Below are 72,089 nucleotides of genomic sequence, written 5' to 3'. Positions count from 1 at the left end.
TTGCTATGGATTGTCCTAGGCAGGTCACTGGCATTCCTTCTAAACTAATTTTTAGTGGTTCTGGATGTAGAAGTTATGTCTTTATTTTCATGTTTAGACATGAGCAAATTGAAACAGGCTACTCACTGCAGGACGTGCCAGGGTCCTGGGTTTGAATTCAGGTCGGGTTTATTCCTTGTCACTGCAGCAGGGGACAGTTCATGCGATGTCGGGCAGGAAGAGCCTCCAGCTCACAGCCCGTTGAGAAGGTGAAGGAAGGTAGATACGTAACTAGATCCCATAGTGTGCTGTGGCAAGTACTGTTAAATTCTTCTACCCAGTATTTATTGGACACCTACTATGTGCCAGGTGTTCTGCTAAGCCCTCTGGGACCAGAGCTGTGCACGACAGAGATCCAGGCTCCCCCCCTCCAGAATTTCTGTAGCAGCGGACAGACGTGGCTGACACTGGTAAGCACGGCTGCTGGGGGCTTGCAGGAGGGGCACCTACTCCAGACCAGGAGGTTAAGGCAGGCCTCCCAGAGGGTATCTGACTGCTGTCTTAATAGATTTTCAGAGATGGAAGAACCTGGGAAATCTTGCGCATTCCTGTGGCCTAAAAACCTGGCACATCGGGAATCCACTATTGGGGAATCTGGAAAAAGGATATACAAGTGTTCTCTATTGTGTGCAGGCTGTTCTAGTCCTGACTGCATGAATGAATGAATGAATGAAGAGATGAATGGGTGAATGAGTGAATCCTCACCTGCGACGGCAAGGAGCCCAGTGGGATCAGCTTTCCTAGGAGATTAGCCTCCCTGTCATTCTTCCAGGCCTCCAGATCAAGCGGGTAAGTGCTAGCAAGCTTGTCCTCCCCTGACGTAGCAGTGAGTGGCCGTGGAGGTGAGAGTAGTGTGGTAACTAAGCACAGAAACAGGGGCTCCTGCTCTCCCCGGCTTCTGTGTTTGCTTTTCGATGAGAGGAAATGCTTTATTAAGAAAAACCATTCAGATCTCTCTCTTTCTCTCCCTTTTTTTTTTTTCCTGAGTTGCTCAACACTTTTTTAGGCTCTTGTGTTCACAGAAGAGAACAAAGCCACCTTCCCGAAGCTGTACCTTGGGTTTCGTTCTTGCCAATGCCAGACAAAGCCAGCGGCCCACACGCCTTTGTAGGCAAGAAACAAGTGCCCTCCAGCTCCATCCAAAAAAGTCAGAATCAGCTCGGGAACGACACAATGTGCTTTCGGTTTTACCCAGTGCTTTCCCTGGCATGATCTCATTTCATTTACAGAGTAGACGTACACAATGTTAAAGAATCTTGTGGATAAAATACCCTGGGATTTTCACATTCCTTTTGGTGACGCCCCAGGAACCTGGCAAGGAGCCTCGGGCCTGCCCCCCAGGGGCAGAGGAGTCCTCCTCGAGGCAGGAAGCCCAGCTGGCACATTTCTCTGCCCTTTGCTCAGACACTCATGCCAACTGGAGCTGGGGTTTGTTCTTGTTCCGTACGCTGGAGTTCCCGGACACATTCCATTTGAAAAATACATCTCGCAGCTGGGGGAAGAAAAGAAAAAAAAAAAAAAGGTTTGGAGATTATTGATCAGTTTAAACACCTTCATAAACAAATTCAGGCCGAGAAAGGGAATCATTTGCCGAAAATCACAAAGCTAATTAGTGATAGAGCCTCAGGGAAGCACTCATCCTGGGTCTCATTCTGTTTTCTACTCTAGGGCATGAAATTGCTGGATCTGCCTAAACCAATCACAGTGAGTGGAAAGACCCAATGATTTGGCCCAAGAGGGGAGAAAAATAATAATGAATAATAATAATGATAATAATAAATGTTTCTAAAAATCCCTGAAAGCTGACATTTCTGGCATGCCCCCTGCTGTTCTCCCCACACACACTCCATGTGCTTTATGGGATCTGAGTTCCCTGACTCGGGAGGTTGTAGACAGCCTAGCGCACGCATCTGTCCCTCCAGGAGGGAGGGAGTAATATCAGTAATATCACCTTCCCCTCCAGAAACTGCTCTGGGCACAGTAGCTCACCACCATCCTCTTGGTTGCTGAATGTTCTTGCAGGTCGATAATGACTAGCAGCATTTAGCCCTGTCCTCACTCACTAAAAGACTGAACCTGAGGTGTAACTGAAACCACAGATGGGAACACTTTCTTTCTAACATAAAGTGACAAATGTTCATCATTTTCAAGCTGCTCCAAGCTGCCCTGCTGGGGGCACAGAAAGACAACCAGCTTCCAGGGGAGAGAATCGAGCCTCCCCCGCAACTTTCAAAAACCACAGGAGAGAGCGAGTCCCCAAGCTGCACAAAGTTCCTTTGAGAAGGCAAATGTGGGTTTATTTTAGCTCCTTCCCGAGAGGGAACAGTGGGCTGGGAGACGCTGCCCGAGGGCACGGCCACCAGGGTGTTACTGCGGGCCATTTAGAGGCGCTGGGGCAGGAGGGGGAGGCCGGGTGGTGGCTGCACTGAATCAGCAGCTCCAGGACCAAGAAGGGACATCAGGCAAACCTCACCCACTTAAACATGCTTCCTCCTCCCGTATAGACGATGTCTGATAGCCTCCTCACTTAAATTTCTTGGAGTGGTTTTCATACTGTTTATTCTTTCCTTCCTTCCCAGTGATCTCTCCCTCTCCCTCTCTCTCTCCTTCTCTCTCTCTGTCTGTCTCTCTCCGTGTCCCCTCCCTCTCTCTGTCTCTGCCTCTCTCTTCCTCTCTCTCTTTGTCTCTTTCTCTCTCCCTCCTTCCCTTTGTCTCTTTATGTCTGTCTCTGTCTCTGTCTCTCTCTTCCTCTCTCTCTCTATCACTCTGTCTGTCTCTTCCCCTCTCTCTTTGCCTTTCTCTCTCTCTGTTACCAAAACTTACCACTTTTTCCTGTTCGATCCCTGCAGAGAGCACCAATTTTATTTATTTATAAAACAGTAACAACAGTGAAATTACTGAGAACCATAAAAAGCAGTTAAAAACTAAAAGCTTGAAGTGTTGATGCTCTCTGAAATTATCCTGATCTGATAGAGCGGGCATTGCCTTCCTCTGTCATGTGAGTAAAACATTATCTTTTCGTTTTTAAAGAAGTGGTTATATCGGGGTCTCTTTGATGATGTCTAAGGGTTGTTTCCTTTCTGTTAAGATAGAAAGTTCATTTTTGTACTCACAAAAGCAATTAAGGAATATCTACTCAATGTTCTCAGCTCAGGATCTGTACTAATATTCCTCGTTACTTTTCTGCTCTGACTGCCCAGCTGAGCAGAAGATAAACACATTTTGTTATTTGTTATATTGCACGTTGATAATATTAACGAAACAAACAAATGGAATGACCTGTCCAATTTTCCGCATGAACCAGAGATGAGTTGACCCAAACATCTTACTTCCTTTTTTTTTTTTTTTTTTGTCCAAATCACCTGTTTTGGAATTAACCCGGGTTTGACTCTCCTTTCTTACACCTGCTGAATCTGTGAAGCAAGCATGTTGCCTTACTCCTCAGAGCCTCACTTTCTACTTTCTAAACATGGAGAACAGAGGTAATACTAGTACTTCAAAGTGTTGTGGGCCGGACTGAACAAGAAAATATATATTTTAGCATGATATTTTGCATATAATAAGCCCTCAATAAATGTAACATCCTTTAATTTCATAGAGCTACTGATAAGGTTTATGGTGCCCGGGCCAACTTGCAATTCCTGCTGAACAGAGCAGGTCACGGAGCTCAGAGAAAGTCAATGAACTGATCAAGATCACATAAATGGTGGGCATCAGCGGAAAGCACTGGTTCACAATCAGGGGTCTTTTTGCCTCCAGGGGACCTTGGGCCATATTCAGACATCTGGGGCCGTCACCACGGAGGAATTACAGTATTGGCATCCAGTGGGTAGAGGTCAGGGATGCTGCTAAACACCCCATGGTGCCTAGAACAGCCCCTTTAGCAAAGATGTGTCTGCACTAAAATGTTAATAGTGCCAAGGTTGAGCCACCCTGGTTTCAGATCTATGTATTTTGACACCAAATCAAGAGTTATTTTAATTCACCTCATATATCCCAAAGTACCTCAAAGCACATTGTAAAACTAAAGCACTATTTTTGTTATTTGAAAGGCATTATAATATGATAGAAAACTTTAAGGTTTGACATATCTGGGTCTATTCTCAGCTCTGCCACTTATTAACATTTAATCTGAGTGACCTCAGGCAAAAATTAACTCATCCGAGCCCTGGTGTCTCTGTTTGTGAAATGTAACAGGATGCTTCAAAAATTAGAAAGAATATAAGTGACTGAGTACGGTGCCAGTACACAAACAGGTCCCTTTGTGGCAGCTATAACAAAACTACTGTTCTAGTTGACTTATCATTTACGGATGTGGGTATAGATACATGAGATAAATCTCATTTTTGTCAACAAATATTTACGATTACCTACTATGTGATAAGCACTGAAGATGCAAAAATGAACCAAATGGAAATGTTCCTGTCATGATGCAAGTTACATTACAGATGAAGGGAAATGGATGAGACATAAGGATAAAGAAAGAAATCTCAGATAATTATAGATGGTGGTCAGGGCTGTCTTCTGGGAGGAGGCAAGGGGAGTAGAGATCTGAAGGGGGGAAAGGCACAAGAGTGAAGGGAAAGGAAGATCACCCAAGAGAGAAGGACTAGCAAAGACAAATGCACCAGGAAAGAGGTATTTGGGGAAGGAAAGCAAGGATGTGGGAGCATGGAGCAGCCAGAGGAAGACTGTAGAACAAGGTCTTTCATCCTTCAGAGAACCATGGGAGGAGTGTAAGAGGAATAATGAATTGTTAGTTGGCCCCAAATAATGCCCTTTGCAGGTTTCCACCTCCAAGAATAGACCATGAGGTTTATCACCCCAGGATCCTGCCTTGAACAGAAACCATCAATTGACTTGAGTTCTGGTGCTGGATCTCTATGGTCAGGCTTTGTTACAAAGAAACATACTGTTCTGAGTAGGTTTCATGGAGATTGAGAGCCAACTGGGACCTACTTTCTAATTACTGAGGTAGACAGAACTCAGGGCATGGTATAGTGAAGGTTAAAATGTGCCTCTTTGGACCCCAGCAAATTTTGGGGAATTGATCAGTGGCAAAAGTAGACCGAGCAACTAAGATGGAGTGGTCTTCATTTGGCCCCAGCAAGAGTGAGGGCTTGAAACACATTCAGGAAGGTTTGGGGGAACTCAGAATATAATGAGGAACCAGTGACATGGTTCTCCAGAAAAAGCTTCAGAAAGCGGCCATCCCCCAGGAGAAACACTCTCCATGGCACACTGAATGAGCAGAGGTGGGTGAGGCTGAACAGAAGTGGAGGGAGAAGGCTAGACAGCTGACTCCAAGGAGCTGGTGACAGTATCCAGAGGAGGGAATGGAACATTACTGAGAGCACAGATGGTCCAGCAGATGCTGCGAGTCATTCCCTGAAAGAGGTTGCAGTGTGAGAGGATGCTTGTCTCTCAGTAGAAAAGCCAAGATCTGGAACTCCAGGCATGAGGTTCACATGCTGACCCCTGGGCAGTCTTCCGTTCAGGGAGTGCCCCAGACTGGTCATTGGCTCTTACCAGTGCAGACTCATGGATCTATGAGCCCCTCTTCCACATCCTGGTGAAAAATAGGGGTATGGGGAAAATAATCTCAAAGACTATTTAATGCTGAAAACATTTAACACTAAAGAAATGTGTTATTCCAAAAAGATCACTTCAATTATTAGATAGGACTTAGCTTTCCAGATTGGACTAAATTTAGATTCTCTTCCAGGACCCACTGGAGTAGAAAGACTAAATAAGAAATAGAAATAGAAAGGTATTTTTTTTTGTTTTTGCATATTTTAGTGTACTATGAATGCATGTGACCCCACAACAAGAAAAAAAAAATAATAAGGAGTTGAGCTGATAGCAACCTAGAAGTTTCCCAAATTTGAGTTGAGCAGAAAAGCAAAATTGTCTGTTTTTCTAAATAAAAGAAGAAAATCAGGTCAATGTCAGATAGGAAAAGAAACTATCCTTTTTGTTAGAGGGCCAACTCCTTTATGAACACTGGAGATGTTTAATCTTGTCCTTTGTAACTGGTACCTGTCTTTTCCTTTTCTTTGTCTTTGGGGCAGGCACTGAGAGTCAGCCTGGCCCTCTGTCTACTGGCCTATTCATATCTGATGTGTCAGTTCCCTGTTAGGAAGAGCCTATCTGTGGTGAGATCTGCCAATTCTAACCCAGGGCTTATGACCAGAGTTGCTAGATAGAATAGAAGATGCCCACTTACATTTGAATTTCAAATAAATAACATTTTTTTATAAGTATGCCCCAATGTTCCCTACAAATATTACATGAGACATAATTTTACTTAAAAAATATTGTTTACCTGTTTTAAATGTAATGGAAACTCTGTATTTGTATTTGTTAATCTGGCAACCCTACTCTGAGCAATGGCAAACCTAGACCCTGATACTGAGCCAAGTGGAAGAGTAAATGGGTGCCCACCTCACTGTCCATCCATACTCTGCCCCAAATTGAGAGACAGGCCGACCTTACCTCTAGTATTTATAGATGTATAAATACCAATGTAAATATAATTATTAACACAAATATATGTAAAACCAGGTTTTGGGGACATAGTAGCCTGGAAGTTTGAAAATGCCCAGCCACCCTGAAATTCACCATGGAAAGAGGAATGCCTTTTCTTCATATCAATGTAATTGGATGCACAAGGATCTCCTGGTAGGTATCATTATGATCATTTCACCAAAGGGAAACTTAGATTCAAGGGGTAAAACAACAGTGAATCATTGTAAAAAGTGAACTAGATTTATAGTGAATAGATTTATAGCTTATAAGATCAAAATTTGAATTTCAACTCTACCCAGATATTACTATGAGAACTACCTTGACATTTTTAAGTCTCTAATTGTCATATTCAGGAAAATAAGACATGGAACACTGGGTAGAGGGAGTGTTTCATGTATTGATGTACACAAAGTACCAAACAGCACTTATGGAGGTACTCAAAACATGATAGCTACTGGCATTAATTTCTATGTGGTTAAGTTTCCCATAAATAGTGATGCCATGACTAAAACTAGGAACATGGTACATAGCGTAATCATGGGCACATGGATATATTTTAAAAAGCTGATTTGAACTCATGTCCAGTATTCAGATAACTCTTTCAGATTAAGCATGTGCTTTCTTTATAACCCTATTTTGAAATGCAAATAGTAATGGGGTACTCTAGTAATATTTTGAATCATGGACACTTTTTTATTATTTTTTTATTTATTTATTTATTTTAATTTTTTATTGTTATGTTAATCCCCATACATTACATCATTAGTTTTAGATACAGTGTTCCATGATTCATTGTTTGTGCATAACACCCAGTGCTCCATGCAGAACGTGCCCTCCCCAATACCCATCACCAGGCTAACCCATCCTCCCACCCCCCTCCCCTCTAGAACCCTCAGTTTGTTTTTCAGAGTCCATGGTCTCTCATGGTTCTTCTCCCCCTCCAATTTCTCCCCCTTCATTCTTCCCCTCCTGCTACATTCTTCTTCTTCTTTTTTTCTTTCTTAACATATATTGCATTATTTGTTTCAGAGGTACAGATCTGAGATTCAACAGTCTTGCACAGTTCACAGCGCTTACCAGAACACATACCCTCCCCAGTGTCCATCACCAGTCACCCCATCCCTCCCACCCCACCCCCCACTCCAGCAACCCTCAGTTTGTTTCCTGAGATTAAGAATTCCTCATATCAGTGAGGTCATAGAATCATGGACACTTTTAATGAATTAAATTTATTGAATCAATTTTCTCATCAACAGCAGACTCTGGGCCAGAGAAATTTCCTGGGTATACTATTAATGTCTTCTTGTAGGGTGAACCCAAGCTTTGGGTCACCTCTGAGTAAAGATGGATGGAGAAAGTACTAGAAGAGGAGGTAGTGACGTGAACAAAGTTAAGGGTGTGGGAAAACCTGGAGCACAAATGCGGCTATTGAAGGTCAGTGAGTGATTGTAGGAACAATTTTGATTCAAACCACTTTGGTGGCAAATTATCTTCCCCAATCCCCACCCCTTTAAGAAGTATAGGGATAGCCACAGTATTTCCTAATGAGGCAGAATCAAAGGAGTAAAGTTAGTGAAATATATATTTGAGTGAAACTCAACCTCTTTTTTTACATTGGAATTAACAGCCAGGAGTCCTGGGAGGTGGGAAGGGGAGGGCTGAGTGTGAGCGCCACGAGTTCACACCACACATCCCTCTGTGCCAAGGACTGTTGACATCACGCCTATTTCCAGCTCCAAACCACCTCTGGACTCCTGCTAGGAGAATTACCTCTGAAGCGGTTTCTGTGCATGTAGAAAATCAAATACATTACCTGCATTTTCTTTAGTGTTCAATGTAATTATACTTGTAAGTATATTAAGTGAAATTTCTCTAAACATTTAAGCTTACACAACTAATAAATCAAAATGTAAACTTTACTAATCCTCTTACACATTTAAAAGTTAATTACAAACCTTAGTCAAATTCCTGTCTCAATAAAAGCATAAGCCTAATGTGCCACATTCCCCTAAGTGCTTCAGACACCTTAAAGTAAGCATGATATTCACAAATTATCACAATAATTATAAAACATTTATATTTATACTCAACCTATGAGAAAATTAGTAATTCTATAGATTTAGCTAATTTCTTATTTATTTATGTACCTTAATATATTTTAATGCATCTTTCCAAGTTACAGTCCCCTACCAAACAAAATGATTACTGTAGACCTACGGAACTTGTAGAGTGATCTGTGAATTCATTATTGACCTGAACAAGGGACACAGTTGGGACTTCAAGGTGACTCAAACCCTAGCAGCTATTTCTTACCTGGGTTCCTCTTAGAATCATGATTGACTTATTATGTCAATAAGAATATCCCCAGACATGTCTTTTCCTGCAACCTGATGTCTTTGCACTCTTCCTTCATTACATCTGTGATATAGAATATGTTATAGGCTGAATTGTATCCTTCCCTGAATTCATAATTGGAAGTCCCAACCCCCCAGGACCTTATAATACAACTGTATTTGGAGATAGGATCTTCAAAGGGGTAACTAAATTTAAGTGAGGTCATTAAGGTGGACCCTAATCCAAATGACTGGTGTTCTTTTTTTTTAAATTTTTTTTTTAAGATTTTATTTATTTATTTGACAGAGAGACAGCAAGAGAGGGAACACAAGCAGGGGGAGTGGGAGAGGGAGAAGCAGGCTTCCTGCTGAGCAGGGAGCCCGATGCAGGGCTCAATCCCAGGACCGTGGGATCATGACCTGAGCCGAAGGCAGACATTTAACGACTGAGCCACCCAGCTGCCCCATGACTGGTGTTCTTATAAGAGCAGGAAATTGATCTTAATGGGGCTCAGGGCAAGCTTTCCCAAAATATGCCAAAGTGGCATATTGATTACTTTGACTCAAGTTACTTGAGAAACAACCGGTGCAAGAAGGACATTCTGACTCTCCTCTCTGTCCCTGGGAAAGCAGGAATAAATCTCTCATGTTAAGGGTCCCCTCCCTGCACCAGGAGGTAGAGAGACATCCTTATCACCAGAAACAGGGAATTCAGGGCCCAGACACTGCATAAATAAACTCTGCTTAGTTTCTTCACTAATTAGTACTAATTAGTACCCAAGCCTAACTGTCTTGTCTTGTTAGTTCTACAAATTTATTGTTTCTTTGTCTAAAAAGTATAAAAACTGCCTGCTTTGGTCACTTCTTTGGGTCTCATATTTCTAGGACCTCCCGTAAGTATGAATTAAATTTGATTTTCTCCTGTTAAGGGTAGGGGTAAATTTTCCTCTCCCTGATGGTCTCCAAAGAGTCTTGATTCTCTTTAGTTCAAGAACTACCTAGGATTGTAGAATGAGATGTGGCTGTTCAGTGTCCTTACCCTGCTTTCCACGTGAGTGCTGGGGCGTGGGAAGACACCACTGCTAGACCACCCTAGGGACAGAAGGGAAAAAAACCTATTTCTAGTCAAGGTTATGAAGTTCACAATTACATCTCTAATTTAACTTTAGGATTAATAAGTTATTTCAATTTATTTCCACTTCAGTATGCCTAACTTGAATTTTAACCCACCACCCCAAATGAAATTGTGTCTCCTTTTATTTTTATTTTCTCTTTATGTTCCATTAACCACCATTTGTAATGACATTACTGGCCCTAAAGAATTCAAAGCACCTCATAAATTGCCTCTATTTATTCTTTCTCAACTGTTAGTATAGATACAATGTAATTCAGCGTCTTACACAGATGTTATGAACACCATCCATATAGTACTGGGTCCCCTAGCATTGTATTTCCCAAGCCTGTGGCCTAATTTTCTAAGGATGCAATTTACAGGTTGAATGACCTTTACCCACTCTCATCTCTGGACCTTGCTTAACTCATCTATAATGTATTTTTTTTAAAGATTTTATTTATTTATTTAACAGAGAGAGAGACAGCGAGAGAGGGAACACAAGAGGGGGAGTGGGAGAGGGAGCGGGGCTCGATCCCAGGACCCTGGGATCATGACCTGAGCCGAAGGCAGACGCTTAATGACTGAGCCACCCAGGCGCCCCTATAATGTATTTTTTTTTTCTAACAAACAAACGGACAAGAAAGAGAGAAGAGAAAAGAAAAGAAAAAGAAAAAGGCAGATCTCAAATTCTGTGATTTGGGAATGAGCTAAGTCTGGGATCAAATCTGCTTCATTAACTAAAAGATCTTGAGAGAGTGAATATAGAGCTGAGACATCCCCCGTCCTATAAAACCAAACACTGAATGGCACTCAGCCATTCTTTCCCCATCTGAACCTGAAGATTAAAAGGATTAAACTGTGTGAAAGCACTTTATAAACTTAAACCATGTGTAAATTGTCTGCATTTTTATGACGAATTGCCCCTCGTGAGTTATTTCAGGCATTAAAGTGTTAAGTTGCTCACCTGAATATGGGCAGCGAGGTCCCCCACGAAGTCTGCATATCCTGGATTTCCAATTCAGTGCTCTATCCACCCCCAGATTATGCGGCATTTCAAATATGAAAGTGAATTCCATGGATGAGAAGCAATCATTCACCCATGGGCCAGGCTCTCATCTTTGCCTGCACACCTGTCAGGAAGAGATCCAACCGGACAGGCCCCACTTACCTGAGATAAAGACCAGTCCACGAAGGACTGTGATGCCAGGTGCTCTGCCCTTAAGTTGTGCAGCAGACAGCTGCTTTAAGGTTGTAACGCACGCAAGCCTTCCTGGTCTATTTTATTCATGCCGGTTCCCAAGGATGACACTCCAAACTCAGAATGAGAGGCACACCTTTGTTTCCATTCCAGTATAACCAAAGAAAGAAAGCTCGTGATACAGCAGTTTAATTAGAGTATGCAAATCACTATGCTCCCATTTCCCTCCTGTGTGTTCCAGGTCCTGCCTTCTTTACAAGAGGAGAACACAGCTCAGGAAAGGGGAGGCTGGAAACAAATAAAGCGAGCAGTCTGCATGCCTCCACAGCAGTGTGGCGGAAGGGTGGTGAAGGGTGAAGGGCTTCAGACTCGCTGCCACAGGGTGCCGTCCCGTGACAGCAGTCACATGTTGAGCTTGTGGGGTGTCTCTTTGGCATGGCTGAAAAGTGAAAAGCGTGCCTTGCAAACAATATGTGACTTTTGTAAATTTATTTTTAATAAGCATACATTACAGTATTCTCTTTTATGTACAGTTTTATGAGACCGGACATAGGCCAGTGTAACCACCACCACAATCAGGATACCAGACAGCTCCATTAACACACAGCAACTGCTTTCTATTCAAAACCTTTGTATTCAAATACTCCACCTACCCTGTAACCCTGGCGACCACCCTCAGTTCTTCATCCCTATAGATTTGCCTTTTACACAATGTCATATAAATGGAAATCTGGCTTTGTTCATTTGCATTATGTGTAATGTATTTGATCTTCATCCCTGCTGTTGTGTGTATCAGTAATTTGCTCTTGTTTGTGGCCCTGGGGCATTCTATTGTATGGGTACACCAGTGCTTGTTCATCCATTCATCAGTTAAAGGACATTTGGGTTGTTCCCAGGTTTTGGTGATTATCAATGAAACTGCTATAAATATTTACATACATGTTTCTATGTGACCTAAGTTTTGGTCCGTGGGTAAATACATAGAAGTAGAATTGCTGAATCATGGGATGAGTACGTGTATAACTTTATAAGACATTGCGAAGCTATTTTCTAAAGTGATGGTACCATTTTGCATCCCCACCTGCAATGTATCACAGTACTGGTCTACCACCTCACCAAACTTAGTATTGTCAGGTATTATTATTGTTGTTGTAGTTATAGCAATTCTAGAGAGTGTGGAGTGGCATTTCTTTCTGGATTTAATCCTCATTCTCCTTATGACTGATGATGTTGATCATCTTGCTTACTTGTGATCATCATCTTACTTGCCATCATCTATTTTCTTTAGTGAAATGTATATTCAAACCTTTTGTCCGATTTTAAATGAGTTATTTTCTTATTCCCAAATTCAATAAATATTTTTAAGCTTACATTTTTATTAACTAATTTTTATTAAGGAAAAGCTGAATAGTCACAATTATTATAAACATAATTTAAATCACTGATAGCAACAGAAAGCTAGATTTTAGGAAACCCAAATATTTATAGTTCTAGAACAATGCTTCAGAAAGTTTAGTGTGCAAATGAATCACTTAGGGATCTTGTTAAAAATGTAGATTCTGACTCAGTGAGTCAGGGCTTGAGCCTGAGAATTTGTATTTCTAATAAGCTTGCAGGTGACACTGCCTACATCACATTTTAGCTAACAAGTGTCTAAAAGATCTTGGTTCAAATCCCCTTTTATAACCCCAAAACTGGCCAACACTGATCATGTAATTAAATCTTCCTTTACTTTTGGAAGAAAAAGGAATATGAAATTAATAAAGATCTCTAGATGTACTGCTAGAACTTGAATAGGTATGTCACAGAGTTCCTGTGCCAAATATCTGTCCAAAATTATGCTATCACGTTGACTGATTCTGCCAATAAAGAATAGAGGGATTTCCTCATTGAAGTTACTCCGATAAAGAAATAATTATCTATGTCCCTTATTAGAATAAATTATTTTTTTACCCTCAGAATACTTTATTGTCATCACTGGTTGAAGTAAAAACTTTTTTTTTTAATGTTTCTCCCCATTATGTGGAAGCAGGTGGGCTGTGTTCAACTAGGACCTTATTTTATTGTCTAAGTCTCTTTGAGGCCTGGAATTTCTGTCTCATTGTTAATTTTAAAAGAATTGGAACCCTACTAGCCAAAGAAAAAAAGTATTTATGATTTTGGGAAATCCAAACACTTGTTGTGAAAGGGGTTATATACACTTTAGTGGGTAACCAAGATGAGCCATTGAGATTCACGAAGAAAATATTAAAACTTCTATTTTCATTCATTGTTAAATTAAAAAAATAGGAAAATGGCATTTCACAGTTGTTGAGTATATCAATGGACACACGGGTCTTCATTCTGTCTCTATGCCATAAAGTAGAACATAAAGAATTCAATTTTGGACATAAGTTTTAAATATCTGAGAGATATTTTAATGGAGATGTTGAGTAAACAGACTGGCAGTCACAAGAGAAGGAGGGCTGGACCCATAAACCAACAAGGAGCCATAATGGAGAGAGAGCGGGTAGGACTGCTTCAGTAACAAAAGAAGGCATTCATGGGAGGGAATTCTAACACTTAGAGTTTCAGTAGAAGAGAAAGAACAATCAAGAAAAACTGAAGAAGAGGCAAAGAAGTCAAGAATGGCACGGGGAAGCAAGCAGGCTCCCGGGAGAATGGTATTTCAGAAAATATTAGACAGATGGGGTGCCTGGATGGCTCAGTCAGTTAAGCTAAGCATCCAATTCTTGATTTCTTCTCAGGTCATATCTCGGGGTCATGGGATTGAGCCCCCCCGCCACCACCACCACCAGGCTCTGCACTCAGCACAGAGTCGGCTTGGGATTCTTTCCCTCTGCCCTTTTCCCCGTTTGAGTGCTCTCTCTCTCTCTAAAATAAATAAAAGCTTCAAAAAATTAAAAGAAAATAGTAGACAGAGTGTCAAGAAAGACTGATTAACCCTGTGAATTATTGTTGGAGGGCTTAGTAAAACGAGGGCAGACATGTCTATTAGATTTGGTTACTGGGACCAATGCTACTGGTGACTTCAGCAAGAGGGGGGCTATCTCTAAAGATCCCACGTGCAAAATGGAAGCACATTTATTGTTGTTGTAAACAAAGTTTGTTTTATTTGTGTGTAAATAAATACATGCATGCTCCAAGTAAAATTTGGGGGAATTAAAGAATTGAAAAAGGTGACAGAAATGTGCTTTAAATTGATTACCAATAACCCTATCATCTAAAGGCAATCTCTGTCATAATATTGTGTGTCTAACTCCTGTGTCTTCTTACTTGGTACGTTTTTTGTTTTTTTAAATCTCTTCCATATAATTGCGAGTATATTTTATGCACTGATTTTTCACTTCACTTTTTAACAAACACATTTTAAATGCTTTGTAAGCATAGCATACCATAAAGTGAACATACCATATAGATATTCATCCCATTTAGATTGTTTCCAATTCGAAGGCTATTATAAATAAAGCTGAATGAACATCTTTTTGTACAAACCTTCCCCCCAATTATTTTAGATTATTTTCTTACAGAGGAAAATCCATCAGGTAATTTTTAAGTCCTATGTTATGAAGACCTTCAAACTCTAAGGAAGGACCTACTTTATTTTTTTTTCTTTTTTTTTAAAGATTTTATTTATTTGACAGAGAGAGACACAGCGAGAGAGGGAGCACAAGCAGGGGGAGTGGGAGAGGGAGAAGCAGGCTTCCTGCTGAGCAGGGAGCCCGATGCGGGGCTTGATCCCAGGACCCCGGGATCATGACCTGAGCCAAAGGCAGACGCTTAAGGACTGAGCCACCCAGGTGCCCCAGGAAGGACCTACTTTAAATGAATATTTGTGTGCTATGGATGAAGAGAAGGATCTCAAATTGACCCCAAAACAAGATAACCCTTGGCAGTTTTAATTCAGCAACTTCCATGAATACAACTTCTAATTTCCTTTTTCTCGTGATTTGGAATATTACTTTTCCATCTCTTCCTCCAAAAGTCTAAAATTTCCCTAGTACTGAGAAAGAGAGCATCACTTCCAAGATAAATGAGAAGGGAAGGTCCAAGACAAGAAGAAAGAAGAGAAGGCTGTTTGCTGCCATTAATTTTAAGAAAGTCTTTGAGTCTTATATAAACTTCTCTTTTTCTCCAAATATTTGCATTGTCAAAAGCTGGAGCACTGGCATAGTAGACACTTACCATTTGTAGCTTCTCTGACAACTGACCTCCCCTGCCTGCTCTCTGCGGTCACCCACTTGGGAAACCCCTATTGATAGTCAGGGAGAAGCACATGTCCCTCCCTAGAAGAGGAAAAGCAACCACAGTTCTTCTAGTCCTGGTTGAGTCACCAGGGGGTTAGCACATGGATTGGGCCCAGCAAGTGGACAATCAATGCTGGGGTTTTGCTCTTGAGAGAGCAATGCAATCATATGGGAACAGAGGTCAATCATCATTGCCATGGTGGTCTGAGCAGACCAGCCCATGCCTCTGTTTGATCTCTGCTGCAGTCCTTGATGGTTAGATCTTCCTGGTGATTACCCATCTCCACATCTGGCTCTCCTTGTTGTTCTATGAACGCTGAGAATCCTTCAATAATCCCTCGCCTATGTTAGCATTAGTCAGTCTTCATTGCTTGTAAGGAAGTCTCTGCTTAGGCCCAATAAGCAGGGTCAGGCCACATGTAAGATTTTGGACTTTGTCTCTAGAGCAATAGAAAACCACTAATGGGTAAGAATTCTAACAGCACAGGACAAATTATCCGTTGCTAGGGGAGGAGGATGGAGACCTAAGGAATGAATGAGCATTACGTAGGAAGAGTGTCAGCAGGAACAAAAGGCACACACAGGTGAAGTCTTCCGGACTGCAAGGAGCAGAACGTAGGCTACTTACCAGGAGCAAGGGCACTCTCACTTCTGCATCATTCAGAGGCTCTGGAGACCAGGGAAGGAATGTCAGGGGACAACATGTGTCTGGAAGCAGTTACAAGGACAAATGAGGACACCTGGAAAGGCTTTTTATGCATCTCCTATGTAGACTCATGGAGCTGTGTTTCATCTACTTCATTGGGCCAAACATAATGAATAATTTCATAATCATCTGTTCTTCCGACAGCTTTCAACCCCTCAATACTCATCTCTGACATGGTGGATAGAAATAGCCCACACCAGCCACCTCTCCCACCTTCAAGAAGAGTTTCCTAAGTTTCACTGATAAGATTCATCTGCAATTCTGATCAAAAAATTAACTTCCCAGGCTCTTCTTTCAGAAGTTCTGATTCAGGGGGACAAGGGTGGAAACTGAGAATGATTTTTAACGAGTTCTGTCACGTGATACTTGTCATCATGGAAGGTTGAGAAATATCCTGTGAAGTCTCTTACCTGATGAAGGTATGGAATAGACACCTCACAGGGATTTCCCTGGTCATCTGTAGTTTCATCCCACAAAATGGTGATTTGAAGTCCAGAGTAAGTGTTCTTGATTTTTCATGCACCAGCATCTCTTGGAGACTTGTAACAGTGCACATTGCTGGTCACACCCGCAGAGTTTCTGATTCAGAAGGTCTTGGTTGATATCTGAGGATTGGTAGGTCTAAAAAACACTCAGGTGCAGCTGAGGCTTTTGGTCCTGGACCGCATTTTGAGAACTACTGACGTAGAAAGAATACAATGTGCCCAGGTGCTCAACACAAAATTATTACTTACCGATTCCTCCAGAGGAAACCCCCTCCCAATCAACAACCCCTCAGAACAGGACAGGGGATCCTCTCTACGGAGTTATAAACCCCGAGGCCCCAGAGACCTAGACCTCCTTCCCCACGATATATCAGAAAACGAAACCTAAAATTCTCAGTGTGGTCAACAAGGAGACTCAGAGATGCAGTCCCAGTCCTAACCCTTTATGGAATAAATGAAAGCAAAGTAGGAGATCAAAGGGAGATGGATATCTGTAGAGAGGTGAGGTTTCTACAGTGCAGCTTTGGGAGACCCATGGCAGAGTTAAAACAAGGAAACTGAGGCAAAACCACCATGGCCTTGAGACACATCCGTGCATGTTGGGGAGAGGGTAGCTGAGATACAGGGAAGGTTATGCTGAATGTGGTGCGAGGGTGGGGGCTGGGGAGTGTTGACAGAGCCAGGCTAGCGCTCCCCACTCCCCCGCCATATGCCACGCTCTGGTGGGACACAGAGCATCAGGCACAGAGTTAGGACCACGGGATCTGAAGGATCTAACTTCGGGAGGGCTTTGGGTAAATGCCAGACAACGCAATGTTCTAAGCACTTTTCATGAAATAACTCTCTTAATACTCACACTAACCCAACAAGTAGAAACAACAAACATTGCCTTTTACAGATTAAGAAATAAGGTCACAGAGAAGCCACGTATCCTGGTGGAAGTCACGAGGTGAGCACTCAGTGCACTCAAATCCAGGTTGTTTGACTTCAGAGACTATAGGCCTAACTCAACATACTGCTGTTGCTTCTTAACAGAACACATATTTCTTGATCATCTGCTACCTTCAAGTCATTATTTTAGCTACTGTGGGTGGGGGCTAGAGGAGGGGGAAATAAAATAGATACTTCCCTTGCCTTGAAAAGAGTAAAATCTGGTAGGATGGACAGACCCACTTACAGCGAACTCTGAAACAAGGCAGATTGCAAGCGTAGGCTTCTATGTTCCGTCGAAAGCTACGGGGATATCGGGATACAGAGAGAGAACCGCGCGGGTGGATGGTAAGTCATGGAGACCCTGGTATCCTTTATTCTAGGCCCTAAGTGGATTGTAAGGAAAAAAAATAAAAACCAGTCCCTCCAGTGTTGACGCTTGGAAGAGGATATCTGGGAGGAAGAGCCAGCTGATTCTGAGGTTCTGACCTCATTTTTCAGATTCTCCTTTCCTTTGCACCCTTCTCTGGTTCCTGCTATCACCATCCTGCTGGCTTCAGAGGGTAGGAATCTTTTTCAAACACTCTGGCCCAGACACAAAAACCTTCCTATTAACTCCCCACTGTACAGCTGAGGCCAGGCTGGAATTACCAATAATGAAAATCAGTAAGCCCTTCACTAAATGCTCAGGCACAGAAACAAGAAAATACACGGTCTTATAGTATCAAAACTCTGTCTAAGAGGACTGCTCTGGCCACACAGAAACCCCTGGGGGAAGGACATGATGCCTGCAATGATACCCGCTCTTCTTAGACCCTGGAATCCTTGAGTTCACAAATGCTATTCTCTTGCCTGTTTGTTATCTGGACTCCTCAACGTCTAGACAAAGAGATGGAGAATTGTCTTCCTTGGATCTGGTGCCTGCCCTCTCAGGTCCAGCCTCCCATGTTCTAACTCACCTCTGCTCCAAGCAGGAAGTAATGGACTTTCTCCTCCAGACTTTCCTTTATGGCCTTTCAAAGAACACCATGGCTACCTTGTGTGAAATCAAGTCTAGACACTTGTTAATTAACTGCCTGAGTTTGATCCAGGTACTTCATCTTCCTGAGTTTCTATTTTTCTGTTGGTGAACTTAGGGGTGTGAATGAGTAGTTAACTCAGTCCCATTTCTGACCTTTCTATAATTCTAGGCCCATTTGTGGCATGACTCAAGTTGCTCATTGCATATATTTTGCCTCAGCAGTAATACATTAAGGAAAATTGCCTGAACCTGAAAGGTCAAGTCTATGAGGAGGACCCATGTGCCTAAGCTCAAAGATCCATTGCTTTTAAAGAACTAGACTGGGTGAGTGGGACCCGGGCTGCTGGATTCTCTATATTTACAAACATAGTATTGAAGATGCATTAAGACTAAGGGAATCCAGGGGCCCTTTCCACCTCTGGCAAGCTCAGCCACATGTAAAAATAGCGTGGACAGTACAAATACAAAGGCTGAGTTATCAGCTTTTCCCTCAGGCCCCAGCGTTCAGTCTGTGAGCCATCAGAAATGACAAGCAGGATTCAAGCTAGTGCTTTCCTGTGATCTACAAACCATTGCCCTGGTCATTCACCACAGGGCCATTAGCACATGTATAGAAGTGACAGAATTTTAATATGAGGATGAGGATGATGATGATAAGGCTCAAGCTCAAAGAGGATAAAGCCCCAGTGGAAATACAAAGTGGCCTGAGGTGACCTTATTGACCTCACCGTCATCATATCTACTATGTGTTGAAGGCCACACTATTGGCTGGAGGTATTTCACCAGTCAGGGGCCTAGAATAATGCATACTTCCTCTTTGGCAGGGGGTCTGGGAGAGCCAGACCTGGAAGATAACAGAACCAAGGTGGAAATGTCTCTCAATGAGAGTAAAGGCGGGATCAAAACCAGAATCAAAGTTAGGAGACCAGGACAGCAGGAAACAAATATTGAGACCTGGGTGTAGAACCAAAGGATCCAGAAGGTAGAAGAAGAGGAGAGCCAGGACCATTGAATGAGATAGATGAGCAGAAGGTTATTCTGGGCAAATACTAAAAAAAAAAAAAAAAAAAAAAAAACACTCTATTTCTGAGATTGGATATTAAGGTGGCTTTTTACATCCTGGTGGAATAGTACATGGGAATCATGAAAGTCTCTATAAGTCAATCCAACTCATCAAAAAGAGACAATGGGCTTGTGTTTTCTGGGTTTCATGGTACATTGGCTTCTAACTGAATTTGGTTTTCTTTCTTTTTTTAAATCACTTTTATTTATTTATTTGAGAGAGAGAAAGAGAGAGACAAGCTGGAGAGGGGCAGTGGGAGAGGGAGAAGCAGGCTCCCCACTGAGCAAGGAGCCCAATGTGGGGCTCGATCCCAGGACACTGGGATCCTGACCTGAGCTGAAGGCAGATGCTTAACCAACTGAGCCACCCAGGCGCCCCTGAATTTGGTTTCTACCACCTAATTGCATGGTATATTAGCTACATATCACTGAGTAACAATTTACAACAAACTTAACAGCTAAAAACAACACACATCTATTTTATCAGTTTCTGGGGATCAAGAGTTCAGTCCCAGCTTCTCTTGGTTCTCTGCTTCAGAGTCTCACCTAAAAGCTACAATCAAGGTGTTGGCCAGGGCTTCAGCCTCACTTCAAGGTTTAACTGGGGAAAAAGCCCTCTTCTGGCCCCACGTGATTGTTGGAAGCATTCTGTTTCTTGCAGGCCATAAGAGAGAGAACCTGAGTGTCTTGTCGACTATCGGTTAGAGGTTACTCTCATTCCTTGCCATGTGACTTTCCCTGAAGGGCAGCTCACAACATGTGTGGCTTCTTTGTAGCCAGCAAGACAGTCTCCTAGCAAGACAATTATAATCTCATGTAACATAATTGTGTGCATGCAATCACCTCTATTCGATCACCTTTGCCATATTCTAGTGTTTTGAAACAAATTAGAGGACACATCACACTCAAGCAGAAGGAATTATGCAAAGGCTTGAATACTAGGAGGTGGAGATTATGGGAACCATCTTAGCCTCTGTCATACATAAATAGATCTGCTAGTTGGGACTGGATCTCAATGCTACTCTACTGTTCTCCTTGAGAAATTAAACAAAGACACCATAATATGTGATACAGTTAAGCACAGGCTCCTGAACCAGACAGCAGATCTCACTAGGTGGGCCAGAGTTGATGGGACAAGGTTTGTTTCTCCTTCCTGTTGGCTCGTAGATGAATTTCCATCCCCGGGAATAAATCCTTCCTTTTCCCAAATAGACAGGAACCATGGACCAGATGAAATGAGGCAGAGAACTTAACAAATACAAGTACTAGGAGCTATGTTGGGGTCCCCTAAACCTACTGCACGAGTTGAGGCAAATTTTGGTAATAAAGGCTTGTGAATAAAGCTTAAGGGATTTGGTTGACTCAGTATGAGTCAGCAGTGTGATGTGGCTGCCAAGAATAGCAAAGGCTGTGTTAGACTCAGTGTAATTAGTCCAGATGGAGGATTCGTCCAGAGGAGATGACCCTTTCTCACTTTGTGCTTCTGTGGCCCACACATGAAGGCTGATGCTAATTCCAGATCCCACATTCTGGGAGGGACATGGTCAAACTAGTGTACCTGCAAAGGAGAGTCCTTTGGTTAAAGGTTAAAGAGGTTGAAACCACGGAAGATAACAAAAAGAATGAGGACTGGGAATATTTAATCTGCAAAGGCAAGCTCCTGAACTGGATAAGAGTGTTGTTTTAAAACACTAGAGGGCTGTCTTATGGACAAGATATTGGGGGGGAGGGTCTTATATAAGCCCAAGGGATAGAACCAATGTCCATAGTGGAAGTCTTGGAGGATCAGATGTCTGCTCAGAGTGAGAAACATTTCCCAGTGGGCACAGCTGCCATAGCAGAGGACGGATGCTTCTCACTGGAGGTCTTCATTGTGTCTTTCAGTCATTCAACAAACACTTCTTAGTTCCAACTGACTGCCAGGGACCAAATTATGCAGATGCCCAACAAAGAAAATTCATCCCCTGTTTTCAAGGACTGTACGTTGAAGACAAGAAAACAAACCATTTCAAAGAAAGACTGAAAGTAACCAACAACCCCCAGCCCTCAGACATGTATTTCTTGGTCATGTCATATGCAGGAGGCCACAGCTTGCTTCCTGTGGCTCTATGTACCTTCTCATTCTGGGACTTGGGACAGAAGAACAAAAGTGCTAGTGGAAACTTGTGATGCCTTTGAAAGCTTCCGCTCCAGGGAGGCTAATCTGCTGCTCACATTGGCACTGGCCACAGCGTGTCAATGCCAAGTCTTGCCACAGGGGGCACTGTGAGCCACACTGCAACAGGCATGTATGCTCTACAGGGAAAAGGAAGCAAATGATCAGCAAAAATAGCACAGTTTCCTACAGCGCCCTAGGAGTCATTCTGAGGGTGTTGAGAGGACAAGATTTTGTGGAAGACGCAACTATTTAGAAAGGGCTTCAAGGAAGAGGGGAATTACTCTTGACTGTGTTGGGCCAATCCCTGTCTCTTTCTAAAGTCTCTCTATGCTCACACTTTTATGCGGTCTAATCCATTATCAGTGTGAGTGTTCATAAATTAGCTCTGGTCTGAGCGGGATGGTTTCCTTGCCTGGGGAGAGGAGTGAAAAAGTAAACAAACTTTCCACTCGGGGAGCGAAATCTACAGAAATTTAAATGAGGTAAATGAAATTTAACAGTTGAGAAATTACAACTGTGAAGAAATAGGTTAATCCAGGGACGAAATCGAGTGAATCAAGAGAGACATATAAGAAGCTGAATTTAATTAAGGGACGTAGAAAGAAGATATTAGTAGCCATTCTCCATGAGGAATAATAAATGAAAGATTGCATGTCATTTGGGGTTGTAAAGGCCTAAATTATGGTCCTCCTCATGCTCCACTCCTGAAAAAATTATTTATTTAATCTGTCTGTGAAAATTTCACAGATGGAGGGAGCAAAGCAGGCTGACTACAGTGTGTTTATTTGTTTGCTTATAAGGAATTCTTATTGCCTTGGCCACCAGGAGCAAAACAATTCCCAGTACGGGAGAAGAGAAAAATGGTCCCTTTTTTCCTAAGTGTGGCTGGTGAACCAAGGGAAGTTGGATGAGGCAGAAATGGGCACGTTGCCCAAAATACTTCATGGCTCACATTGCACGTCCTTTAATTTTTAATATATTTTATTTCTGTGTTCAGCAAGGTTTTGTTTTTTTAACCTCCTGGTGCAAAATCATTCTGTTAAAACCTCTGGAATTAACATGCCAAACGCCAACTGCAATGTGTAAGGGCTGTGAGATACTTCTCCAGTGATTTTCAATTTGAAAACTTGAAAACCTGTTCTCCTCAAAGGAAAAGCACAATTTTAATATTTTAAAAATAGTGTGGTGATGATAATAAAATGATAGCAGTGTTTCCCTCTAAAGCTACCTTTGGGGTCCTGGGTGGGCCCCGTGAGAGGTGAAGGTGGTGAGTGCCAGTCCTCCTGGCCATGCGAGACGAAGTCACATAAATAGAAGCGACCACCAAGAAAAGAGGCAGATCTGAAGTAAGACAAAAGCATTTATTTGGATTTCTCAGAATCGCAATTTGGGGAGCAGAGATTTGGGTAGAAACCCAAGTCATGTCCACTAGGGAACAAAAGTCAAGGGTTTTTAAAGACAAAAAGGAATGCTCGTATACATTGTTTACAAAGAATTTGGATTGATGTTGATGGCAGAAAACTAATCTTGGCTACCTGTAATTGGTTGCTAAGGCTTTCATTCACTAAGGAAAAGTCTATCACTGTGGCAACTTGCAGTTTTTGTGCAGAGTCCTTGGATTACTTGCCATTTGGCCCAGTTCAAAAGTTCATGGTTCCATCCAGTGAGAACATGCATAAGGCCCACCTCCGTAATGATTTCCTGGCTCCATCGTAAACACCTTGACATAAGTAACTCTATTTTATTTCAACTCTCACAGAAAGAGGAAGGCCTCTTTGGAGTTCTGTGTCCACAACCTGCTAGCAGTGGTCTCGGCTAATAAGAATAAAACATTTATTACACACGCTGAGTGCCACATATGGTTCTAAATTTTACATGGATTCACTCATATAATCCTGGTGACAATATCATGTGAGATAGATATTCTTCTCTTTCCCATTTTCTAGATGAGAAAACTGAGGCCCAATAACTTGTCCCAAATATGTAAAGATCTTCTATAAGTTGATAACAAAAAGATAACCCAATAGGGGAAAAAAATGAGCAAAAGATATGAATTGGCACTTCATAAAAGGGGATATCCAAATAGTCCTTAAATGCAGGAAAATGTGATTGACCTCACCGGTCATCACAAAAATCCAAATTAAAACCAGAATGACACACCACTGCATACTCGACTGAGTGCCTACAATTAAATAGACTGATGGCACAAAGTGCTTGAGAAGAAGCAGAGCAATGGAAACTCACACACTCCTGTGGGGAAGGAGTTGGCCCAACCTCTCTGGAAAACAGTTTGATATTGACCACTCAAGTCCTACATTTGCAAGTCCTGTGATACAGCAATTCCACTCTCAAGTGTAGAGCAATGTGCACCAAAAAAATCATGCACGAGAGTGTTCATAGAAGCATGATCTGAAAAATCCTTAATTGGAAACAACCCAAATACCATCGACAGTAGGATGACTAAGAACATTCAGTATTCGCATACAATATAATACTTTTTAACAGTAGCAATGAACTTCAGCTCCATGAAACAGCATGGATGAATCTCATAAACATCATTGAACAAAAGATTGAAACACAGAAGAATACTGTATGATTGCATTTAAATAAAGTTCCAAAGTTTGCAAAATTAGTTTTAAAAGTCAGGAGAGTCATGACCTTGGGGAGGACAGAAAGAGTAATGAGGAGGCAGGCACCGGCGTCTTGAGGAATGACCTCAGTGTTCTTTGCCTTGACCTGAGTGGTAAAAGAAAACCTCTCCATGTGCCTTGAACCACTTCTTTATTTCTGGTTCAAGAATTAGGTTAGGGGCACCTGGGTGGCTCAGTCAGTTAAGCATCTGACTCCTGATTTCAGCTCAGGTCATGATCTCAGGGTTGTGAGATCGAGCCCTGCCTCAGGCTCTGCACTAGGCCTGGAACCTGCTTAAGAGTCTCTTTCTCCCTCTTCCTCTGTCCCTCCTCCTCCCCCGCCAAAAAAAACAAATAATAATTGGGTTACAGGTCTACTTGACCTTCTTCAGAATTCCATGCACAATCAGACAAGATTTTTTTTTCCTTCACTAAGAAAATACTGAAGGATTATACAGTAATTGGATTTTTTAAATCAGACACCTTGCCCCTACTTGCACCTGCTTCTAAGAAACTGGGCATCTAAATGTACAAGAAATGTTATGTTTAATAAAGTTAAACTTAGAACTCTAAGTACAACAAACTGGCAGTTTCAATTTCACTTTTTATTTCCCTTATCATTTACCTAGTCTTAATCCAGGAATTGCCTTTGGGTGGCTAGTGGAATTATTGTCTTGTTTGTTTTTTCCTCCTTTCTCGTTTTCTGTGATTTTCCAAATTAGCTATAATGAACAAATATTACTTTTGATAAAACAAGTGAAAAGTGTACTTTAAAATGTAGCTTAACTCCTGAGTAGAGAGAGGTGGATGTATAAATGTAACACGGTCCTCTCTAGTGACTCACTCTCTGTCTGCAAATGCTTCTTTTTCTCCTCACTTTTGCAATAAACTCAGTAGAGAATTTTGCCATTTCAAACTCCTCTGCTGAAACCAAGCCCCTGATTCTGGGACTCCTGCCCAGGTCCCACCTCTTTGTGAGGTTTTCCTTCCCTGACCAGCCAGCTGGAAGCTGAAAGTCCCTAATGGTCAAGTTAAAATGATCTTCTTTCTCTGAACACATCAAACATTTTGAAGGTTGGTACACATTCCTAGGACATAGCGGTATCCATCTCTTGACTGATGGGATGACTTACCAATCAATAGATGCCTCAAAATTTGATTCTGTGTTTTTTACTTTCTTTATTCTCTATTATAACATGTAATTAGAAAGGTCATGTGGAAGTTATAGGAAAAAAGTGTTATCAAACATGACTTAAAGCCCAGGATCTTAAGAAATAACACATTGTATTTCATTGACTTTAAGATTTTTTTTTCTTTTTACATTTTATATTTATGGAATTGGATTATCTCACGATGGATGGCATCTGACTGTTATTGTTGGCCATGCTTCTGTCATGACCCTGATTGCCTGCTCATGGATGGACTGGCCTCCATGATCTCTGCCTCCTGAAGTTTATCTTTCCGGTGAATTCAACCCTTTCAGTGTGGGCTGGACTTACTGACTTTCTTCCAGCAAATAGAATATGACAAATGTGGCAGGATGTCGCTTCTGAGATTAGGTTATAGAAAGATAATGCCTTCCATTTCGAGTGCCTTCTTACGTTGTCTCAGTTGTTCAGTAGGAGGAAGCCGACTGCTATGTTATGAGCATCCCTACGGAGACGCCATGTAGCCAAGGAACTGAAGGAGGTCCCTGGAATGGCCAGGGAGGACTGGCCCTCAGTCTAACAGCCTGCAAGGAACCAGATCCTGCCAACAGCTGAATAAGTGAGTGATCCTCCCTCACTGAGCCTCCACCTAACAACAGCACTCACACACACACGTGCCTTGCCTAGAACCTGAGCTGCTCTGAGCCAGAGGACCCAGGTCAGCCATGACTGGATTCCTGACCCACAGGCACCATGAGGTAATAAATGTGTGTGGTGTTAAGGCATGAACTTTGGGGGCAATTAGTTATGCATCAGTGTATAATTAATACACCCACTTGCTGTCACTTCCATTGAGATATTAGCGTTATTTGATGTACTTATGGTAAATATGATTGTTTTTAAATGTCTTGAAAAAAATGTACTAAGAATTAGCACTTGGAATAAAGAGTAACATATATGCAAAAGAAACAGAAACAGAGCATTGGGGTAATATGACTTTAGGGAGACAATGTCCTTATTTGTAGGAGTGACCCAGAGTTCTACATTCTCTTACAGAGCAACAACCAAGTACTTTATGAGACTACATTATTTGTCTAGGGCTACCCTAACATGGTCCTACGGACTGGGTAGCTTAAACGACAGAAATGTATGTCCTCATTATTCTGGAACTTAGAAGTCTGAGATCAAAGTCAGATGGTAGGGTGGATTTCCCCTGAGGGCTTCTCTCCTTAGCTTGTAGATGACCTCCTTCTCCATGTGACTTCATATGGCTATTCCTCTGTGCATGTCTGCACCCTAATCTCCTCTTCTTATAAAGACACCAGTCCTTGGATTAGGGCCCATACTAGTGACCTCATTTTCACTTAATTACCTCTGTAAAGTCTCTAATTTGAAATGCAGTCACATTCTGAAGTCCTGGGACTTAGGACTTTACCACTTGAATTTTGGCATGGACACCAGTCAACTCATAACGCAACACAAGGTAACATGTTCACCTTCTAGGTATTAGGATCCAGACATCTTTGGAGGTCATTATTCTGCCTCCATTTGGATGCATGGTGGATGAAAAAGCCTGGAAAATTTCCTGCATGCCCCAGCATGAATGGCATATCCCACCTGTGAGGGAACTAACACTGGCCAAATCAAAGGTAGAGTGATGTGCTCTCCACAAGAAACAGCTCGGATTCTCAATTATTCCAAAGGAGAGAAGCTAGTTGCTTGATTTTCCGTGGGGCCCTCTTCCTCTTGCTCCATTGTGCTCCTTCAGCGGCACTTGCTTTTCAGGTGAATGTAAGTCAGCTCAGGCAACATCAACACTCTGGTCAATGGCACTATTTAAAATCAGGCACAGAATGAATATTTTCCGTATTCAGCCACTCAATATATATTGACCTGCTATTGCCACATAGTAGCTGTGTCATCTTACCTCAATCTCAAAGTACTGCATTCTGCGTAAGTACCATTGCATTCATTTGTTTTATTTTATTTTTTTAAAGATTTATTTATTTATTTGAGAGAGAGAGAGAAAGAGTGTGTGAGAGAACACGAGTGGGGATGGGGTGTACGGGGAGAGGGAGAGAGAGAATCCTCAAGCAGACTTCCCACTGAGTGCAGAGCCCAGGCTTGGCTGGATCCCAGAACCCTGAGATCATGACCTGAGTTGAAACCAAGAGTCAGACACTTAACTGACTGAGCCACCCAGGCACCCCACATCTGTTTGTTTTCTAAAGGAAAAATGAGCTCGGAGTGGATATGCAAATGGACTGGAATGGCAGAGATTCATACTCAGCTTTGTCTGAACCCAACTCTTTAGAACTTGCCTTCTTTTCTCCTCTGTGATTTTTCAAGCGACAATGACTTCTAGGCAGATGTTGTCTGTTCACAAGAAGAACTGTTCCCTTAAAGGGCCTGCACTCCAGAGGTCATTCAGGTGCTTATTAGGAAAGTAGATGGGTTTTGTTGCACTGTTTCTTGCTAAGAAAGCAAGGACCATCTGATTTAATTCCCTTTTTTAAAAAGATTTTATTTATTTATTTGACGGAGAGAGAGAGAGAGAGAGAGAGAGAGAGCGCGAGCGCACAAGTAGGCGGAGCTGCGGGCAGAGGGAGAAGGAGAAGCAGGCTCCTCACTGAGCAGGGAGCCTAATGCAAGGGCTCAATCCCAGGACCCTCGGATCATGACCTGAGCCGAAGGCAGATGTTTAACTGATTGAGCCACCCAGGTGCCCCTGATTTAATTCCCTTTTATAATAACAGTGCACATGTCTTCAGTGTGCAGTATGCGCCAGGTGCTTTACAAGAGAAGGGTGTCATTATTTCCCCCCTTTATACAAGAAGAGATGGAAGCTAAGGAGCTAGGGTGAAATCACAGAGTTAATACCGCACCACCCCAGCAATCTGATTCTGGAACCTGCCTTCTTGGGATTTGTGATATCTACTCAGTTCTGGGGGAGTTCACTTCATGTTCTTTTTCTAAGCCTGAATAGGGCGAAAAGACAGACTATGAACACAATAGATTTACAACCACCCCAGGAAAAGACCACGGCCATGGTAACAATTAGAGAATAGGACAGGACATAATGAGCCCTGATTGTTGGCAAGGGGTCAATGAATTAGCAACCAGGAAAGAAAGGGATCAAGGGAGTTAATCAGTTTTGGGGTTTTAAATTGGCCTCAAAAATGTCCCCCCTCTTCCCTGCTCATGCAACAAAGACTAAGACAGGTGAGAGCTGAGGAAGTCTGGTCTCATAGATAGAAGCTAGGTTGGAGAATGTAATCCTGTGAGAGCCAGGAGGCCCAACTGGTTCAACTCCAGAACGAACAGGGCGCACTTCCCCAGGGAGGAAGAGACACCCCCAGACCAGAGTTGACCTCTCTCCCACAGCGAGGACCCCGGCAGAGCAGTGAAGCCTCGCAAGTTGGATGCTCCCTGAAAGGAGCTTGCTCCCAAGAGGAAGAAGGGCAGAGCTGATGAAGCATCTACAGTTTTTCTCCCCAAGTTTGCCAATAAGTTAGTCCATCTGTCTCCCTAGGTAGGCACAGTTTTCCTGCCAAACCCGGCAGCTTCCAGAAAGAGGTAAATCCATAAAGGTAGGCTGGGGTACATAAGGAACAAGAGCTAGCAAGGGCATTACAGCCGCCGCAGGATACCCCGACACCTTTCTGATTTCCAACTGCATGAGGACTGTGTCCAGCTCACTTCTGATCTCCAGTGCTGGCAGCGAATAAGAGCTAAAGAACTTGGTGACGCTGGAATGAATGAGCAGCGACACCAGCGCTGAGATCTGAGGCGCCACGTGCAATCGAGGGCCCCAAGGTGAGATGAAGTTTGCTGGGAGGTTGCATCTCCATAGCAGCTTTTATTTTTAAGGGCTGATCGTATGTGGGGAGAGAAAAAACAATTATACCGAGAACTGAGCTTTGTGAGCTTGGCATTTCATTTTGTCAATTAGTTTACTAAATGCAATTATAACAATATCATGAATATTGGATTTAAATACCTTATGGATAGTTACATTTCTAGAATGTAAGTACCTTTTCAAGGCATGAAGAGGAACCCAGACCTCTGCTCCTTCATTGAGAGATAAAATATAAAATACACTGGAGACCTCTTTCTAGTTGTATAAAGTGAAAACATGCAGGAAGGAAAGAGGAAAGAGAAACTTATATCATGAGACAGAAAAAAAGCATAGAAGGACTTGATTCTGACCTGGTTCTAAATCCAGCATTGTTAGCTGTGTGACCCTCAGGAAGGGTTTTATTTAACTTCTCTGTATTCATATGAAAAACAGGGATAAAAAGAGACTGCATTCAAATCGCCTAGCATAAAGCTAATCAATAAATGTCATGATTTTTATTTACCTCTACATACCTTTTCCTTGTTTCCCATACTGTTTGATGGATTTTCCTAACTTTTTACAAGTTATCCAATTCTACAGTACTTTACAACAAATATTCCTACAAATAGATTGAGATATGCTAACTTGATCATTTAAAATATGAAATGCTGGGTTTTTTTGGTTTTTTTTTTTTTAAATTTAAGAGTTCAGTTGCCTGAGCTCCAAAGCATGCTACAAAATACTACTACCATAAAGGAGAAAAATATATATATATATATATATATATATAGCTAGCTCTTATGAATGTCATTTAAACCTTTTTATAGGAACAGTATTCCAAAAATCTGGGGAAAGAGAACTCTAGCATCTTTCAAGAGATGCTTGCTTTGGCTCTGTTTTAAATCTGGAGTCAAAACAAAGCTTAGAAAAGAGAAGACAACACTGTCAGTTTTCAGGGACAATAGGGTCACCCTGGAGAACTTCAGGGGGTACTCCCAGAAGAGAGAGCTGTTAGAAAGGTGTGCTGCTTGAAGCTGAGCGCAGGGAGGATGTGAGAGTTTGATAGTCACAGTCCAAATGTTCCTTGGATCTTCCTAGTGTTCAGAGAACCAGGAGCTCATGAGAATTATCCAACTGAATTGTAATTCTTCTGTTCATGCGTGTCTGTAAGCACCTTCAGGTAAGGGATTAAATTTTATTCCTCTCCATAAATATACCCACTACAGGGCCGCGACACTGGATGGACATAACCAGCACACAGTAGAGGTTTCAACTCAGCTGATGGGGCTGGCGAGCTGGAGAGAAAGGAAAAGATGATTATTATTATTATTATTATTATTATTATTATTATCATTATTTTGAGAGTTGAACTTTCCAGCATCCTTGAATAAGGCCTAAAAGAGAAAATCAGCAAGACCTGCTCATCAAAGCATTGGTCAGCTCTGGTCCCCACAAACCTAAAATCAAAGGGAGTGCCACAATTTCCCAGGGCCCTGAAGGCATTCCAGCACTCAGCAGGTCCTAATAATTTGAACAAGGGGACCACTTCAGGCCTGCAATACTGCAATTTTTGCAGCACTGATGTGTGTGATTTGGGACAAAATTTGACACGGGATCAGAAATAAAAGCAATATGTCGTCTAGGGTTGTTTATCCGACACAACAAATGGGCTGTAAGATATGTGTGGGAAACTGCGTTTATCATGTATACTGTCCCTGAATCAAGTGGGCTTTCATTCCGTACAACATCGCCATCTGCACAGAGCCCATTTCTTCCTTAGAAGTCACAGGAGCTCAAGGTACTTTCAGAGCCTCTCAAAAATGTTTTAATTTCTTTTTTTTAAAGATTTTATTTATTTATTTCAGAGAGAGAGAATGAGAGAGAGTGAGCACATGAGAGGGGGGAGGGTCAGAGGGAGAAGCAGGCTCCCTGCCGAGCAGGGAGCCCGATGCGGGACTCGATCCGGGGACTCCAGGATCATGACCTGAGCCGAAGGCAGTCGCTTAACCAACTGAGCCACCCAGGCGCCCTATTTTAATTTCTTTTAGAGCTTCCAGGCCTCAACAAATATGGAAATACATAGGAATAATATATTCATCTTTAGGCCAGTGCAGTCATGGAACTTAATTTTTAATTTTTAATTAATTAATTAATTTTGGAGGCTAGGTCCCGCAAAGGTCAAAGTTATAACTCAACCCTGCAACCACACAGGCAGAGACTAAATCTGGTGTCATAAAGGGGATAAACATCCTGTTTTCAGAAAAACATCAAATGATCCCTTAATCATAGATGGGTGGATTGTTTTTGAGGACCTTGGTAAAGTTTGGAGTTAGGCTGGTGGGGGAGGCACGTGATGGGTGAGGTGAGTCAGAAGGAACCTTGATCCTACATGTTTTCTGGATATGACCCTCATTCTCTCTCTCCCAAGCCTGCCGCTCTAGCTAATTAGCAAATCAAAAGAAATGGAAACAATTCTAGACCTGAGTGCAATCAAATTAGCTGGAGTTATTTGAGGATACCATTTCCACACAGTGTAATCATGCTCTCTTTGTTTTGGTCAAAGGAGTGAAAATCATCTTTCAAACCCAATGCCCGCCCCCCACCTCTGCCCAGCCAGCTCCCTGGATGGTGGCATTGCATATCTCTTCTCATCAGTTTTACACACGATCTTTTCTATAAAGACAGGAATGCACAATGTACAATTAGACAATACCCATCAAGTTCCCCCTACAACAAGAACCTTTTAAAAATATACCTGACTTTTCAGGTGATTCAGCAGTAAGAGCCATTACAGTACCATCTAAATCAGGACTTGGAAAGTTTATTAAAATTGGATTTTTAACCTGATCCCAATTTCCTCTCCTCTAAAGAATCCCACTGGACTCCTTAACATTCATGCTATTAACCTGAAAGTTTCAAACTGTCATTATGGGAGGAAAGACTCTACAGGATAGGTAGCTCCACAGGCAGGAGTTACAGATAAAATCACACTGAGCCCAGGCAGGTAGAAGGACTGTGGATCCTACATCTTCAGGAGAAGCAAACCTCTCTTTTTCTCTCTCCCCTTCTTCTAAACTCCTTAGTCCATGACATATTTGGGGGAAAGAAAGCAAACAGAAATAACAAAAGCAAACATAAGCAAACCATTTAATTACAGAGAGCACTAGACTAGGAGTCTAGTTTTTACTGGAAGGGTAGCTGCCTTGGATAAATCACCTCCACCCCGGTGCCCTAATTACTCCCACTCACTCCTATCATGACTTTAAACTTCTGTGCCTTTGTTTTTGTAAAATGAGGAAATCAAAGGGGCACCTGGGTGGCTCAGTAAGTTAAGCGTCTGCGTTTGGCTCAGGTCATGATCCCAGGGTCCTGGGATCAAGCTCTGCATCGGGCTCCCTGCTCAGTGAGGAGTCTGCTTTTCCTTCTCCCTCTCTCCCTGCTTGTGCTCTCTCTCTCAAATAAAGAAAATCTTTAAAAAAATGAGGAAATCATAATTTCTAAGAGGTCTGGTACAAGGACAAAATGTACACACCCTGTAATTCATCTTGCCCAAGTACCTGGCCCAAAAGCCTTGCATGAATCCCAGCCAGTATTATTACTAATTATTGGTTGAAGTCATAGCTCATTTGCTTTTGTTTCCATTTTATTCCCTCAGCCTCTGTCTTCTGCAGAACATAGTTTGCAGCTTAACTGATGCCAATAAGTTTTGGTAAAGCTGGGTGGTGGGGGTCAGTCTGGTTTCTCCTTGAGATAAGATTTCCTGCTCCCAGAGGGCCATGGTGGTGTCTTCACTGTCCACTTCTTGCTCAGTATCTGGCATAGTGTTGAACACATACTAGGTGCTCAACAAAGACCCTGGTATCTTATGATATTAGCAGCTTACAGGTCATCTATTAAAACCCTTTCATTTTCTAGCTGATGACACTGAGTAAGAGGGTCTTAGGCCACACATATACGAATGGCAGCCCATCTTCAAGTGGACCACGACTGTGTCTCTTGTGAGCCTCCATTCTGACACTGACAGCTCTGATAGGGAAACACATCTGGCCTAATCCAGCAGTCCTTGAGGGAATATACTATGTTTCAGACACCATGCAAGGTCCTGGGGAGACAACACAGAGTTCTCTGTGGTTCCCAGCATGGTCCCCTTACTCAAAGCATTTCTAATCTATGGGTAAGCAAAATCTCTAAGCTGATATTTTCAATACAATATTTGCGTTGTTACAGCAGAACCGAGTTCTGGTAGTATATAAATGCCTGGTTAGGAAACTTAACTCATGCCCAGAAGAGGTCAGAGGAGGCTGTTTAAGAGAAATGACAAATGTCTTGGCAGAGACATAAAGCTAACTAAGAACAAAAGAGCCAAATAATACTCTCTTACTTATCTATAAACACAAGAACGCTAATCATTGATCAATGAACATTGGCTGAAATTTTTAAAAAATGAGTGAAACTAAAAATCCAGTCCTCAAATTCTTAATCACTTGCCAGATCTACTTGGAGTTGCTTCCTGCAAGTGAAGTTTCTAGCAGAGACTCAGGGCTGGGGCCTAAGGTTCTCATTCCTTTTCAGGACTTGTAGTAGGGAACCAGGCAGATCAGTTAACCTGCCTTTGGCTCCCAGCATGCTAATGGAATCACTACCAGCCTCCCTTTGCATCTGGCAAATGAGTAGTGAGATTCAGACTATGCAACAGAAGCACTTTGAACTCTCAAGGAAAAGTAATCATACCAACTTAGAACATCAAAGCTGCTCCCTATTTTGAAGAACCCATGATCTGCACAGGGCTTAGCTGCTGGTAGGAGCTTAAGGATACCAGTAATTGGCAAGGGTTTATCTCAGACTACCATTTGACCTGCACAACCTCCTACATGATTTTACACAGCTTCATAGGATTTGCGGGGGGGCACTCCTTTTAAAGCTAATATAAATTTAAATGCTGAGGCTTTTCAAAGTGGGGCTTTAAAGTGACTTAAAAATTATATATATATATATATATATACATATATATATATATATACCTAAAATACACATATCAACATTAGGCTGGCTCAGAGAAGTAGCCAGGGTCACAAAAACCCCTAAAAGCTTATTTTCCAAAAAAGTCTTGGTCTTGGCCTCCCAGATGCTATTGGATTTATCAGATAGCCAGAAATGCTGGTCATTGCTTTGCTTTCTTAAAGGGCAGTAGGTAACAACACATGAGTAAAGGGGTCAATTTCCTATGGCAACCATTCCATAAACGGGAAAGTATTTTTAAACTAAGCAAAATTAATGGACAGATTTTTTTTTAATTAATTACAGATTAAATGATGAAGTCAAATTCTTCCAAATATTTATCTTCCAATATTTAAGATATGGAAGCTCTACTGAAACCTCACCTAAAATAAATTACTTTGATGTTCATTTGGCAGTTTTCTTTTCTCTTTCCTTGCTTCTTTCCTCACTCCTTCCTTCTTTCTAACATGTTTGCTGACCTGCCTTTGAGGGTCGCTTCCTTTGGCTCAGGTAAGCAGGTAAGCAGGCCATCCAGCCTCTGCAAGGAGATTCCAACCCCACGCCCCTGGAAATCTTAAATCTGAAGTTGAACTACTTGGATGCTGGTCGAGTTCTCCCCCAAAACCTCCAACTACAGGATAGGGGGAGGGGACAGAGAAAACCTGCTTCATTTCAGAGCTGGCGTTTACCACCCTGGGGTGCTAACAAAAGCAGAGGTGAATTCTCCGCGCTCTCCCAGTAAATCTGCATCCACTCCCGGGCGCGAAACCGAAGTGGGAGGATGTGTTCAATGGCGACCCGGGACGCTCCGGAGCCGGCTCCCCGTGCGGATTCCGGCTCCAGCTGCCTGGCTGCTGGCGTCCGGGCCGGGCAGCGGTGTGAGCTCCAGGAGATGGCTCCTTTGGCCTCCAGGGCGGCGCGGGGAGCACCAGCACCCAAGGTGGGTCACCTGCCGGGAAGAAAACTGGCCGTGCGGACGCACGTGGGAGGGGCGCAGCCCCGGGGACCCTGCTGGGTAGCAGAGTGCGGGAAGAGGTGGGCTCGAGTTCGCACCGAGTCTTCCCCCTGCAGGGGACAGGGAGTAGACAGGACGTCCCAGGTTCGCGGCCGAGGCAGCATCACCCAACCCACAACCGGCCCCACCCTCTCGGCCGCGCTGGTCCCCTCCCCCAGGACTGAAACCCGAGGAGCCGCCGAGCCGTTGGGCCAGATCAACTCGTCCGAGACCTGTCCGCGGGAGGCGAGAACCCGGCGCGGCCACACCGAGCCGGCCCGACTCAGGGCAGCACCGGAGCGGGCCGGGCAGCAGTGGGCGCTCGCGATCCTCCTCTGCCCCGCGCGCTCTCCCTTAGGGCCCGGCCTCCTCCGTCCCCTCCTCCTGCTCCTGCTCCTCCTCCTGCTCCTCCCCTCCGCGGGACTGATCGCCGAGCCTCCCGCCTGCAAAGTCCCCGGCGCGCGGGCAGCCACCAGCCGCCGCCACTGCCGGGTCTCCGTGGGTGCCCGCATCCCCTGCCTCGCCCGCCTGCTCCGAGGCGCCCCGAAGCTCGCTCCGCGGGCCGCCGGTGCTCCGCGGCGCTGCCCATGGCTCAGCCCGAGAGCCGACTTCGGGCGCCCGACCGGCTCGACCGCGGCGCTGCTCAGGTGAGTGCCGCGCGCTTGGGGCGGGGGCCGCCCAGCCTGGGGAGTGGCAAGACGGGGGACCGTCGGGGTGCCCTCACCTGGCGTCCAGGATTTAGGGAGAACGCAGAGCCCAAGGTGAGTCGAGGCTGGAGCAAGTGGAGTGGATGTAGGGGGAACAAGGAAGGAGAGACCCGGGGTTTTCCATCCTTCTCACCTCCTGCTTTGCCCTTTCAGCTCTGCCAGTCCCGAGGGACTCGTGTGTGTGTGTGTGTGTGTGTGTGTGTGTGTGTGTGTATTTAATGGACAGGTATTCGGATTTCTGACTTTGTGGATTGGATCCTCCCCCAGCAGAATCGGGCTCGCTCCTGCCCGCCGCATCTCCCTAGGACGGTGCGGGGCAGCCGGAGCGCAGCGCGCAGCGAAGCCCGGGTACCACTCTGGCTGGGAACTGGGGCAGGGATACAGTCAGCAGAAGTCAGTGGGTCGAGAGAGCATCCCGGGTGAGGAAACCTAGGTCTAGATTGCCTTTGCATTTTGTCGGAGTGGAGAAGACTTGGGACATCTCCCGAGGGGTGGGGATGCTCGGGAGGAGAGAGATTAAGGCAATGAACTGTAGGTAGCCTCTTTTCCGAATGCCAATTCTACACCGTCCTGCGTTTTCATTTTACTTTTTACCTATTTTTTTTTTTTTTTTCTGCCTCTCTTTCTATTTCGAGCACCTTGGGTGGTGGCGGCAGATGAGGGTGCGGGGAGGCGGGGCGCCCACCCGCAGAGGGAGCTAGTAGACCCCCTCTCCGATCCGGGAGCAGACTCGGCAAGCCTGACGTCTTCAGGTGCGCTCTCCGAGCTAGACGGTTGACCGCGCGCTGCTCGCCCTTCTGGCCCCAGCCTGTCCCGGGAGCCGGAGGGCCGGCTTCTAGAACCGGGAATAGGATGCAGAGCAGGAGCGGGGATTCAGGACGCGGGTGTGGGGTGTGCTTCGCTCTGCTGTTGTGTGCGGGTGCTATGCGCCTTCCATTTCATCTCCTCCGCGGGCGGGCGTCCGCGCTTCCTCGCACACCCAGGCCCCTCTTTTGGGAGTGGGGTTGCATCGCTCCTTTGGTCTCCACTGTGCAGGACCAGACGTTGCCTTGCCTTGCCTTGCCTTGAGCGCATCTCGCTCCTCCCCCAGCATTATCCGCGGCTATTTTTATCCACTACTTGCAGGAAGATGCTTTTGGGGGGATTCTGGGGAGGCGACTCCAAATCCACTCTTCACACTGCGCTCCCCAAAGCGGTACCCTGCTAAGAGAGAGCAGCTGCAAGGAATGGCCAAGGGATTGGGGATGGAGTGTACCTGCTCCTCCTCCCGCAGTCAGAGCTCTCGAAACCCCGGCACCACGGGCTCGGCTGCGCAGCCCGCTGCTCGCCCGGGGAGCGGGTCCCCGGAGGAGTCCCTAGCGTCTGGGGCGCCTTCCTTGGCCGGCTTTTGTGGCTGCAGCAGGAGCGCACGCATGATCCTTTGGGTCCTAACTCTTGCGTTCGCGCTTTGCAGCCACATCTCACTTTATTTTATTGAAATGCAATTACCAACTGCCACTCAAGGGTTAATTCCAGGAATTCCGTCTTAAAAGGGGGAAGGGGGACATAACCTAACTTCTGCCTGCCTGTATTTCTAAAGCCCATCCTTTGGCATTTGGAATTATTCTTGCTTTCAGCGTTTTCAGTAAAGATTGGGCGCAATTAGAATAAGCCTGACCTCCTGAAATTCCAGGAGATGGACGCTTCAGCTGCAAATCCCTGCTTTACTCTTTGTATTTCCAGGGCTTACATTCTTTTACTCCCATAGGATTGCAGAAGTAACATGTTGAAATAGACCATTGTGTTACATAAGGTTTTCTCCAGCGCTAGGAAGAAAAAGATCAGCTTCTCAAGGAGACTTTCGGGGCTTCCGTGGGTCCCTCTAACTCTCAGCTGAGTTCGGCGGGGGGCAGGGGGGGCATCAACAACTTCGTGACTAAGCATTCCTAAGTCCTAGCAGTTAATTAGGACAGTAGCATTTAGTGGGGATTGGTGAAGCTGCCTGGTGTAGGATGCACTGTAGCTTTAAGATGGGAATTTTTTTTTTTTCCCCTTAGGAAACTGGTGAGAAAGTGGTACCTTGAACTTGTAAATGGGATCAGGAAAAGCCCAGGGCTCTCAGCTCTGTAATTGGTACCCCTACTATGAAGCCAGGAGTCCTCCAGCTTAAAGTCCTGCTTTGCACAGTGTAGAGGTTCAGGAACGCTTTACTTGGACTCCACAATACAGTTGAGACTTGCGCTTTTGTTGTCAAAAGAGGGAACTGCCTTACTGGAAAAGCCCTGAAAGAGCTCTTTGAAGGGAAAGCAATGTGGAGGATTTTCTTACCTTGAATCACCATTTGATGGTGCCTGGAAGGGGCTGGAAATATGGACTGCCTTTCCCCTACACCAGGGCCTCTACCCAGGGTAGCACATGCCCACCGTGAGTACTGAGTCCTGTTCTCTCTGTTGAGGCTAGAGTTTGGGGAGAGCAACACTAAAATGGATTGATGCCCTGATGGCGATGAGCCAGTACCCAGGGTCAAGGCTCAGGCTGCAGGTTGCAGGGCTTGTCTCCAAGCCAGAGTCCTTGCGGTCTTGGAGGGGGTGAAGGCGAAGCTGGAGAGTAGTAATGTTATAGCGGCTACATAGGAAATAGTAACTTTTCAGTGGGCATTGGGAAAAAAGGCGGCTGTTCCCCATCACTTTGGTTTATCTTCCTTCAACTCCAGCAATGACCTAGTGCTTCCTGTGAAGCTGCCCTTTCTAAGTGTGGAGGCTGGGGAGCCTGCTAGCTGGATTTGGAGCCAGCTTCTTGCCCCAGGCCTGAAGCAAAAGGGAAAGAATCTCTCAGCTTCTTCCTCTGAAAAATAGAGACTAAAAGGTTATTATGAGACAGTAAGAAAATATATGTAAAGAGCATTTTGGCAATTCTAAAACCCTGGTGGAAAAAGTTCAGGGCTACTGAACAGGCTTTCTCTGCAGAGTTCATTTGGTCTATTTTAATGTTAATTTTAATTAGAATTTGTGTATGTCTGTGTGAATTGCATATGCTAAACATTAAATGGGGGAGAGGATTTCATACAATGGGCCAGTATCTCCTTGTGATCACCTGAAATCCATCAGTACCAGGCCTCAATGCTTCTCAGAACGATTAGGTTTTTTTTGTTTTCAGGATCAGAGTTAATTTTTTTTTTTTTTTAAAGATTTTTATTTATTTGACAGAGAGAGACACAGCGAGAGAGGGAACACAAGCAGGGGGAGTGGGAGAGGGAGAAGCAGGCTCCCCGCGGAGCAGGGAGCCCGATGCGGGGCTCGATCCCAGGACCCTGGGATCATGACCCGAGCCGAAGGCAGACGCTTAACCATCTGAACCACCCAGGCGCCCCCAGAGTTAATTTTTTAGAGGTTTTTTTTTTTTCTTTTTAACTTCATGGATTTTATATGCCCTAAATTATATCTATCTATATCTGTCTTATCTATGTATCTATTTATATCTATTTGGAGGAAGGGCCCTGATACTGATTAATCAGAAAAGGAAGAAAGTTGCAGATGAGTGTATCAGTTGGGGAAAAGTGATACATGCTCAGCTGTAGGAGATGCCCTTGGTCTCCCTTGTCTAAATCTGTCATCAGCATAAAGCACCGGCTCTCTGTTGCATTTTCAGCATTCCAAATTTGCCCCCAGGACCTAGCTAAGTGCCTGGTCACTTAGTAAAGGCTCCGTATTTTTGAAATAAGTGAATGAATGATTGAACAGAATCTTCACAGCCACCCTGTGTTGTGCACGGGCAGATGGCATGATTTCTATTTTTAAGATTTGGAATCTGCAGATCAGAAGAAAAGTTAACTGATTTTCTGAAGGTACAGAGGATTCCAGATTGGAGGTCTGGTCTGTCTGTTCCCATTCTGCTCCGCTGCACTGTTTGCCTCGCCCTATTCCTCCCATCACTACCTGAAAACCTCCTTATCCATAGTAGACTTTTGCATTTTGGAAGGTGCCCATGGAGGGACTTCTCAGTGGGAGGTGGAGCTTTCTCTCTGCTTGTTCATCTCTCTGGGCCCTGAACTGAAGCTCAGGATGATCCCACCTGGGACCTGGCATCTTGAGGGACTAGCTAAAGGACGCAAGGACAGCTAAGTGTTCATTTACCACCCTGAGTCATGAATCAAGTGGCGTCAGCAACAGCATGAATATGTCAGGATTTCCCCTGGGTTCTATTCCCATGGCATGATCCTGCCATGCTCCCTGACACTAAGGTTCCCTTCATCCCTTCCCTTTTAACAAACCTGGATTTTCAGCTTCTCCTCAATTCCTAGAGGTAACCCTTAGTCTTCAAGTAAATTCCTTTTTCTCTTTGAGTTAGCCAGAATTGTAACCAGCTGATCTACAGCCTCTCCTGATCCATCCTCAGGCCTGCCTCTGGCATGAAGCTTTCTCAGCTTCCTCTACCCACAGGGAATTAAGCTCATAGCTTTTTCAGGCCGTTAGAATAATATTTACTGGGCCATAGTTTGTCAATAGTTATGTGGTACCACCAGAGTTCTAGAAAAAATGAATACATTATTCTTCCGAGGAATAGCTTGAACATAACAGAAATAGATCCCAGTTGGCATCTTTACTTTTTTTTTTTTCCTCCATGCTACCTGCTTTTTGGTAGCTTTCCAGCAGGGGTCGCACACCGAAATGCCTTCAGTGGCCAGGCAAGTCACTGCCTGAGTGAAACAGGCCTTAGGGCCTGGGCCTGGACAAGGAGAGGGGGTTGCACCAGAGCTGGGACCCAACATCCGGTTGCCAGTGGGACCTCTGGCCCAGTCCTGCCACATCTGACTTTCTTTCTTTCTTTCTTTCTTTCTTTCTTTCTTTCTTTCTTTCTTTCTTTCTTTCCTTTCTTCCTTCCTTCCTTCCTTCCTTCCTTCCTTCTTTCCAAGATGGGCTGTAAGTTCACAATTATATGTAGAATGTACTGAATTTTAAGTGCCGGCAGCTAAGTCAATATTTTGAAATAATACCATGTGGGCCAAGCAGAACACTTGTGTAGGTAGGACTTGTATGCGTCCTGCAGGCCTCCAGTATATGGCCTCTGGTTTCTGGGGACAGGAAAGAAATGGGTGAGAATATGAAACTCAGTGAAATCAGTTCCCGGGAATGTTGGGGCAAGGGTGTATTAGGTGTGCTGTGTAGACAGCAATCCAGTGAGTTGACCTTCACGTTTGTGGAGCGTTTGCTTGTACTGTTCTTGTCCCTGTTTTAGGAGGCAGTTGCAATGATCACATTTAGATCTTTAACACATGTGTACTGAGTGCCGACCGCGGACGAGGATTGTGCCGCTCGCGGGTGACACCGTAGTGGATAACACAGCTGGAAATCCTTGCCATCGTACTTAGCTTCTAGCGGACAGGACAGACGAAAGCGAAATAAATAAGTACGATCTGTCCTATGTTAGATAGCGATGTGCTGAGGATAAATCAGGGGAAGGCCATCTGAAAATCCGGGGTTCTGGGGTAAAACCTCAGGCAGGTAGCCAGGGATCTCAGAGTTCAGTCTCTGACTCAACATATTCAAAGTGAAATGTCACCATCTGACATAAAAGATTTCTGCGTGTGGGCATTTGGACCCTTGATTATATTCTCGGAGTTGCTATTTAGGTAAACCTCTGATAATAGACTGCTCTCTTAATTTTAATGAAACCGACTACTGAGCCCCTTTATTGAGTGTCTACCACGTGCCAGACACTGGATTAAGTGCTGGAATCCATTACTGTACAAAACCCATCAAGGACCAGTCCTCAAGGAAATTGTAGACCAACATGGAAGACATTAATAAATGATCCCAACAGAGTAGGTAACTAAGGTGAGCAAGCATCCTGGGGTGGGGGTGGGGGTGGGGCTGTCTTCACTATTGAATTTGGGCACACAGAACTCTGACATGCAGCACCTTTTTCATCGAGCATCTGATATGTGGTACGAAGAGTTTCCATCTGTGCTGCTCTACTTAGTTGAAACGGGGACCCCATCACCAGTGAAGATATTTTGAAGCTTTAATTTCTTTACCTGGCAATGACATTTTGTATTATTACGAAAGCTCATTTTGCATCACAAAAATGAAGTATTTTAAAAATTGATTCTATGTGTGAAACGTACTTGTGCCCTTTGAAACTCTGATACACCCTCCCCCAAATTGTCCCAGGCTTTGATGTTGACTCGTGTCACCGAGGGCGGTTGTGCAGAAGAAAAAACAAAATGGGTCTTGTTCTTAAGGAACTTATCGTTAGTCTGGCAGTCAGATAAATTAGTACGTTTTTGCATACGAGGTGGTGAAGGCACAGTGCTTGGGTCTCTGCCTGGGTCAGTGGCAGCCTTTCCTGGAGAACACCTCCCTGAATCACTGTGTTTCTTCCTCTCATTGCAGTTCTTTCTCTCATAGCAGGATTTGTGGCCATAGTGATTCTCCGCAGTCTTCTTGTTACTTATCCTGTCTGACTCCCCGTCAGAACCGGTGCCCTAGCCGAGCAGACATCTGGACCCACACCAGTGTTTCTCCCACCAGCTCCTAGAACAATGTGCCTCCTTCCAAGTGGTTGCTCAGAATAGAAACAAGAGGCAACGTTTCTGTCTGGGGGAACTAGGGAAGGCTTCGTGGGGGAAGAAATATTTAAGGAAAGAGAGAGGCATGAAGAGAAGAGCCAGAGAAGGATGATAAGACATAGTCAACATGTGTAGAGCCCCCACCAAGCCCTCGCTGAGGCTTCATTTGTCCCAGTTAGGGATTTCCCATGTGGTCAGCGCAGGTGAGTAACTAGCACGTTTACACGGGTCCCCCTTCACCTAGCAGATCTTGGCTATGCAAAAGCACTCTGGCATGCAAAGAATGAAAAAGATTTCAAAAGAATTTTTAAAAAGTTAAAAAAAAAGAGAAGAATGAAACTGATAATTCCTTATTTCTGTTTACTGTGATAATATCCATGTTCTCCTTTTCATACCTAGCCCTTCAAGGGAGATGGGGCACTCTTAGCATCTTCATTTCCATTTTTAAAGAAACTGAGGTCTGGGCAACTTTTCTTAGATCCTCAGAAGGAGGGCGGCAGACCCCAGATCCACAGATTCTCCACCTGCCGTGAGCAGATGGCTCAAGGTGGAGACTCTTTAAGTCCCTGGAGGACCGAGGAGCCCGTATTTTCTATAAACGAAGAAATATATTTAGATTTAAAACATTCGCATCTCCTTTCATTCGTCAAGAACTTCCATTTCAGCACTTTCCGAGGTGCATTTTGTGTCTTGTTGAATTTCCCCTAGAATTCCTGCAGATTAGGTACACCCTGCAGTAAGCTGTTTTATGTAAATGTCTCCACTCCTTAGTTGAGGAGAGTAAATCAGAGTCCTGTATCAGCAGTTAAATACAGCGGGAGAAAGGTGATTGCAGATGCAGCTGAAATGAAAAGCATGCCTGCCTCGCTGTGCTCAGAAAAATAAATACTCCAGTGGCGAGGAGTGAGCACAGGCTGGGTGCTTCCTCCGGGAAAAGGAAACGTGCTAGCACTTTATTTAAATTATGTCTTACACCAGGTTTTTCCCAGCGTCCTGGATAGGAAGGAGGGAGAAGATGACAGTGACAGATTTCTGGGATTAGATTTTGGAGTTATCCTTGTGGCAGAGAGAGCATGGCTTTTGAATTCACATCTGTTTGCATTTCTGATCTCCCCGTTACTGACTGTGTCATCCTGAGAAATAGACAATTTTCTGGGCTTCAGTCTTGTCAACATTCTAATGAGAAGTATAGGAGATTGCCAATATAAAATGCTTAGCATAATGCTCAAGGAAACGTATATTCTTGCATAGTGTTGCCAGATTTTACAAGTAAAAGTACAGGACATCCAGTTAAATTTGAATTTCAGAGAAACGACATGTAATGTTTTAGTACAGGTGTATCCCAGATACTGAATGTGAAGAAATTATTCATTGTTTTATGAAATTTAAATTTAACTGGAAGTCCTGTATTTTATTAAACATTCCTATTCTTGTGGTGACGGTTCTGAGCGATTACTTTGGTGAAAGTCCCATAACTCTAGGAAGTTAGAGAGGGGAGAGCACAGTAATCTTGATGGTGATGTAATCTTGACCTTGGACTGGGGTGTGGTCCAAGGAGAAAAGGACGGACGGGTTGTTTTCTCTGGTGAGCTAAGCATCTGATCAAATCAAAGGAGGCTTATTTGTTTGCTCAAAGACGCAAAAGAATTGCGGGTCAAACCAGATCTCTCAGTGCATTTAATAAGTGAGACAGATTCTCTCCCAAGTGGTGATGGCGTGCACCGGATTATTCCCAACACCCTGTGTAAGAAGGTGTTTCTACCCTGTGAGGCCACCGGCGTAGTGGCGAGTCCACCAACACAGTGCCTTATTCTTCACAAATACTGCTTGGAGCAGGTTCCTGTGGGGCTGGGATTGCAAAGACGAGACCCACACGAGGCCTCCATTGAGGCCACTGAAGGAAACTTTGTGCTTTGAAAACCCGCACCTGCAATGCTCCCTTATCTGCTGAATCCAAAGCTAATAAAACTGTTATGGGGCCTTCCAGACTCGTTCCTCCAAGTAGGTGACCTCAGGTGATAAATTGAGTCAGAGAGCTCCCCTAAGCCTTCTGGAGTAGGTTGTTCTGAGGATGGCAGTGAAAATGTTGTGTTTCCATTTTAGGTAATAACCTGGTGGGGAACTAAATTAACAAGGCTTCTGTGGATGTTCCGAAGCAGTCTTATGCTTTCTTCAGTACTGAGATATCGCTCAGGCCCAGATCATTAGTTTCTGTTGCAGAGCACGTTACTAACTCTTCATCTAACCCGAGCTGCTCACTAGCCGTGTGTTTGTGTGCAGCCTGGACCAGAAAGTAGGTAGGACGGCAGCTTGCTTACACACAGGCTTACCCAGCCAGAGATCTGGTTAGAATCCACTGTGCTGCTTCTCAGCCACGCAGCAGGGGCCGAGCTACTTCTCCTCACTAAGCCTCCATCTCCACATCTGCAAAATGGGCATAATTTAAATTATCACAGAGGATCATTTAGTGCACATCGAACCAAATGAGTATGGCAAGCATTGCCACGGTGCCTGAATCATAGTTAACATTATAAAAAAAAAAAAGAATGTTGGGGCGCCTGGGTGGCTCAGTTGGTTAAGCGACTGCCTTCGGCTCAGGTCATGATCCTGGAGTCCCGGGATCGAGTCCCGCATCGGGCTCCCTGCTCAGCAGGGAGTCTGCTTCTCCCTCTGACCCTCCCCCCTCTCATGTGCTCTCTCTCTCTCTCTCATTCTCTCTGTCTCAAATAAATAAATAAAATCTTTAAAAAAAAAAAAAAAAAAGAAATAAAATTTATAAAAAAATAAAAAATAAAAAAAAAAATAAAAAAATAAAAAAAAAAGAATGCTGTTATTAAGATGACGGAAGAAAGCCATAAGCTCTCGATTGCACACCAGTATCATGTGTAGAGACCGGGACTGATCCCACACGTCATATTCATGGGAGAGCGTCTGAGTCTTTTGCTCTTTGTTTCTCTTGCCTTAATTTATATAATTTAAGCAAAACTTACTCCATTTTCTGGGCCGAGAGATGAGAAGCTGCAGTGTAGAGAAGATATGGAAGGAGCTGTTAGGACAGGCACCCAGTAGAGAGACGAGGGGGATCCCCAACAAGAGGGAAGGGAAAAAAGGAATTGGAGGAGAAGCCCCAGCAGAGAAACTATTAGAAACAGACAGGAGTTCGAAGAACATGGAAGACCGCGACGTGTTGTAAAGGCTCAGTCTTCAGGAGCCTCTGCCTAGATCCCCATGCTGTCATTTAAGTAAATGCCACCCCCTCTCCTTTCCCCAGAGCTTCTCAGGACCCCAACTGAATGTCCTCAGCCTTGAGGGAAGGACGCAAAGCCGTCATGGGGACACTGGGAAGAACAGGGAACGGGATATAAAAAGTGAAGCTCCAGCCTCTCTCCATTCTGTGACAGCAAAAATCACAGATAAAGACGGAAGACAAGGGGACCCAGTGCCATCTTGTGGAGGGACTGGCCATGGAGCCTCTCATGGTCCTCTGACTGCAACGGGCTTTGTTGCTCTTAGTTTGGTTTTAAATTTCCATTCATTAAGCATCAGTTCTTCTAAAGAGGGTTTCAGGGGGCATCTCTTCTGTCCTGTTGCTCCCTGTGAAGTGGCTATGCACTTCTGGTCTTTAAGCCCCGTCTACACACAGCATAGGAACCAACCCTTTCCGTGGGGATGGGCCCATCCTCCTCAGTCTTTCTCCAGGGGAGAGCATCCTCTGGAGTTCATGGTGACTCTGGGCACAAGAGGACACCCCCCGCTCCAGAAGGGAGTATATTATTTGACTTCGGGGAGATGATTTTGTTTTTCTAAACTTATTTGCCTTACGTGTTCACTGGATTTATACGTCCTCACGGACCTTTGTGATGGGAATCACATTATATAATGCCTGTAAAACACCTGTTTGGGAGCCTGGTATGGACTACGCGTCCATAATGCAGTACTTTGTAGCACCCGTTAGCTTTTTGTGCTGGTCAGGCTGATTGTATTTGAAAAGCAGGAATGGCCTTAAGGATCCAGCCCTGTATTACCTTCTAGTCTGCCTCTTCCTTCTGGCTAATCCCCTCCAGGCAGTGAGAGGGCCATGGTGTCCCCGGGTGGCCTCTCTCATCATCCTGCTCTAATTTAGGTAGAGAGCAAGGTGGCGGGGGGCGGAGGGGGGAGACTCTCTTCTTTTAATCAGGGAAGGAAATCTTTCTCAAAAGCCTGTGCAAGATTCCCTTGTAGCGGGAAGCCCGGCTGGCTCAGTCAGTAAAGCGTCTGCCTTCAGCTCAGGTCATGATCTCGGGGACCTGGGATCGAGCCCTGAGTTGGACTCCCCGCTTAGAGGGGAGTGTGCTTCTCCCTCTCCCTCACCGCCTCCCCCTGATTGCTCACTCTCTCTCAAGTAAATAAATAAAATCTTTAAAAAAAAAAAAAAAAAGATTCCCCTATAGGTCCCATTAGCCAAAAACTTGGGTCACATGCCCATAGGTCAGAATTACAGAAGAGGAAACAAGAGGAACACAGATATTTGACACAGTGAAGACAGCAATTAATCGAATACAGTAACCCCGGATTGGTTTCCCTTGCCTTTGAGCAACTCTTACACTCATGTTTGTACGTTGCAGTCGCGATTGATCCTTCTCCGTTTCATAATGTCTCTTTTACTGCTGTCTTCAGCTGAAATACAGATCTTGTATTCATCTGCTTTCACTTTTATTTTCCTTCCCAGCTCCGTAACTTTTAACCATCCTCTGCAATCTGCAGTATTTCTCTATTAATCCCTCCCTGTGACCCAAGCAAATTTTGTAAAACCTAATCAGGTCCCTGTCCTGCCCCCTGATGCAGAACGTCCCATGGGTCCCCATTACTTACTGTATTAGCATTTCAGTTCAGGACCCTTAAACACAGGGAGAGATGTGGGGCCAGACACAGTGCTTCATGGCAGGATCACCTTGGGCAAGGTAATAACCTCTCTAAACCTCACGTATTCTTCATGACTTTTAATTATGGATTTTATACACTTATCTATTTAATGCTTAATCTGTTTCAATAGATTACATTGTAGGAGGCTAGAGGTGTTGTCTAGAGCCCCCAAACCTGGATCAACACTGAATCAGTGCCTGGCAGACAGTTCGCACCCAGGAAATAATTAAGGCCCCCAATACCCTCTGTTTCAGAGTCGTGGGGATGAAATGTGGTGATTCGTACGGAATGTTTAATGTGCATCATGGGTGACCAAAGGTGAGCTTTCCTTTTGCCATTTAGTTTTTTTTATAATAAAAGTAATGAAAATTCACGTCCCGCAGCATGGCATTCGGGTTCCTATCTTTCAAACCTCACCCCTGCTGTTCTCTGTTTGCTGCAACACCTCACATTCAGAGCACAGCACCACCAACCAGCCCGCGTTCCCCCAGAGAAGCCAGGAATGTGGACATTCCGCCCCGAGTGGTGGGCATTATTCCCTCTGCCTTCCTCCCCAGGTTCAGACTCTCATTCCCTCGGGCTTGTCCTGGATGCTCTCCCGACCCACTGCCCCCACTGTGATGAATAGCTATGCTTGTGGTCGCCCCATGGACAGACACGAGGGTTGCACTTTTCCTGTTTGGAGGTCAGCGTGGCCATGTGACTTGCTGTGCACACGGGAAGTGAGGGGAAGTGATGTGTGTCGCATCTGGCTCACGGCTTTGAGAGCCACCTCACGCTTCGTGTGTTTTCTCTTCCCCTCTGGCTTGGTGATGGGCATTATTTGAGACAGTAGGTGTTCTGTCTTTCTAGGTCTCTGAGAGACTTCAGTGAGCAGAGGCCGGCCACCAACCCACGCGGGACAAGCAGCTAAGGGAGGAGGCGCTGCTCGGGGAGGGGCTGTTTATCTCACTTAGCCTAGCATGGCCCGAGTGAGGCCCTGCCTTTTTGGTTGTCCTGGAGCCCACCTTCCCACGCAGGTGACACCAGTGTGATGACGTGCTGGCTCGGCTGCATCCCTCAGGAAACAGCTTCCCCGGAGAGCAGGACACCCCACTGCTTCTGGAGCTGTGCACCCGTCGTACCTGGTCCAGGGTGTGCGTGTGCCGGATTGCTGAAGGACACGGGACCCGCTTGCTGAGAAGGGGTGGCAGGGTCTCCGCCGCTGGAGCTGGGAAGTAAAAGTGCCAGTATTATAAATAGAAATAGCAGTTTCTGAGAGGAGGCTGATGTTTTAGTTCAGATTCCTTGAGCTCAGATGGGCGGCTGTGCTTTGTCCCCCACAGGGGAGTTAAGGTGTTCCGAGGAAATGTCCTCTGTCCTTTGTAGAACGCTCAACGGGCTGTGGGCACCTTAGCCTCCCCAGCCTCGCCCCACCCTGTTCCAGGGACATCTTTACACCTTCAGTCTTGAAGGTGGAGCGTCTTGCGGGCTTGTGATCCCCAGCTACCCTTCCTTCGCCGCCCGGGTTCCAGCCGAATTAGCAGAAGGGCCGTGGGTTGGCATTGGGCCTCCTGTTAGGATCCTGGTTACACAGGCCACAGGCCCTGCTGATTTCAACTAGCCCATGTGTTCACAAGTACCTTCACCTGCTGCCTTTTCTCACTTGAATCGTGTTTTATGGTCCTCTCCTAAAGATGGCACAAAGGCTAATTATCTCATAATAGTTGTCCTTTAAAAACATTACACTAAGAGCCACTTTATGCTTTGAATCCTGGCTTTTTCTTATCATCTGCATCTCTCTGCATAGCTATCCTCACGGCAGAATTTTCTGCTTTCACCGAGGAATTCTTTTTTTCGATTTGCCAATTGGGGGAATGATGCAGTTCTTTCTCATGACAATTATTTAAGCAGCCTAGTTGTTCTAAAACCTAAGTCGTTGCTCTTAGTGTCCTTCTGTTCTTCTCTTCAAGCTAATGTCATCAAACTACTGCTGGTTGAGCAAATATTATTGAGCTCCTATTCATTAAGAGTCAACCTACCCTGTGTCAGTGGGCTAGGTTTTCTTTTTTTTTTTCCTGTAATATTTAATTCTTATAGCCACTCAAGATGGTAGGAAAAGCATTCCCTTTCTTTGGTTGGGGAAACTGAGGCCCAGAGAGAAAAGTAACTTTTCCACGGGCAAATAACTAAGGCAGGGGCTAAATCCCAGTAGATCTGAACTCATTTGCTTTGATCTTCCCTCACCATTCATTCATTTCTCTATGTCCCTGTTCATATGCTTTATACTGGACTTCGGTTAAAAGCATTGAACTTGGTTTTTGTCCTCACCAGACCTCAGAATGTCTCAGGGGTCTCTTCCAAGAAGCATGTCCCAAACTACTCTCTTCTTGGCTGATTTTTAAGTTGCTAAAATAGTGTCGATCCCATAGCCGCCTGTGTCTCAGTGGGTTGGAAGTATTTGTCTCTGTATGTTTCCCCCTACACAGTGGGCCCCCTGGGGGGTTAGAGGGGACCCGTCTTCTTCCTGTGTCCCTGGACAATGCCAGGGAGAGGGCGAGCATGCAGGAGGCCTGGTATCTGTGTCCTGAGTGGATGACCTAGACTCCTGGGTAGCGTCTGAGGGAATAAGGAGGATAGCAACAGTAAAAGGAAATCCTCTTGGAATCCAGTTTGGTGACTCACATTATTCAATCCAGTTTGGTGACTCACATTATTCAACGACTCTAAGCATCTGAAGACAAATTATGGAAAGCCAAAACCAGAAATCTCAGCATGATCTTCAAAGCCTTATTTAACTTGAACCATTGTTCCTTGTCAAACCTACTCCTTTTCCGTGGCATGTTGGACACTAATAAGCCTGCTGGTTTGGGTTTGGTGCCAGCGTGGAGTACAAAGACCCGCCTGTGTGTTCAGACAAGTGGGTGCAGGAGGTGAAGGTGATTGTCAGAGTCGAAAAATAACGTGGCTTCAGTCAGTTTTGTTCTTTCAACACCTCTGGAAACTCATCGTCTTAGAAGCATCCCATGGGCTAGCAGATTGCAGGGCCTCAAGGAGTGTGTTGGCTTCATTAATGCGTTAGTGGCCTTGAAGGGGTGTTCGAGTAGCAGGGAGCCTTGAAAACTCAGTTCATCGTTGGAGTTATCACACACGTGTGCAAGCGTGAACACACAAGCACTTGCAAACACTCATGCACACTCATGCAGATTTTGGGCAATGGATTCCTTTTGGGAGGAGTTGCCTGGGGTACCCCATGAGTGAACCCTACTCGGGTCCCTGCAAATCCAACTGACAGCTCTAGGCAGAGTCCTGTTTCTCCTCCACTCCCTCCCCCACCGATGACTCTGCTTTTTCTTTCTGGTTCACCGAGAGTTGGAGAAAAGTACAGTCGATGGGACATGGTCATGCATTCCCACATCGTTTTTCATTGATCTTGAAACACAAACATTAACTATTTCTAATTGTAGGTCTGTTATGGTTCATATGACACATGAACGTGGCCAAATGATTTTATGTATGATGCGTGTATGTGCATTATTCTGTTGGCTGTGCGTCTTTCTGCCCTTCTAACAAGCAGCCTTCTCACAATAGCTCCCTTCCAGACCTATCCCCAGTGCATTTGCCACACTCTTTGTGCCTCCTTTCCCTCAATTTCCACCTCATGCCTGGACTCTGGCATGAACCTGAGGTATTTGAGGGAAGGGACAGGATGTCAACTTTGTCTCCACTTCCAGTGCCGGGTACACAGCAAGTCTGTTTAGGTCTTGACTCTGAATTGTAGGTATTCTGGGCAGACTGATGCTTTGGTTTTCTCACATCGTAACATTCTTCGAAGGTTACTTCTTCATTTATTTAGAGAGAGGCTGAGTGTTATATGTGTTAAGAACCAAGTAGCCAGACCCCTGTGGCAGCTCTCATTCTCCTCTGTTGTCCTAAGCAATTCTGTTCACTCCTAAACTTCCATATCTCACCTAAGCAAGCAAAACCCTAGAGTAAACTGCCCCCATCCAGCCTGGAAGGTATTAAGGTCATTGAGGTCATTAAGCTGACCCTTTGGGGTTGGGTTAAAGGAAATCGTAGCTATCTACATGCAACCCCTCTGCCCCCACCCCAGGCTGCAGGGCTTCTTCTAATTGTATATTTTATTGTCACTGAGAAACTTTTCATATAATGTTCATTTCTTCATCTTGTTTTTTTCCAGTAATGGCTAAGCATTCTTTATAGATCGTCCCCAAATCTAGCTGATCCACCTTTTAATCGGGTCTTAGGTTCAATTAATATTCATTGAAGGAATGCGGAATATGATCTGAATAGAAGCAAGGCAGCAGGTGCTGTTAGGAGGATCTGACCCACGGGAACAGTCTTTTCCTGCTAGAAGCTCTCTTGTTTCCCATTATCCAAAAGACCTCAGCAGTGTAGAAATTTAATATATGTTATTCCCTTTAACCTATGAAATGTTAGACTGATTGCCTCACAAGTGATAAAACTGTATGGTTTACTTTTCATCGTAATCCTTTTCTTTGGAATTGTGTATGATAGTATCTTGCCATGACGAACATTTGTATTTCTTGATTTCTCTAAAGCCTTTGCAGTTTATTTTAGGTAGATATAAGAGGGCACGGGATCTTTGGATTTATGACCAGATTGTTTCCTGTTGTAAACAAGGCGTCGAGTATTTCTGCGTCCTCACCAAGGTTACACAGAAGTCAGGGCAGAACTTGGGGCTAGATCTCAGCTCCTGAAGCCCCAGCTCAGCATCCTGTTCACTCGTGTGTATCATTGGCCCTTTCAAGCAAAGAAGACTTTGTGGAGGTACATCTTATGTTCCCGGAATGATCTGTGTTAGCAAAGCGATATAGACTACCTGAGTAGGACCTTTCTCAGCTAGAACAATGGAAGCTGGAGATCAGTGACAATAATAACATTTGGTAAGGGTTTTCTTCTTAGCACTTCATGTGCTGTTTCCTTTAATCCCGATGACAATCTACAAAGTTGGTGCTGTTACCAACCCTACATTTCAGGTGACGAAACGAGGCCCACAGGGTCACATAACTTGCTCTTGGTCACCCAGGGGGAGTAAGGGATGAGCCAGAATTCAAACCCACCCTCTTAACCACCAGCCTCCCCCATCTGAGCTCTAATAATTCATCATGACGATTCCTGAACGTCTTCCCCTAGTGCCAGGTTGTTTTATGTACTTTAAGTCATAAGAAATGAATAATATTTTAGAAGCATAAAATATAAATCATTTTGCATCACCATTCAGAAAGAATAAATGATCAGGCTGGTGATGATTTAACTTAACATGTAGTATGATATTGAATCTGAAGATACTGGAACAAGATAACAAGAGATCACAGAAAAGGTTGTGTCAAGTGCAAGGTCTTGGTGTTCTTCTGGGTAGATTACATGGCCCTTCAAGAGTGAGATAGACCGGTACTCCCTGTTTAAGTAAACTCCTTATAGAGAAGGTAAAGCTCCAGAGGCAGAGGGGATACTGGCTCATTTTATAGAACCCAGAGCTTCAGAATAAAGGAATATTCAGCTTAATTGGTGTTTTTAAAGTTTGTCAAGTGAGGGATAGAAAGAAATCATAGTTGCGTGTGTGTATGTGTGTGCAGTAGAGGAAAAAAAAAAATGTGCTCTCGCTTTATCCCGTGCCATCACGTGGACAGCAATGATTTAATTCAGGACAGGATGATACATGGGCAATATAAAATCAAAACTAGCTATGGCAGCCTGCTTTAATTGTCCCCCTGCCCGTTTCCCCCTCAGCTCCTCCCAGGCAAGGCCGGCTTCCTCATTGATCCGCTGATGCGTTTCCTGGTCCCTGTCAACGCCAAGTGCTCACTTAAATGTTTGTTTTTACGTGATCCCGTTAAACCAAGAACAGGCATATTCAAAAGGAAAGACAAACTCTTGGGCCACACATGAGCAGTAGTTTCCAAGATTTTCCATTAAGTCACCCCAACTTGGAGCGTGTAAGTGATGTTACTGGGATTCAGGCTCAGGACCTGATGCTTCCTTCCATCTCCACGGCTCTTTTCCCTCCCTGTCTTTCTAAATCCCTGAGCCCGAAGCCTCTCCAGACATCGCACCTGCTGGCTGGAGCAGCCTTACATCTGCCACCGTGTCCCACCCGGCGCCTCCAAACCAGCCCCAGCGCAGGAGCAGACCCCAAGTCTCCTCCCAGATGGCTGCCCGGACACCGGCTGCCTTTTCTGGGGGGTCGTACAGGGGCTCCCCTGCTCTTCCTCCAGCTCAGTGTCACTGCTGGTCTGTCCCGTAGCTGCGGCCAGATCTGCAGCCGGACACTGAACATGGTGATCACCTTAAAAGTGTGTCTTCTACTTTACGGGGTGCTTTGAGGACAGCGGCTGGATTCTTTTGATATCCCCCGTAACTCAGAACAATTTTAGGAACATTGTGGGTGCCTTGCAAAAGCAATCACCTCTGGGCAGAGTCTGGACCTCAGGCATCACCAGTGTCTGCAGGCTTACCTATCAGTCTTCCCCACCCCCCACCTTCACCTTACTTGGCAGCTAATACCTGTCTGGGACCTTCATAAAAATCAGGAGTTTTCACATAAATATCCACAGTTGAATCTTGAAAACTTCAAAGATCGGGTCACGCTGGTCCTTTGTCTCCAACGAGACGAGTTGGGGGGTTGAGAGCAGCTGTGTCCTTAAGACAGATCCATACGTGACTGCCTGCTGCAGTCCCCGCCGACCAGCCAGCTTTGTGACTAGATGTCACCTGTTACCCCAGGAAATACACAGCAGTCCCAGGAAAACTCCTTGTCTTTGCTTTTACCGGTAAGGGCTGTGTATTCGTCGGCATGGGCAGCCGTAACGAAATACCAGAGACCACGTGGCTAAATCAACAGCAAACATTCTTTCCCACAGTTGTGGTGGTGTCTGGGAAGTCCAAGATCAAGATGCCCCCCGGTTCAGCTCCTGCCGAGAGCCCTCTTCCCGGCTTGTAGGCTGTGTCCTCACATGGCGGAGAGAGACAGCCCTGGTCTCTCTTCTTCTTACCCCGTCACTAATCCTGTCCTGGGTACTTCCCTTATGACCTCATCTAAATCTAATTATCTCCCAGAATCCGCACCTCCAAATACCATCCCATTGTGGATTAAGGCTTTAACATACGAATTTTGAAGGAACACAGATACTCAGTCCAGAGAAGCAGGCTCAAGAAATGAGATAAATCCTCCCTCCACTTTGCTCATCTAGGGGAAGAATTTCCTTTGGTTTGCTCATATTTATTTTCAGCAGCAAATTATTCTAATGTTCTCTGCCCTCACATGAGGGAAGCACAGATTTCCATGTGTCTCTCATCCAGTGGGGTGGGGATCAGGTGACCTGGATTTCCAATTCAGTTTAGCCCCTGCGTGCTTGACCCTGGGGTTCCCACGCTCCTCCTACCTTACCTCCCCCTCCTGCGGGGGGATAAGGATGGGACAAGATGATGGCACGTGGCCCTTGGGCTTCTGATTGCCTGTGGGTCTTTTTGCCGGCTATTTCTGGGGAAATGCTAGGGATTCATGGCTGCTGGCCACCTGCGGGGTGATGATGACTGTCTGCCCAGCCGTGGAAGCGCCCACAGTCACGCGGCCCCCCGTGGGGAGGCTGGGTCGCACCTGGAGCAGGGACTGAAGCTGCACGTCCCCAGGTACCCTAAGGCGGCGGGTCTCGGGTCTTCCGTGTGCTAGCACGGCCCCTTCTCCCATCAGCTGCACGAATAATAAGAGAGGCCCGTCCGCCCCCCTGTCCCAGAGCTCGCTCTGCTGCCTGTATGTGTCTCTGCTTCTAATGAAGGATGTATTTAGGTCACCACTGCCCTCTGTGCACAGCCAGGCAGATTGAACATGGTGAGGAGCTCCTCCTCCTCCTCCCTCCCCGGGGCCCCGCCGAGGCCACACACCTGGCCGCTCCTCCTGGGTGCGGGGGGCGTTTACGGGGGGCCCACCGCGTGGCCCTTCACAGACAGAGAGCCTGCATCCTTCCTCCACGTCACCGTCCTCTCTTCCTCGAGCCTCTGTCTGGTTGAGTCACTGCAGTACTTTGGATCATGAACAAATGCGTTTGACTAATTATCATCCCCAGATCCCATTTATACTGCACAGCCTGCGTTTTTTTTTTTTTTTAAGGGACAAAAATAGCTACCCTGATTTGAGGGCTTGCCATGGGCCAGGCAATATGGCAATATCCTCAGCTTCCACATAGACCGTTTTAGTTAATCCTCCCAATTAGTATATAGAGCCAATGGGTTCTATCTAAGGCTCCAAGTTTCAATGCCGTCTTGTGGATGTGAAATTATAGAGCTGAGATTTGAGCTGGCGTTTTTGGCTCTAAATCCTCTGTTCATTCCAGTATGTCCCCTCCACCCCCCTCTGCAGCTAATTCCACCTCTGTGGCCAGGCCGATCCCTGTCTATTTTGTCTACCACAGTGGTTACCGATCCTGGAATTAAAAACAAACTGCCCCAACAATAGGAAGAAACAAAAACCAAAGGAACACTGGCCGCCCCCGGCCCCAGGCCAAGGCGATCAGAATATGGACCCGAATGGCCCAGGCATTTGGAACTCACCGGGTCCTTGCCATTCTAAGGGCTGAGGGTGGGCAGCCCAGTTCCCCGGGGAGCTTGTTAGAAACACGGACACTTGGGCCTCTCTCCAGACCTCCTGGATTAGAAACTGCGTTTTGAACCAGGTCTCCCAGGGACTGGTGTGCATGTCTGAGTTTGGAAAACACTGTGCTAGGCAGTGTGGCATCCAGAGCTCCTGGGAAGGACGCTGAACTCACCCCCCACCTGCAACTACTCATCCAGGTCCTTCAGCCCTAATCTCTCCTCTCATTTGGAGAAGGATGTTATGTGGATTGGCTTCAGACCTCCTATGGGGCAGGTTGCATTTATCATCCTCATGGTATCCTGGAGTTCTCAGAGGCTCAGAAACAGCAGTGCGATAGAAATTTTCTGGCCCCAAATCCCTGCCACAGCATGCGGCCCTCCCTGGCTTGCCCAGGTACCTCCTTCCTTCAGTCCTGTGGAGTTCTGTTCATTATCCAGGTAGCCTTTTGTGAATATGGAAACTCCCAGCACTGCTGTGGATGGGAGGCAGGATAGAAAGGATGGAGGATTCAGTGTTCAAAAAGTCCTCTTCTTTCTTGAGGGGAAAATGGGGCCAACTACACTTCCTTTCCCCAGACAGTAAGTGTGACCCGGGGAAACTTATTTACATGATGTGGACTGACCTTGGGTCTTTTCTGCCCTGCACCCTTTCCACCCCATGTGAGGTAGGCCTCACAGCAATTACCATAAGCAAATCCAGACAAAGGCGGGTGTCAACATTTGTTGAAGAGTGTCATGTGCAGGCAATTTCAAGAAAATAAATATTTATAGAATTCTTGAGATATCACAGTCCTTTCATAGACTGACAGGCACAAGCTGAATCTGTTTCCTCTTTCTCGGTTTCCAAGATGACCTGCCAAGGATGGAAAGTTGACACTACTGTAACGTGCCCTTAAGTAGTGGTTTAAAGGTGAAAGTGAAGATGTTTTTGACTCCTAAAGATGCACCAAAAAACAAAAACAAAAACACTGTTGATTGCTCAGAAGTTTGGTTGGATATGGAAATGACAGTTCTGTTGTGCTTACTGAGGTTTCAGTACATTCCAGAAAATTAAATCACTCAGCACCCTTGGATGCTTGTTTTTGTCTGGCAGTATAATAGCTCTAGTCCTTTCTCCTCTTCTCGTCTTCCTGGGGAAGCTCTCTCCTCTGCCTGGAATGCATGCCACACTGCCCACAGGGGGGCAGCGCCATTCAAAGAAAAAGAAGCACAGGGGGCTTTAGAGATGGCCCATGGAATGTTCCTTCTCTCACTTCTTAGGTCTATGACCTTGAGAAGGTCATTGAACCTTAATAGCATGTTTGCGTATCTGTCATGGGGAGAAAGGCCGGGCATTCTCATTTGCTGAAAGTCTGCTGGGTGCCAAGCCCTGTGCTATATATTTGGCAAGGGTAATATTACTTACTGTTGATGGCATCCACGTGGAAGGAGGTTTTGCCCATTTTGCAGAATGGCATGTTGAGCCCCAGACAAGGAAGACACTTATCTGAGTTCAGAGAGCTAGAAGAACACTAGCCCGCTTCTGCCCAATTGCAAAAGCGCCTTTGCTTTTCCACTACTATACGTTACCTTTTCATTGCTTCAAAAAAGGAAGATAAAATGGGAATAACTACCTCTTGGTTTTGTTGCGAGTATTAGAAGAGATAATTTATGCACTCGGACTCACCCCCTGGCACGCACTGGGTGCCCAGTTAGTAATCTCCTTTCCATCCCTTTCGTTAAATCCCTTAAACAACTTGTGGTTGAGTGTTTCGAGCATCCCTGTTACCCTAGAGGAGCTTCTGGTCTGTGCCAGCTCTGTGACTAGTTCTTGTGGAGGGGCTGGAAGGGTGTCCTGCAGACAGAGGGATTACATAGGCAGTGCCATTTCTGATGCATTAAATTTACCACTCGTGGAATATTCTAGTTATTTCACTTTCTGCACAAATATGTTGCAGTGGTGGGACTGAGGGAATACATTGTAGTTAATTACATTTGAAATCTAGGTCATGATGTGAATTATGTAATAAGAAGACTTAAGGAGAAAATTAAAATATCTTGAAGGGTTATTTCACTGTTTCCCCTCCTTTTTTAATTAAAATATTTTCTAGACTCTCAGGTGATCTTGTCCAGTCACCATTAGGAATCTTGACACCTGGTTTCTGCCTGATTCTCTCAGGATGAAGAACTCACTGCCGTTTGATACAGTGTTTTTCGTAGACAAACTGTTCAGAATGTCTTTCTATTGAATTAAAAGCCCTTCTAGGTACCTTGGGCCATTTGCTTGAACTTCCGCTACATTTGACATGTTCATTCAGCAAGTAGGATCTCTAGCACCTCCTGTGCACAGAAATCATGCCAGGCCCTGGGGGATGCAGCAGAGAGAGAGTCAGGACACTATGGGGAGGCTCTGACATTGGCATTGTCGGGCGGAGGGGCAGACTGCAAACAAGGACATATAGTTTTGGATAGTACATGAGGAATATAAAACGGGATGATGGGAAAGAATGTGGTGGGCCCATGTTGTAGGGAAAGCCAGTGTTTGAAATAAAACTGGAATGACAGGAAAGAGCCAGCCCCAAAAAGCCTCGGACCCAGCGTCCTGGAAAGAGGGAGCGGCAAATGTTGTCCCTGGCATGTGATCAACACCTTCACGGTGGGGCCCAAGGAAGCCTGGTGTTGCTGACGGGGAAGACTCTTGCCTTTTGAATTTTTGCAACTCAGGGCTTGGTTTAGCACAGCAGGACCAAGAAAATAGCATCTTTGATAAAGGGAAGTGAACGGAGAGGGAGCTAGATCTCTTTTTGGGACCTTTTAACCCATCTACAAAGGGAAGGGGAGGTTTTGTTTTGCTCATCCTTCCAAGAAATCCTCATCAAAGGATCATTACCAGGCATGAATTTCAACAGGACCAGAGAAGCTCACCGTCAGGCCCAGGAACTACTTGTACCCTAACTCCAGACATCGCCAAGGAGTAAAAGGGGCAGCAACATCCCTGGCTTTGTCTGCTCAGACGGAGTTTGGATCCTAGTTCAGCCTCTACCTTTCTGGACAAACCTCTGAATTTCCCTGAGCCTCACTTTCTTGTAGTGAAATCAGTTCTCCTGAGGACTTGCAGTGAGCATCACAGGGGCCCCGGTGCAAGGTTGCCAGCCTAGTGTCTGCTCAGTTACAAGTGCTGCAGATGGGAGCATTGCTTTTGGTGAGGCAGGTGGCCTGGGTTCCAGGTGCTGTTGAGCATTCTCTCCCGGCCCATGCCAGCTCAGGGCTCCAAGCTTCCAGAAGGTTCCATGTGGTCAATATTACCTGGTTCACTTCTGGAGGGAGGATGATCAGTTTGCCTTTGTGCTGCCTTAAGTTCAAACTTGCCTTCCTCCTGATTTGTGAGTGGGGTGGGGGGTCTGACTATCCAGAGAGCCCTTTCTTCACTTACATTAAGAATTGCAACTCTGCTCAGTGCTGGGTACCTTTGTGCTGCCCCTCCAGCTTCCACCAGCCACACATCATGGCCTTGAGATGTGCTATAGGAGTAAATGGATACTCAGATTCTGGATTCTGAAGACTTGGTAAAAAAAAAATGCAAAATATCCCCTTAATTTTGTATAGGGATTATGTGTTTATATAGGGATTATGTGATATTGTTTTGGATCTTTGGGTTAAGATAAAAATATTTCTTTTTTTTTTAATGTGGCTCCTGGGTCATTTGAACATTTATAATAAAAGCTATAATAATAGATGCTTTGTCATAGGGCGAGATGTGACTAAGTGTCAGACACATAGAAATAAATGGTGGTTACTGTCACCTTTGGGGGGGGGACTGTTGCCTTCATGAGCATCTCTTGATTGCCTATGAATAATGGAATTTTTCTGGGAATATAGTAAAAATGTATGTTATCCTTTTATTTATATAATTCATCTGCTGCATGACTACTGTGGGGAAGGTGCTGTGCTTGGCATTATGGAGGGGAGAAGGTATTGGTAAGAACAGAAAGTTAATCTTATAACTTAGTTAACATGTCGGATAGGTAGCTTAGGTTCAATAAATTTGGATATTTGTCTGATAAGTGAAAAAGTGCATATGTGGCTCACGTTAATATTTCTATTGAAGAGTGCTTATAGATATATGTCACCTCATTTCAGTCTCAAGGAAACCATCTGAGGTGGGTGGACTTATTACCATTTTACAGATGAGGAAACTGAGGCTAAGAGTGGTTAAGCCGCTTTGACTGAAGTCAGACCCAGAGCCACATTCCTGACCCCAGAGCCTGGCTAATTCCCGTCGACTCCCCTACTGAATAGAACAAATGTGTGAGTCTGACTCAGTGCTGCTCTATCCCAACCCTTTGTGTCAGCGGATTCTGGACTCGGTGGCCTGGGACTTTGTCACGGCTCGCTAGGTTTTTGAGGGTCTTCCTTCTTTAGGTCCCCCAAAATATTGCCCTTATTAGTCTATGAAGGCCACATGCTAGGGAGAAGGCAATAATGGCAGATAGATAGAACTGGAATTCCGGAGCCACGAGGTCTAGGCCTGGGTTTTCTATGTGACCTTAGACAAGCCGTCTTGGGCCTCCTGGCTCTCATGTGCTCTGACGTCAGGATCAGTGTGGCTCCGGGGTCCTGGCTCACAGGTTCACCTGAGCTTGAGGGTCATCTCTTTTCTGAGAGTGTTACTAAAAGGCCCAGAAGTTCTAGCCGTGCCACTGAGGTCAAATTATCCAACTACCACAGGAGGAAGTTGGCTCTCAGTGACCACTGTGTGTGTGTAATATGTATTATATATGTATTTAGATGTCCATATATGTGTGTGTATATACATATGCATGTCTTATCTGTGTATATATGTAAAACTTAACTAGAGTTCTGTACGTATACACGCTCTACATATGTGTGTGTGTGTGTATATATAGTTCATACATATACACACTTCTCTCTCTATATATATAGTGTGTGTATGAGATTTTAGCTAAGTTTTTTTTTTTCTATATACCTCAAATATTTTTGGAATGTAGAAGGCTTTAAACATTTATTACATTTTTAGAAAGTATTAAAGTAGAAGTGGGGAGCTTTTAAATTACTAACTGCCCATTTTTTTTTGTTTTTTTTGTAAAAAGTACATATATATATGTATATATTTATACATACATATATATGTATATATTTATACATTCATATATATACATTATGTATGTATTTAGGTTCTTCTCTGTTGATAATTTCCTTTTAGGAAAAAAAAAGAAACTCAGATGTGCACTATACTAATCAGTATGCCTCATAATAGAGGAGAAAAAGCATGAATAGTTAGACCAGATGAATTTCAGATCTGGCCTCTGATTCTGTCCCCTTAGGTGTTGAAGGATTGGGATCTGTGGTTGTTTTCTGAGTCTGAATACAGAGCTAGGAGATGGGGTCAGCAATACTCATCACTGACAGTAGTGTGATCTAGGGGCACCTGGGGGGCTCAGTCCGTTAAGCACCTGACTCTTAATTCAGCTCAAGTCATGATCTGAGGGTCATTAGATCGAGCCCTACGTCAGGCTCCACACTAGCTTAACATTCTCTCTCTCCCTTTCCCTCTGCCCCCCTCACCTCGGTCTCTCTCTCCCCCACTCTTAAAAAAAAAAAAAAAAAAAGAATAGAGCTATTTAGTATGGAGTGGTTACTCTCCCCTGTACTTCACCCACCTCCCCCCTGCCTATGTGCACACGCATACAAGAGCAAACACACATGCACAGACATACACAAGCATGCCTATGCACAGGTGTACATACACACCCCAAACATGTAAAAGGCAAGCACAGTGGCATCCATTTGGTCAACCCATATGGGTCAGACCCACCCTGAGAAGGAAATGAAATTTGACTGAAACATACTAAAGCATTCAACTGAGTAAGGGAAAGTTCCATTAAATTGAGCTCATTCAATCGTAGAAAACTTTGGACCACATCTTGATCAGTCATCCCATCCTTCTTTTTTTCCCTAAATAATTAAGCCAGCTGATCTTGCAAGTCCCTTCTCCAGTTCTGTGATTCGCTAAAAATGTCCAGTTTTTAATTGCTTTTTTAAGTTAAGACATTTTAATATACATTTTTCAAAGCAGCTAATACAGTTGATATCTGAGGGAGGTAGTGCAATTGGTTTGATTATAAAAAATGGAAGACCATAAAAATTCTTCGTTTATACATTCTACACAAGTTTTAAACTAATAAAGTGAATTTTAAACCCGGCATAAAGAAGACGATGGGCCCTCTTGATGGAGAACATTTTTACTGGCTCTCTAAAGCCCACAGTCCCCAAGGCAGGCCTGTCACTCACCCTTCCCTGACTGTGTTAGGACAGATTACTTTCAAGAACTTCCAATGCCCTCTTCCTGGGAGACCGTCAAACACCTCTTAATGATGGTAGTTTATCGGTTCCCTGAAACACGGACATGACTCCTCTGTCCTTGGGAAGCTGCTGCCATCTGGCCCAGCAGTGGCTATGTCCTTGTGGGACTTCAATGCCTAAATGTTATAAAGTTCAGCTAGATAAAGAGGAGAAGGTATAAAGAGGGCCGTTTGTGGAAAGAGCCCTGCGTTCAGAGCTCTGAATTTGGGCTCTGAATTTTGAAGTGGACTAAATTCTCGTGTCGTTGGGCAAAATTCCTATCTATACCTGTCCTGCTTGCTACCTTGCACTGTAGGGTCACGGTGCCAGTCGACTGATGAGACTGCAAAACCACTTCATGAGCGGTACGACTTTGCACACGCGAAGGAGCTCTGCTCTTTCCAGCCCCCTCCGTGTTTACCCCTCTAGGCTCACTTCGAACACTTTCTCTGCCATGAGGCCATCCCAAGTTGTTCCAGGCAAAATGAGTGCACATGCGTCCTCATACCACCCTGCCTAAACTATAATCAGAGCATGCATAGCACTGAAGCCTGCAGTCAGGTGATAACAGTTAACCTTGGCCACATTTATTCTGCAATACCAACCGCCCCAAAATGCAATGGCTTCTAGCCACAAGGGTGGACTCTCCCTCCCGAGAAAGGATGGCTGTGTTGCACACAGTGGGCTTGCATGTGACTCTGCTGTACATGTCTCTCACCTTCCTCTGGAACCCAGTGGCTGGCCGGGGCACGTTCTGCTCACGGTCATGGCAGAAGCGCAAGAGGGCAAGTGCAAACGCACAAAGCTTCTCGAGACCGAGGCTGGGGAATGGCATCTTGTCATTTCCACTCACAAGCCATTGGCCAAACCCAAATGAAATCGCTGGGGAGCACACTCACCCCACAGTGAGGCCATAGCAAGAATTGGATGCAGGGAGGAGTAAAGAATGGGAGCTAATTGTTCAGTCTTTCATACAGGTTCGCCTGCCCTATTAGATGAGGAGCCCCCGGTGGGTGGCTGGGGACAGGAACAACGTCTGCTTCTATATCACCAGCCCCTCTGCCTGGGACTGGCAGGTAGTAGATATTTCAGTGATGTTTGCTGAGGTCCAAAAGACCTTTCCCACCCTTTCCTTTACAGCAGAGATTGGCAAACTCTGACCGCCGGGCCAAATCTGTCCATGATTTTGTGCACACAGAGAGCTGAACATATGAATTATTGAAAAAAATCAAAAGAAAATCATATTTTTTTTTTTTTTAAAGATTTTATTTATTTATTTGATAGAGAATGAGAGACAGAGAGCATGAGAGGGAGGAGGGTCAGAGGGAGAAGCAGACTCCCTGCCGAGCAGGGAGCCCGATGCGGGACTCGATCCCGGGACTCCAGGATCATGACCTGAGCCGAAGGCAGTCGCTTAACCAACTGAGCCACCCAGGCGTCCCAGAAAATCATATTTAATGATGCATGAACATTATATGAAATTCAGATTTCAATATCCATAAGTAAAGTTTTATTGGAACACAACCACACCCGTTCCTCTGTGCACTGTCTATGGCCACCTGAGCAAAACAGCATACTTGGAGTTGCCATAGAGACTGTGTCCTGCAAAACCTAGAACATTTCCTATCTGGCCCTGTAGAAAAAGTGTTCGGCACTCCCTGCGCGATAGGATAAAGAAACGGAGGGAGCCCCAGAGAGGTGACTGCTGTACCCAAGACTACAGAGTTGTCAGCTCCAGGAAGCCCTGTATGTATTTGGGGTTAATATCTTTCCCCTTTATTTCCTAGTAACTGGCGGCCTGCGACACCCATGTGTCACTGATTAGGAGGCATTCCCCGCGGCAGCGCTTCATGACCCAGCGGCGCCGGGCCCAGTGAAGCCACCATGGTGTCCAGCACGGCCGCGCTGCTCCTGGGCGCGGTGCTGCTGGTGGCCCAGCTCCAGCTAGTGCCTTCCCGCCCCGCAGCGCCCGGGGACGCGCAGGGCCAGCCGGAGCTCGCGCGCAGAGCAGCCCCCCTCCAGGGTGAGGGCCGAGAGGGCGCGGCCCCCAACGGCTCGGCCCAGCAGCTGCCGCAGACCATCATCATCGGCGTGCGCAAGGGCGGCACGCGCGCGCTGCTGGAGATGCTCAGCCTGCACCCCGACGTGGCGGCCGCCGAGAACGAGGTCCACTTCTTCGACTGGGAGGAGCACTACAGCCAAGGCCTGCGCTGGTACCTGGGCCAGATGCCCTTCTCAGCCCCGCACCAGCTCACGGTGGAGAAGACCCCCGCGTACTTCACGTCGCCCAAAGTGCCTGAGCGCGTCCACAGCATGAACCCGGGCATCCGGCTGCTGCTCATCCTGCGGGACCCGTCCGAGCGCGTGCTGTCCGACTACACCCAAGTGTTCTACAACCACGTGCAGAAGCGCAAGCCCTACCCGTCCATCGAGGAGTTCCTGGTGCGCGACGGCCGGCTCAACGTGGGCTACAAGGCGCTCAACCGCAGCCTCTACCACGTGCACTTGCAGAACTGGCTGCGCTTCTTCCCGCTGCGCCGCATCCACATAGTCGACGGCGACCGCCTCATCAGGGACCCTTTCCCGGAGATCCAGAAGGTCGAGCGGTTCCTGAAGCTGTCGCCACAGATCAACGCCTCGAACTTCTACTTTAACAAAACCAAGGGCTTTTACTGCCTGCGGGACGGCGGACGGGACCGCTGCTTGCACGAGTCCAAAGGCCGGGCGCACCCCCAAGTTGACCCCAGACTCCTCAGTAAACTGCACGAATATTTTCACGAGCCAAATAAGAAATTCTTCGAGCTTGTGGGCAGGACATTTGACTGGCACTGATCTGCAATAACCTAGGCTCGGAACCTTTCCTATTGTAAGTTCTGGTGTATATCGGGGGAGGAAAAAAAAAAAGAGAATTTTAAAAGGGCATTTAAGCTATAATTTATTTGTAAAATCCATAAATTACTTCTGTACAGTATTAGATTCACAATTGCCATATATACTAGTTATATTTTTCTACTTGGTAAATTGAGGGCATTTTGTATTGTTTTTCATGGTTGTTAACATTGTGTAATATGTCTCTATATGAAGGAACTAAAATATTTCACTGCAAAAAAAAAAAAAAAAAAAAAGTCCTGGAGACCCTGTCTTTTTTGAATATAATTAACTTGCCCCAGACTCAAAATAGCTGTCTGTGTTGTACTTCTTGCAGAATCTATATTCCTTTGTTACTTTAAAAAGAAATGTTTTTCATGGCTATTATGCTTCTCTCTCGCCCTCTCCTTTCTTCATTGTTCATTTTAATTTTTAATGTCTCTCTGTGGTCATCAGATTTATTTTTTACTTGCATTGTGAGATTTGTCTTCACTGAGATCCCCTGTTATTCTGGAGGTGGCAGGTTCACCGACTCCCGACTTCAGCAGGTCCCTGAGCGTGGATTTTAACCCCCTGTTAACTCAGAGTGGACAAAGCAATATTAAGACTGGAGAAGTAGTTAATACTAACAAGAAGCTCCCTTGTCACACATCTTTGCCTCGAAGAGTGCTTGCATACATTTCTGATCTTAGCAATGGGCAAAACCTACAATAAAGGGGATGAAACCATTGGCCTTCAGAATGGTCTCAGGGCTGTGTACTTCACCCCAGGTGGCAATGGGTCTCTGGAAACCCACTTAGAAAAGAGAAATTGCAAACTGTATGTGTTCCCATCTTGTAGATTTTGTGGAAAGCCGACTCATGGTGTAGACAGACTTTTGCTTAGGTTGGGAGTCTGTTTATCTATTTCCTGAAAGATCGATATGCATTTATAGACACATAATTCCATATGCATTGAGACATAAATATGTGTGTGTTTTAAAATCAACTCTGAATGTGTAATCCTGAAATGGAAAGGAAATTTAAACTCCCAGGGGTCAAAATGGCAAAGAGAAAAGCACAAAGTGGAGGTAGAGCCTAAGGCAGCCCTTGTATCTGCACCTAGGGGAGAGAGGCCTGATTTCAATTTCACTTCTACTCCTGAGCAGCTGACTTGTTGGAGGTGGTCACACAAGTCCCCCGAGTCTTGGTTTTCTCAGGCATTCTTATTCAGTCAGCCTTTTACAGAATTAAATACACTGGATATGTTTTCTTATTATGAAAGCAAAACACAATCATTATGTAAAACAAAAAAAAGAAATACAAAGAAGCAAAATAAACCCGTTTCCTGACAGAGTTTATATTTAACGCAGCGAAGTGAAATGGACATTATATATAAGAACTCATTGAAAATGCCCCCAAACAACCCCAGGAAGTAGTAATTATTATGGCGAGTTCAAGGAGGAAGAAATAGGCATGGAGGAGATAAGGAACTTGCCAAGGTCACACGGACTCCAAGCCAAGGCTGGGAGTCCACTTAGAGCCAAAGCACAGATTTGTGGTGTTTGGTTTTGACCCTGCCCTACTCTTTCTGAACTCAAAAGGAAAGGCCCAGACTTGGACACAGTTTTTCCTGACTTAACCTGACAGATTCCTTCCCTGGTGCCAAATGTCTTCCACCTCAAGAGGTGGGCCTGAGCAAAAGGAGAGGGGCAAGAAAGAGCCTGCACTTTTCTCAGCGGTGCTATCAGGGAAGTGAGTCACCTTGGTTAGGGGCAGCGGCTGCAGCCTGGCCTGACCTTGGCGTGGCTCAGGCCCCACCCCTGGTCCTGCAAACACAGCAGGAAGAACACGTCCCCCCTCTGAACACATTAAGGTTGTCATTACACAACCAACTCCCCAGAGGGTGTGGCCAAAATATTTATAGCAGGCTTCCCGTTGACATGGCACTTTGCAATCTGGAGAGTGCTTCCCTCCGCAGCACACCGTTGGACCTTGCTTCATCACACTCATTAAGAGCTGAAGAGAGGAGAGGCCCGGAGAGGTTAAAGTGAGTTTCCAGGATTGCCCAGGAATTTGGTGTGGAGACTCCAATGGGAGTCTTCCGACTTTCCAAAGGAAATTTTTTTTGCAAAATACCCATGGATGCCTGTGCCCTAATGGGGATGCTATGCCTGAAGCATGCAGTGTTGGCATCAGAGGTGGTGGGCAGGAATAGAGGAAGCAAGGACCGAACACTGGGGACATGACCTAGTGGCTGGGGTTAGCACAGTTCCTGGTAGGGGTGGTCCAGTGTAAAACGACAAGTTGGTATAAATTAAGTAATTGTTGATTTGGGGTGCGGGGTCTTGACTGAGGATGTGTTCATGGAGGTCTACATGGGTCAGGGGTCCTAGTGGTTCTCTGTTACTGCATTTATGGCAAAAGTCCAGCCAGTCCTTAGGAAAATACAAGGAGTACTTGTACTACAGTAGCCCAGGCATTTCAGTCTCATCTGTGCACCCCCAAATTCAGAGAAGGCCCTACAGAGGACCTGGGCCTGCCTTCCTAGGGGCACAAATGCAGTGACTTGGGAGCCAGATGGGCACCTGATCTCTCTCCAAACACCATTTCAATTTTATTAACAGAGAGATGCCAACTAGAGGGAGTGAAGTTCCTGTCCCGATTGGCCCAGGAGCAGGGGTGGCCTGGGAGCCTCCAGGTGGGACGTTCCAGAGAGGCAGCTGGGAGCAGCTGAGAACAGAGCCTCAGCTATTATGTTTGGAATATTCACTGCACTTGATGTTTCTGAGTCGGGACAACCCCTGCCTGCTCCCTTCCTCCAGGAATCAGGTAGTACTGAAATCCCATTGACAGTATTTAGTTATCAGCTCACAGCCTAAAAATGTGAGCACCTCTGAGCACAGGGTGGATTGCTCTTTCAATCCTGGGAGACTGTTACTTAGCTGAAGGGAGATACAGGGCAGAAGAGTCCAATGTGCAGGGTTACTGCTACTTAAAGAGGTGGAATCCGAGATCACCACTGAGAGTTCAGGTGTTCACTATAATTGTATTTTTCCTTTGAGCCCTACTATGTGCTTAGTATGGTGTTAAGCCCTTAGGAGTGTGAAAGAAAACACAATAGGAACTAATAATCACTAACTCTTCTGGGTTTAAATAAAAAGCATGGAGGGGCCACGAAGACAAGGGGATGACGCTTAACTGTGCTTGGACTGGCCAGTGCAGTATGTTCTAGACTTTGTCGTGTCATTTGGGAACGTCCCTGGGAGGAGTCTGCTAGCCCCGCTATGGAGAGAAGGAAACGGAGATGGAAGAAATGGGCCTGCCCTCATTGTTCGAGAAGAAATAGAGAGATATCACCCGGTCCAGGGGGATAGTTGTCCCCAAGATGGGGAACGTGGCACTGAGAGTCATCAAAAGAAGGTGAGAGATGGCGGAGGTGTCTCTCAAAATGCCACTACTCAGGAGTAGGAAGAGAAGAAGGATCTTCCCAAAGGGCATGATCACTTAACTCCCAGGCCACAGGACCCTGTTCTTTCCACAGAAAAGCTTCTTGGAGGAATTGCCATGATGCTGGGGAATGGAAGCCAAAGGATGTAAGCAAATCGGCATTCTGGACAAGGGCAGCTTGAGGAATCAAGACAGCGGTGATGGGGCGGGGAAAGGAGGGAGGGGATGCGGGCAACAGACGTGAAAACACATTGAGAACTCGCTATGCGACAGACACTTGTGGCCTTGGCATCTGCTTTCCAAGTGGTGGAAGCTTTCTTAGCAAGCCCCTGTGTGTCTCTATCTCCTGCGCAGGTGTATCTGTCACAGAAAATAACTATCCTTTATTGCACACCCGCTGTATGCTTAGTGTTTTAAATATGTTGCTTCTAATCCACGTGACAATTCTGAGAAGTAGGAAATGCCATCGTGCTGATTTTATAGAGGAGGAAACTCAAACTCAGACCATAAAGGGCTTGCCCAGGATGCCAGAGACAGTGATCTGTTACAGCTGGAACTTAGTCCCCAGTGTCCTTGCTCTGCTACTTTGTGGTCCCTGCAATCTTGAGTGAGGGGAGGGAGAAGTAAAGCATAAACATCTATTACGCAGAGCAGAGTGTGTAGAGAAATGATGGGCACGCAGGATGTGAGGATAGGGTTATACCAGACGGTCTTCAAGTGAAAGAGTGGCTGGGGACTTGATACATCAGACACACGATAAAGCAGGTACCTTCCTGGCAGACCTTCATTTAGGAAGTCTGCACTTGAGTTCGCATGGAGCAACATGGCGGAACTCTCCAAATGGCAAACAAGGAGTGAGGACCACAGCTACAAACACTTCAGCAGAACTTTGAGCTGCTTGGCTGAAATACGTAGATGTAGGAAATGGCTTTGGTTCTTCAATTCATGCTCATATCAATATCTTTACTCCTTTTGCTCCAAATTCCTCTGTTAGGTCACCTGAGAGAAAAAGCATTTAGAGCCAGGCGCCCTGGGTGTGTATCCCAACTTTGCTAGTTTTTGGCCATGTGGCCTTGGGTTCAAATTCTCAGAAACTCAATATCCTTCTCAATATAAGTGGGTTGATATTTTCTTAATTCTGTTTTTTGGGGGAATTCAATGAGATAAAGTAGGTAAAACACTATAAACTCTGTGGGGATATGGCATAGTGGTTAAAAGCATTTAGGATTTTAGGAAACAAACCAAAACTGGTTTTGAACCAGTCTGTAGGCATCGACTGCCTTGGCCTCCCTATCCTCTTCCAGCTATGGGACTGTAGCCACTGCTGTTAGCACCCCATCCAGATCCCATTACTAGGAAGTATCCCACCTCCAGCTACCAGAAGAGTTGGTTGCTCAGGGCTCACCCTCTACTGCTTTCTGGAGGATTTCCCTGAGTTGAATGAGTTGCCTTACCCGGATGTGCCTGGGGAGTTGAGCTCACTCAGCTTCTTTGCTTTCTTGGGGGTTGCCTGTGACTAATGATTGACAGATGTGGGGAGGCAGTAGGGTTGAGGGAGCCTGCTGGTCCTGGGGCAGAACGACCTCTGTGGTACAATTCATGCTCTAGAACTCCTTGCAGTATCACTCTGACACCAGACTTCTCCTGAAACCACACTATGCTTAGCTTCTTTCCCTACTTTGTCCTGTGTCCTTCATTGCCTTACCCATTTCTTTCATAATCCCATTCTCAGTAGGTGACTTGCCCAAGAATACGGGGATCCCCATCCTAGGCTTTGTTTCTAGGGCATCCAATCTAAGATAGTCAACTTGCAGAAATGTTTTAGTCTCTCTGCACTTCATGTGGGTAGTCTGACCAACCCACAGGATTATGATAATTCTTCCACTTAAATGAGAGATGAGAGGGAATGAGTCTATTTTATCGGCTGATACACAAAAATGCTGAATATAATAGTAGATGCATTCGTTACAAAGTAATAGGTCTCTGTTTTTGACTAACCAGACTATCAAAATAATGTTAATGCATCAATATCAAACATAACCTCCACCTTCCTGAAAACTTCCTTGTTCTCACAAATATGAAGACACTGCTCCATCTTACTTATGATATAGGACATTGTGTCTCTACTGTTCGTCAAATATTTCATATGGAGCTTGTGCATAAATGTCCCTTCCTCTTGATTGCAACATCCTGGCACCTAACACAGTTCTTGGCACGTGGTAGATAGGAAATATTTGTTTGTGGATTAAATAGTAACTCCATCCCAGGAGTCAATCTGATGTGAAAACTCCCTCCACCATATCCCAGCTTCGTGGCCTGGCTGGCCTCCTGGGAACACCTTCTCTAGCGTTTCACAATACACTGCCTCATTTTGTCCTAACAAATCTCTGAGCAAAGAATCAATCCAAGCTCTATGTTTTTGCTGGTCACCATATCCCCAGCAAATAGGGCAATTCTTGACATAGAAGGTACAAATATTTACTAACTAAATGACTCACGGAAGTGCCCAGGCTCTTTCTACTATGCCATACTGCACAACATGCTCTGAATATTGCACTAATGGAGAACCTAGCATCCTCCAAGGCAACCCATCACATTTCCAAACTGGCTATTAAAATTCACACTTCCTGTACCTAAACTTCTATTCCCTAGCTTTCTCCCATGGATATGAGTTCTACTAAAGGGTATCATGAAGAACAAGTCTCATACCACTTTCTCATGTTGACACACTGGAAAGAAAGAACACTGGCCTTGGATTAGAAAGACCTAAACTTAGGGGTTTGGCTCAGCTTTTTCCATAGCTTTGTGATGTTGGACAATTCCCTTAACTTCTCTGTATTTCTGGTACTCACCTGTAAAACAGGATAAATGATGCCTTCTTTGCAGAGATTCTATGAGTGTTACATGGCTAGTGGACAATGTGAAAATAAAAGAGATCCTTATTCTATAAATACTCTTAATATTGCAAAGTAACTCAGCTCTCATGATAGGTGTCATCCCTTCTAGAGAGTAATGGGATAATAGTTGAGTGTTTACCAAAAGCTAGGCAGGTATTATCTCACTTAATCTTTACAACAGCCTAAGAGACAGGTACTACTATTAACCTTTTATGGATGGGAAGTCCGAGGCACAGAGCTATTAAATGTCACATGGCTAGTAAATGGTAGAGCCATATTTGTTCCCTGGGTAGTCTGTCTTCATGGTTAGCATACTTCACCTCCAGGCTACTTTCCCTTTCAATGCAAAAGAGACC

General features: G+C 45.0%; 1 protein-coding gene across 3 annotated transcripts; it reads left to right on the top strand.

The window, feature by feature from the left end:
• The first annotated feature begins 35,868 nt into the window (after positions 1 to 35,868).
• Positions 35,869 to 65,718, top strand: HS3ST1 (heparan sulfate-glucosamine 3-sulfotransferase 1). Of its 3 annotated transcripts, XM_032399910.1 has the most exons (3): positions 35,869 to 36,076; positions 47,840 to 47,903; positions 64,328 to 65,718. In XM_032399910.1, exon 3 carries the CDS (start codon positions 64,425 to 64,427, stop codon positions 65,370 to 65,372), a length of 948 nt encoding a protein of 315 aa, XP_032255801.1. In that variant the 5' UTR covers positions 35,869 to 36,076; positions 47,840 to 47,903; positions 64,328 to 64,424; the 3' UTR covers positions 65,373 to 65,718. The 3 variants fall into 3 exon arrangements, with proteins under 3 accessions (XP_032255801.1, XP_032255789.1, XP_032255796.1); XM_032399898.1 differs by lacking the exon at positions 47,840 to 47,903; XM_032399905.1 differs by lacking the exon at positions 35,869 to 36,076 and having other exon boundaries at positions 47,091 to 47,903.
• Positions 65,719 to 72,089: the final 6,371 nt, after the last annotated feature.

This window comes from Phoca vitulina, unplaced genomic scaffold (genome assembly GCF_004348235.1).
Source record: "Phoca vitulina isolate PV1807 unplaced genomic scaffold, GSC_HSeal_1.0 scaffold3, whole genome shotgun sequence".
NCBI lineage: Eukaryota > Metazoa > Chordata > Mammalia > Carnivora > Phocidae > Phoca > Phoca vitulina.
The sequence above is the reverse complement of the archived record's forward strand: the minus strand, read 5'-3'. Positions and strand labels throughout refer to the sequence as shown.

Coding starts and splice junctions, on each gene's coding strand:
- HS3ST1 (XM_032399898.1), top strand. CDS start 64,425: ATGGTGTCCAGCACGGCCGCGCTGCTCCTGGGCGCGGTGCTGCTGGTG.